The sequence below is a fragment of the Gymnoscopelus microlampas genome (assembly GCF_963454915.1).
Source record: "Gymnoscopelus microlampas genome assembly, chromosome: 6".
In the NCBI taxonomy this organism is placed as follows: domain Eukaryota; kingdom Metazoa; phylum Chordata; class Actinopteri; order Myctophiformes; family Myctophidae; genus Gymnoscopelus; species Gymnoscopelus microlampas.
This window is the reverse complement of record NC_139943.1, coordinates 7,259,597-7,331,685: the sequence shown is the minus strand read 5'-3', so window position 1 is coordinate 7,331,685 and position 72,089 is coordinate 7,259,597. Positions and strand designations below refer to the sequence as shown.

Below are 72,089 nucleotides of genomic sequence, written 5' to 3'. Positions count from 1 at the left end.
TGTTCTATATTGTCTGAATCAGCAATGTTTGGGTAAATGTATGTGCTAAAAGAGTGACTTTGAGAGCTGTTTTAACTTACAATGTAAGTCAATGAGGAGCATATTTTGAATTATCAATTTCTAATCAATGGAGCAATTATTTTTTTATTTCTTGCCCACCTTTGGAGTTACATCATGGCAAGGTAATTACACAACCCCAAACCTCTACCAAAGTGGTCTTGCTCTTTAAGTAAAAGTAGCAATACCGCAATATAAAAACCTGTGTTCAAAATGTTACTTGAGTAAAAGCACAAAAGTATTGGCAACAAAATATACTTAAAGTACCAAAAGTAAAAGTAGCAAAGTGTTTGAAAATAGCAAATCTACAACGCCTCGCACCACATGTTTTGAGCTTGAAGCAGGGATGTGCACAGATAGACTCTAGGTGGTGCTAGAGCACCTGGCCTTTGCCCTCTTGACCAGAAGTGCCATTTTGAAAAAAAAGAGAAAAAAAAGTTTTTGATTTTTTTTAGTTTACAGCGGGGGTCTTCAACAGGGGGTCTCTGAGGACCCCAAGGGGGTCCTCAGAGTTACTACAGGGGGTCCGCCAAATCTTTATGTGATTATGATTTTTCTTTTTACCATAACCACTCGAAACCTAGCATCCCTCTACACCTATACCTCTTTGCCAAAAATAGCCGATCTACAAGCCCACAACGCCTCGCAGAGGCGTTGTGGGCTTGTAGATCGGCTATTTTTGGCAAAGAGGTATAGGTGTAGAGGGAAAAAAGAGCAGACCAAGTAAACCAAAAAAAGTATAATTTACTTGAGCACCTGCCCCTCAAAATGTCTGTGCACGCCACTGAGTGTAGAAGTGGTTAGTGTGTTTTGTAAAAAAAAAAAATCAAAATCTACAAAGAAACTAGTAACTAAAGTTTACAAATAATTGCAGTGGAGTTAAAGTATAATATTTGCCTCTGAGATGTAGTGGAGTAGAAGTAAAATAATTGAAAATTGTAAATACTGAAGACAGTGTATATAAATACCTCAAAATTGGACGTAAGTGCAGTACTTGAGTACATGTACTTTACACCACTGTCAGTAGGCAGGTTTCAAATGAGATTTCAAACGTGTGTTTGTTTATCAATGCAAGAAGAATAACTTCTATTTCAGCATGCTAACGTTAAAGGCAGGGTAAGTGATATTTTTTGGTTAAAACAAGACGTTTTTTGTTAAAAGGTTAAAGGTCTATATTTGTATGGTAAACATTGCTATAGAACAGGGGTCTTCAACGTTTTCAGGCCAAGGACCCCCTAGCTGAGAGAGATGAAGCAGGGACCCCCTACTCTATATTGTATAAAATTGTTTTTTTTAGATTTTTTACTTCTGCTCTTTTCTCCCTCTACACCGCTTTGCCTCTTTGCCAAAAATAGCAGATCTACAAGCTCTCAACGCCTCGCAGCGCGAGGCGTTGAGAGCTTGTAGATCTGCTATTTTCGGCTAACGTTCCCTCAGAAAAAGAATTCTAGGGTTCAAGTGGTTAATGTAAAAAAAACTAGATCCTATCACACAAAGATTTGGCGGACCCCCTATAGTAGCTCTGAGGACCCCCTAGGGGTCCCGGACCCCCTGTTGAAGACCCCTGCTATAGAATGTTTGTTCAGTGACAGGAGTCTCCCCTGTCTCTCTCCAGCTCTTTAATAAACAGATGACAGAAAATACATTTTCAGGTAGGTGACAAAATGTCATCTTAAACAAGCTCAGTGCTTAATGAGTCTTCCAGTTTAGTCGACCTTGTATTGTGAATTTGTACTTCCATGTGCTGATGTTCTCATGTCTTATATACTGATGTTCTCATGTCTTATATACTGATGTTCTCATGTCTTGCCACATGTATACATGGTTCACATCCAGTACTTTGTACACTCCATGGTCATATTGTAGAGCAGGGGTCTTCAACGTTTTTCAGGCCAAGGACCCCCTAGCTGAGAGAGAGAGAGATGAAGCAGAGACCCCCTCTATATTGCATGATGTTGTTTCAGACTAAACTTTTTTTTTTTTTACTTGGTCTGCTCGTTTTTGTCTCCGCCAGAGGTGGAGAGTATGTTTTCGTCTCCGTCCTTCCGTGTGTCCGCCAAGCTAACATTGGTCAAGCTTCACGTGACAATATGTTGAAAGGGTGTGCTTTGATTGGCTAGCGGGACGCATGACGAAATAGGTGTGTCACTACAAAAAAATATATATATTTATTTATAATTTATAAGCATCAGCCAAGCTAACATTGGTCAAGTGACACGTGACAATATGTAATAATAAATAGGTAAGACAGGATTAATCAGGAACAGTACTGGCGGAGACCTGTGCTCCTCTGTGCTCCGAGGAGCACATCTTCTAGTTTTAAATGTACTTGAGTAAAATTAAAAAAGTATTGGCATAAAAACAAATAGATGAATTTAGTACAAAGGACCCCAATGGAAACAAGCCATAGGCTTTCTTGTGTTTAAAATCCTCTTAGCAGACCTTGTATTGAACTGTACTTTCCTGTGCATTTAAAAAAAATCACACCCTGTGTGAAGGTAGCGGCGCCTTTGATACATTTTGTCATCGATATGTGTTTATAATGTGTTTATAAACACACGTGTCATGTGAAGCTTGACCAATCACTTTGTTGACGGGTCTGACCCGTCAACAAAGTCATTTTTCTCATTTTCATCAGAAATGTTGTCTATTCTTCCTAGTTTATTTTCAATGTCTTCCTCGTGTCTGAATGGGCTATATAGGAGAAGTTCTGAGAACCAGTATGAGTCAGGGGTTATCATAACATAGTGATGTCATGAATAGTGACCAATCAAAACGTTGACGGACCTGACCAATCAGAACGTTGACGGACCTGACCAATCAGAACCTTGGCGAGCCTGACCAATCAGAACGTTGACGGACCTGACCAATCAGAACCTTGGCGAGCCTGACCAATCAGAACGTTGACGCAAAAGCCAGGTATAGAGGGCTAATATCCGCTCTATACCTAAAGGTATAGAGCGGCTAGCGCCGCTAAAAATAACTGCTAAGTTATAAAAGACCAAATACTCGACTGGTCGTTTAGACCTGACCCAAGACCCTGTGATGGTATCCAAGCAGAATTAAACCGATAGCAACCCCCTATTAGACCCAAGCAACAGCTTATTAGACCCCAGCAACCACCTGTTTTACTCTAGCAACCACCTATTAAACCCTAGCAACCGCCTATTAGACCCTAGCAACAAGCTGTCAGACCCTAGCAACCACAGTTTTACCCTTGCCAACTGCCTATTAATAATAAACAATAATAATAACTAGAAAAAGTGCTCCTCGGAGCACAAGTCTCCGCCAGCAGACTTGTGTTGGGAATGTTGGGAATGTTCTAATTCTTATGTAAAACAGCTCTCAAAGTCACTCTTTTAGCACAAAAACGAACGCAAACAAAGTTGATTCAGACAATATAGAACATCACCAAACCCAGTACTGTTTTTTTTTTAAATAAAAATGTCAACTTCCTGTTGATTTTGCCATTTTTAATAAGTAGAAAACCCGGACTGGATCGGCGGATCCGGATCCAGATCTTCAAATAGTATCAACAGGAATTTGACATTTTTATTAAAAAAACAAACAGTACTGGGTTTGGTGATGCTCTATGTTGCCTGAATCAACTTTGTTTGGGTTCATTTACGTGCTAAAAGAGTGACTTTGAGAGCAGTTTTACCGTACAATGTAAGTCAATGAGGAGCATATTTTGAATTATCAATTTCTAATCAATGGATCAATTATTTTTGATTTCTTGCCCACCTTTGGAGTTACATCATGGCAAGGTAACTACACAACCCAAACCTCTACCAAAGTGGTCTTACCCTTTAAGTGTTACTCCGCCATTTCTCAGCCATTTCGTGATTACTCCCGTCTTACCTCACTTTGAAAGAGGCTAAGACTCTTTCAAAGTGACAGATCTATTTATAGGCCGCTATACGCCAAGCGTCTCACTAGCTAATCAGAGCACACTCTTTCAACGTATTGTCACGTGTCACGCAAGGCTTGACCAATGTTAGCTTGGGCGAGGGGGGGGGGGGGGGAGTGAAAACATAGTCTCCTGGCGGAGACAATAGCAGCAATGGTATTAAAATAATGGCGAAAACAAAAGGCAGTGAATCAAGCACACAGCAAAGACATAAACAGCAACATGGGAAAAATATCAACTAAAAGCAAGAGTGAAGTACTAAGTCTTGAGCTGTGCTCTAAAGCTATCCACAGAGGGGGCCTGTCTTAGGTATATATTAGACCCTAGCAACCACCTATTAGACCCTAGAAACTGCCTACTTGACCCTAGACCTTTCAAACCTTTAGAACCTTAAACCATTCAAACCTTAAACTTTTCAAACCTCTCAAAAGGGGCAGGAGGAACCCCTAAACCTTAGAATGTTCAACACAATGTAATATGACCATATGACAATATACTATATGACAATGAAAACTTCCCTTAAACAGGATCAATTTACCAGAGGCAGTTTGTGTAGAAATATAACACACTTTATTAAACAACTATGTAATAACATGGATTATTAAAATATCAAGTAGTCAGTAAGGCAAGAAATATAAAGTGACAAGTTACAGTTCTCTCTCCTCTTCTCCGTTACTACCAGGGTACTATTGGGGAAAGAGAAAGGGGACAGGCCGGGCACCAAACTCATGCAATAATAAAATATAATAGTCAATACAAAAACATGCAGTGTCAGGATTTTACATACACACCAATACACACCAATAAAAACCAAAGGTCCCACAGTGCAGTCCCAAGAGAGGAATTGAAGGCGTGTGTAACAGGGCGGACCCGGCCTTGAACAAGGTTACTCTGTAACATAAGAGAGAACCAATTAAAACAATGTCACTATAAATGCAAATCTAAAATTACTGCCCAACTACTGTACCTCAAATGAATGAACTCAAATAAACAAATCAAAACAACAGTGGGAAACAGTGGCTGGACTCGTCCCTTTAAGGAAACGGACAAAACACATTAGCTGCCAGCCCTAGTATTTCAACATAATGCAAACACTGGGGGTGCTCCTTCCATTCCGACAACTCGCCACTCCGACTAGTGGCTTCCGCGTGCGGTTAGGGTTAGGTAGGTATAGGGTTCGTTAACGTCGGAAAGGCAACATGTCGGAAAGGCGAAATGCACCCCAAACACTGTTAAAATCATTAAAAAGAACAAAACAGTATAAACCTACTTTGCTTTGCAGTGAATGGACACACATGCAGCACAATGCAGGGACAAGGGCAGGGGACAATTCCAGCACCACGGCTACAAGAAGAAGACAGTGATGTTACAAAACTAAACATACATTAAAATGCACAAAGAGGCAACACATAAAAGCTCACTGGTGGTCACTTCGTTTGTAAACTGAAATAAAATAATAAATACATTTGTATAGAATAAAACATAACAATGTAGATACAAATTAAAGTGCTATAGGCATGGTAGCATCCATGTGCTAAAACAGTAGGCTAACAAACAAAGCAGTAGCATGTGCTCAAACAAACAGGCTAGCAGTAGTATTAGCTGCAACAAACAAAAGGGTAGCCTTAGAAATGGTTATAATGTGCTACACAAAAGTTGTGCTTTGGCCTACCATGCGTTCTCCTTCACCCTTCATGAGAGGGGAAACACCATCCTCTGCAGTAGAGTCAAATGGCTCTCTACTGGGAGGAACTAGACTTGTATACTTCCTCCTGGTCATGTGACCGGGTCAGGTGCAGTGGGTGCACCAGTCACCTAGATTCCCGCATACTGATGAAGGCTCTGTTCCATTCTGGTCAAAACAGAGTCAGGGTGCTGATGTTGTGCATGTCGGCTCACTGGAAACACTAGTGTGGTCTCTAACCTGGGCAGCATTCCATTTTCACCTGATTCGGATGCTATCAATGCATTGAATGGGAGATTATCACGTTTTATCAGACCATTTTATGGGCGAAGTAGGTGACCTACTTACCTACCCACGATTTATCAGACCATTCATTGGGTGTTATCAAGGCATACTACTGACCTACCAACGGAGATGACTTAAATAGTTCCGTTTCGGACCATGACGGAGGGGCGCAGTCTCAGGCGAGCTGGAGCCCCGCGAAGGACCACCGAGGGAGCTAAAGCGACCGAGTTTCCGTCCTGAGCAATGCATTGATAGCATTCGAAGCCGGTGTCCATTTTCGGGTATATGATCCGGTCGGGAGCGGAAGTAAAAAAAAAAAAAAGTGGCCGGATGGGCAGAACCGGAAAAACGGCTCACCCCAATATAGGTCCGTCCTAATAAAATCCTTGATGTGTAGTTGCATAGTTTAGCTTATTTTTTAAATGTAAATGTGCGTGCACTATCCGGAGACTATTTAGCGTCTGTATTATCCCACAGGGAAATTCTATTCCATTTAAATAGGGATTGGGGAACCAAAACAAAGCGGCACCGCAAAATCGGATGGGCAGAATCCGGAAAGAGGATTCTTTTTTATTTTCAGTAGGCGTGGCCTAGACCGGATCATATGGGTCTTTAGTAACGCATACCAGGCTTTCCTCCGAGGTGGAAAGACTGGTGATGCGAGGTTAGTGGGTCTCAAAGTGTGGTCCAGGGACCCTCATGGTTCCTTGAGGGGGTGTAACTATGAGAGTGTACAAATGGAACCAAATGGACCCGGAGGGTCCATTTGGTTCCATTTGTGGACTCTCAGAGTTATGGGGGTTCTTGAAATTAAAAAGTGTGAGAACCACTGTGCTACACTAAATGGAACAGAGCCTTCATTAGCATAATTTTTAACACCTGTGAAGGAAGCAAGGAAGGGGCCCAATTTTTGTCCAATATGGCTGCTGTGCATAGAGCCTATTGAATGAGCAATCAATAAATGATTCCTGAGTCTCCTGCTTCCTCGTCAGGTCCAGGTGTGTCAGGATTGGAAGGAGGGTGTGGTCGGTGGAGAGGTTAAAAGGTTGAGGTGAACCGAACACGAGTCAGGCTGCCAAGAGAATCACAAGAAGTATATATTTTTTAAAGATCTGCTTGGTCTTATTTGCGTTTGAAATGGACAGAATGGGAAGGTGAGGTGTTGTTTTTTTCTTAGTGTAGTCGTGCACTGCACGGATATGAAACTTGTGTCTGTAACGAGAGACGATGCATGTTTGTAAAAATAATAATGAGCAGAAACTCTAGACCAGTGGTTCTTTAAGTGGGACTCCCTGGGTTCCTTTTTAGGGTGTTTTTTTTTTTTTTTTTTTTTAAGATTTGTTTTTGGTAGTTTTTTATTATTTTTTTTCATTGAAGAGGGACAGGGAAAGTAGTCTGACAGGAAGAATGGGGAGAGAGATGGGGGGGAGACATGCAGGAAAGGCCGACGGGAACGGGACGCGAACCCGCGGCACACTGCTATTAAGGATTTTCAACCAGGGTGCCTAGACCGCGACGCCACGGTCTAGGCCTCTTTTTAGGGTGTTATTAAATGGACCCTTTATACAGGTATGCGACTCTGGGGTCCATTTGGTTCCATTTGTATACTGTTATGGGGGTCCTTATCTGGTGATTAGTAGTTTAGTTCCCTACCTTGTATGTTGAATGCACTTATAGTAAGTCGCTTTGGATAAAAGTGTCTGCTAAATGACTGTAATGTAACCACTACTCTGTCTGGAGAACTGTCAGCAGTGAGGATAAAATCTTTGTTCTTCTGTGTTGAGAACCAATCCTGGTTGGACCAAAACAAACCTGGTCATATATAATGATTCAATGATAATAATGTCCCTGCTCATCCAAAGTGCAACGTTAATTTGACTTCTCAACAACCTGCAACAAGAGCAAGTCAAAATGTGCTAATTTGTATATTATATTTATGTAGAGTAGCTTTTAACCCCACTACCTTTTTTGTGTGTGTAGAAACAGGAACTCTGTTTGGCTCCTTTTTTTTATATATATATATATATATATTAGGGCTGGGACTCGATTACAAAAATTAATCTAATTAATTAGAGGCTTTGTAATTAATTAATCTAAATTAATCACATTTTAATCGCACATCAATATTTGACCTGAGATCAATGAAAAAAAATGTTTTCAAATGGATTTTGGTAAACGTCTTTAAGTAAATGTACTCAAGAACTGTACTTAAGTACAATTTTGAGGTATTTGCACTTGACTCTCGAATACGCCTATTTCCAAATTTTTAATACTTTTACTTCTACTCCAGTAACTCCACTATATCTCAGAGGCAAATATTTTACTTTTAAACTTATTTTAAAACTTTAGTTACAAGTTACTTTGTAGATTTCGATTAATATTATAAAACATACAGTAACCATGTGAAAATAGCAGATCTACAAGTACAAGGCATTGTGAGGTAGATCTGCTATTTTCCACAATTGGAGGCTGGTAGAGTGTGTTGTTGTTAGTTGTTTTATAGTCGTTTAATTAATTATTTAAAAAAATCGCGCGCATGTGACCCGCACCGCATCGTGCCCCCCCCCTTCCCCCCAGCACACCGCCGCCCCCCCCCCCCCGCCCCCCCCCAAACGGGACAAACGCGCGCGTGGGGGGCGGCATCCATTACAGATTCTGATTTGCCCAGCCAACATTATCAAGCAGCACTTTTTAATACTTTTCATTGGTTCAATATTTATAACACACAGACATAAAGGGTGTTCAATGCCCCTGATTTATGGGGGGAAAAAATGCAAAAGCGGGAGAAAAGGCTTTCGCTGGTTCCTGCCGGACACCAACGATATATTCTGTATTTATTCCTACTACAACATTACATGTTTAAGGCAGTGATTCACTGCCTTAAACATGTAATGTTTGTCCGTGTGTCCAGCAGGGCGGCAGCAGTGTTCCACCTCCTGTGTCTGAGCGTCATGATGACTGCAGGCGGTCATCATGTCGCTGCGCTGTCGGCTGAAGACGACATGAAGTGCTTCTACCTCCCCGTGCTGGAGAATGAGATGGCCGCCATGTACTCTGCACCGAACGTAGTCAGCGAGTCCCTGGACAAGAAGTTCCTGTTCATCGTCCTCACGTGCCCCTCCGCCCAGGTGTGTTACAAGGCCGACGGCCGCTACGGCGACTACAGCGCCCTGTCCTCGATGGGTTGCATGGCGAAGGACAGATGCAATCAGATCGGCAGTGTGCGCTTTAAAGGTACTCTACGTGATATTTTTTGTGTTAATTTAAAACATTTGTTTTTGTTTATAAAAAAAAAAGCTCTCTATTCAGATGCTTATAGCAAGGGTTCCCAAACGTTTCAGGCTGATAATAGCAAGGGTTCCCAAACGTTTCAGGCTGAGAACATGCATATAATATATGTTATACTTTGGCTATTCAGAAAAAGGCAGATATACAATATAAGATGTACTTCGTGCAGCGCCATGAGCTTGTAGATCTGCTATTCTTGAAAAATGTTGAATCCGTGGCCGCACGCATATACATTTTTGGGGCTCCTTGACATGAAAAGGTTTGAGAACCACTGATCTATTACAATGATTAGGTGTCCAAATGTAGAGCTATTTAACGCTTAGTTTAATACAATTTCTCATACACCAGGAGTCGAGTACAGTCAACACTTCAGCTGCTGCGACGACCGGGACTTCTGCAACGCTGGCCCGTGTAACGACCGGGACTTCTGCAACGCTGGCCCGCGTGTCACGGCCAAATCCTTCCCCCGATTTGTCCTGACACTGGTGGTGGCTCTTGGTCAGACGCTGTACAGCTGGTGACCAACTTGGAGAGTTTATTTTAATCGTCCATTTGTTTTTTTAAAAAAGGTGTGTTTTTAAAGGTGCTTTTAAAAACTCACACAAACCGGAAACGTGTTCCACTCAAAGCTAAGAAAATAAAACGAGGGCATTGCCACCTTCTGGAAACCCCCGGAACTAGAGGCCTCCCTGGTGTTGCAGTTATACTGCAGCACGACTACACAAACACACAGTCCAGCCTGAAACTGTAGGTTCTTGGGGTTTACCGTCCCAGAGGGTGGAATTTTTGTTTACTTTTCCATAGCTTTGATTGGAACACGTTTCAGCACACATAATTCAGCAAAAAAAATACTTCTATCTCTATCATTTACACAGAATACACAAAGCCTATTTTGTTTTTGTTTTTCGGACCCCTAAGCCAATAATTTGGTGGATTTTTGGTAGGACACACAAGTAGCGTCGTTATTGGCTTGGGCATGGAACAAAAACAAAACCATCTCCATGTTCTCATAGCACCCATAGGCCTGGGTGCTATCACAGCCATAGGCCTGGCCCGGGTGCCGACGTTTAGTCAGATGTCTACACTGCTGGAGTCTACACCCATAGGCCTGGGTGCTATCACAGCCATAGGCCTGGCCCGGGTGCGGACGTTTAGTCAGATGTCTGCACTGCTGGAGTCTATGAAGTCTAATTTATTGATGTATAAAGTGGCCTTTATTTGATGCAGGGTAAAGGCCACTTTATACATCAATAAATTAGACCAGAGAGCACATGTTCCAGATATTCAGGTTGTACCAGATATCAAATTGTATATGCATGCTGTACCAGATATCTAAGTGTGTGTGTGTACTGTGCATATAAGCATGTTGTACCAGAGAAACTAATAAACTATATGTTTTTAATAATCCCCAGCTCTTCTCTCTCGTATGCACAAACACACCTCATGGGGATTCATCAGTAATTCTTCATAAACAAATGCATTTGAACCAGATAGGGCCATTACACTGATCACTAAAAAACATAGGAAGTCAAATGGATGGAACTATATAGCCATAGTGCTCAGTGTGAACAGCCCTTAAAGCTGCACTATGTAACTTTCCGCTTCTTCCCTGGATTTGAATCCGGTTTCCTGCGCAAGTGCTGACATTTTTACCATTGAGCGAATGGCGCCTGCCTGCTTGCTCGGGGGGGGGGCAAATTGAATCGTGACCTTCAGGTCAAAATTTGTGTCGGATCGTGTGTCTAGGTGAGACATGATCTATAGTCTCAATAGAAGAGAGTGGCAGCGGTGGCCTAGTGGTTAGAGGGGCGGCCTTGATACCGGAAGGTCCCTAGTTCGATTCCCCAATTCATCACATCAATCATGAATCACCGCTGAATAGCCCTTGAGCAAGGCTTCCATGCAGGGTCCGGCTGGAAACAAGCTTCGTGCTTAGTCCGACACCCTGGGTAAACAACAAACTTTGCTTTGCTTAGAGCAGGGAGACAAAATGCAACCACGCCAATGTAAGTTCTATTGTATTAGGGACGTGCACAGATAGACTCTAGGTGGTGCTGGAGCACCTGCCCTCTTGACCAGAAGTGCCCTTTTGACAGCAGGGGTCTTCAACAGGGGGTTCGGGACCCCTAGGGGTCCTCAGAGTTACTACAGGGGGTCCGCCAAATCTTTATGTGATATGATTTTTCTTTTTACCATAACCACTCGAAACCTAGCATCCCTTTTCTGAGGAGAACTTTAGCCAAAAATAGCCGATCTACAAGCCCACAACGCCTCGCGCTGCGGGCTTGTAGATCGGCTATTTTTGGCTAAGAGGTATAGGTGTAGAGGGGAAAAAAAGAGCAGACCAAGTAGACAAAAAAAGTATAATTTACTTGAGCACCTGCCCCTCAAAATGTCTGTGCACACCACTGGTATTAACATACTATCATGCAGACTGGCACCCTGACTGGACAAAATTACATTGTATTCATTAAAGGGTTAGTTCAGATTTTTTGAGTATTTTCTGTAGGAAATACTTACCATTAATGTAGTGGTTGCAAAGGTATTAATTGATTGCCCAAGTCCCGTGGTCAGAGTTATGGTCTGGTTCTGATGAATATGAAGTAGTTCTGGTAGATTTGGTGGGGGCCGCTCATTAAAAATACATTTAAAAAAACTAGCGTCATTTGTATCGTTGACCTATTTCTACCATATAGTGCAGGTTTCGTTCAACTTCGGTCCCTCTGTCACATGGTACTAATGTTTGTGTCCAGAATCACTGTGCCGCGGCAGCCTACTCACGCACAAAATGACACAAAAAAAAATAGTACCATGTGACAGAGGGGTCGAAATTGAACGAAATTTCGCGACAAATGACGCTAGTTTTTTATTTTTAATGAGCGGCCCCCACCTAATCTACCGGAACTACTTCGAATTCATCAGAACCAGACCAGAACCGGACCAAAGCTCTGACCATGGGACTCGGGCAATCAATTTATACCTTTGCAACCACTACATTAATGGTAAGTATTTCCTACAGAAAATACTCAAACAATCTGAACTAACCCTTTAAGGTAAATTTTACCTTAAAGGGTTAGTTCAGATTTTTTGAGTATTTTCTGTTTACCTGGTAAAAGGTTACACAGTGCTGCTTAAGTACAGTACTCAAGTAAATGTACTAAGTACTGTCCACCACTGTTTTTTTTTAGACAGCAGTATCTTTAGTTGATTCCAAATTAAACTCCCATCCGCTCTCCTTAATTGTGTAACTAATACTTATTTTTATCCATTTTACATGGACTAAACTCAATTGCCTTGCTGCCCTGGCATTTGGCCTTCATATCAAACAATTTATAACGCAAAGGCCAAATGAAATGAAGCCGATGTCCGCCCACACAGTTTGTATGCCTGTTTGTCAATAAATTATTAGTTTAAAAAAGTTTCACAATACCATATACCAGGGGTCTTCAACGTTTTCAGGCCAAGGACCCCCTAGCTGAGAGAGAGATGAAGCAGGGACCCCCTCTATGTATAAAATTGTGTTTCAGATACATTTTTGCTGCTCTTTTTTCCCTCCACACCTATAACTCTTTGCCAAAAATGTTTTGGCTAAGGTTCTCCTCAGAAAAGGGATGCTAGGGTTCAAGTGGTGAAGGTAAAAAAAATATCACATCACACAAAGATTTGGCGGACCCCCTGTAATAACTCTGAGGACCCCCTGGGGGTCCCGGACCCCCTGTTGAAGACCCCTGCCATCCATTTCAAGGAGGAAGAGATGTGGTTCTCAACCTTTTTGAGTCAAGTTGTATTCAACCTTTGACCCCCATCTGCAAAGATTTGTGCAAGATGTGTGCCAGGGGCCAGAAAGTGAATATTTTTTTAGGGATTAAATGGTTAACCTGACAGCTGAGGACCACCCTGGAACCCCCCCCCCCCCCCCCCCGCCAAGAGAACCCCACTTTGGGAACCACATGCTGCAGGTGTTCCTTCTAGCCCACCACACAAAATTGGCTCAAATCCCTCGTTTAAAGTCTGCTAATTATTAATATCTAGGGTTTGGTGTGATACAAAAAAACAGTTCAGGAAACTATTCCAAATATGATGGAACCGATTCAGTTTCCTCAAATGTTGGATCTGGTTCCTTCGTTCCGTATCCCAACCCTAGTAGTTACATCATTGGTTCTCAAAGTGGGGTCCAGGGACCCCCAGGGGTACTTGAGGGGGTTCCAGGGGGTCCCCAGTGAAATGATGGACAGGAACCAAATGGACCCTTATGGGTCTGTAACTCTGACAGTGTACAAATGGAACCAAATGGACCCTAACGGGTCCATTTGGTTCCATTTGTACACTCTCAGAGTTAAATTAACATTGATTTTACAATATAAATGGGGGTCCCAGAGATGTACAGTAAATGCCATTAAATGGGGGTCCGTAGGCCTAATGCGTGTCAAACTGGGGGTTCTTGAAATTAAAATGGTTCAGAATCAATGCTAGAGCCGTAAAAAAATCTTCTCTTATGAGGGGTCCCTGGCTTATCTTTTCAAATGGGGGTCCGCGGGCTAATAAGTGTCAATTTGGGGGTCCCTGGCATAAAAAGGTTTGAGAACCACTTAGTTACATCACGTGTTTTGTTGGTTTTATAGAATGAAAATCTGCAACTCAATACCATATAATATTTTTATTTTATTTTTCAGTGTTTTTAATATAAATAAAAAAAATACTGGACTTTTCCAGCATATCCACTCCCATTGGCTATATTGTGGTTTTCCCAGAGTCTAGTACCAATTCTATTTACAGAGCATCCAGAAAAAGAGAAAGAAATGGAGGGGAAAACAAACCAAAAAAAGAAATCTACCCATTGCTACCCCAGATTCTCCTAAACAGAATAAAATGTCACAGATTCTATCACCCCACCTGTAAAGATATGATGCCAATGATTTTTTTAAAAGAACAAATTTGTTTACCAACCAAAAAAAAAAAAAGGGTTATCTCTATATCTGCCATCTACTTTACCAGTAGTTATCTTCTTACAATACTCTATAAAGTAAATGCATAAACATTTCTCCTTTTACAATAAATTATTACAGGCACATTCCTCCTATAGTCGCGTCAATATAGTGTCCCTGTAACACAATCAAAACGTTATATATCGTTGCCGTCGGGGCGAGAAACCTCCCTTCTTTAAACTTTTTCTTTTAATGTTTTGTCGTAAATTAAATGCCTCACTTCCATCATACAAGAGTGTCGCACAGAAGTCGTGAAAATAGCAGATCTATCAGCTCTCAAAGCCTCGCACCGCAAGGCTTTGAGAGCTGATAGATTGGCTATTTTCACTATTTTAGATAAAAAAGGAACAGTTTTTGACCGACAGAGACGATATGCAAGAACACATTTTACAGGTTAACTGAACACACACACACACACACACTCACTCACTAACACACACACACACACAAAAAGGCCAAAAACAAAAAGAGAACTTTAACTGAAAAAATATCCGGGCAGCAATATTTTTTTGGTTTTTGGGCGTGAATGATGCACTTTAGGAATTTTAAACATTAAGAGCATCTGAAGTATACAATTATATAGATTTTTTTTCTTTTTTATATAAATATGTACAAACGAGAAACAAAACAAAAAAAAGTCCAGTAAAAACATGTATATAAAAAAAGAAAGAAAAAAAACACGCACTCACACACACACACAACACATTAATGCCAAAGAGAAGCTTTGAGAACTCAAATAACTTATGAAAAAAACGTTTTAAAAAAAAAACAAGAAAACCAAAAAAAAAAGAAAATAAGAGCTGAAATAAAAACAGAACCACGATCAATACAGTATGTTATTTCTTTTTTCTCCCCTTTACTCCACTGTCTCGCTTGTGTAAAAGGCAGAGACCACGGTCGCGTGGGGTAAAAAAAAAAGATTAGCACCAGCAAATAATCTTGCACCATAGCGAACCAGCATGAATCACTCCTCTTTAACAGTAGAAAGAACCAGAGGAGTGAACACTGCTGTACCAATGATAATAAACTGATAAACGGACTGAATAAATTAGTGTCAGGGCCTTGCACAGGTATTTACAGGGTTAAAAGAAAAAATCAATAATAACCGAGTTGCTGCTGCTTAACGTCGTCTGTTGGGCAGAAACCTCTCATCTCCATATTCCAACTTGTTGTTTTTCTGTGAATTAGCATCAAAGTATCAAAAGTAGCAGATCCGCAAGCTCGAAACGCGGCTCCAAGAGACCCGTTTTGAGCTTGTAGATCCGCTATTTTTTAAATTTGAATCTTGAAAAAGTAACAGTTTTGCACATATGAGGTTTTCCACCCGACAGAGACGTTATGACACGGGGGAGGGGGGAGGGGTGGGAATGGCTGATGACTGCACTCGAAAAATCCTTCAGTGTTAATTGAATGCAGAGGGTTACAAATGAAAAAACGATAACAAGGGTCATTTTAAGGGTTTCACCCACAGCGCGTACACCAATGTAACCAAATGGACCCGTGACACTGTGGTGAGTGTGTATACATGAGTATAAATGACCCGTACCGCGGCATTATCCACCGAGTGTACACTAATGTGTGAACACTCAAGTTAAAAATGGACACTTTGGCAGGGGTTTGGATTGTGTACTTAACCTGGTCATGATGTAACTAGTCCAATTAGCGACATACTGCTCCGTTGCACAGTTAATAAAAATAACAAAATAAAAACAGTCTCATTTACAGCTCTCAAAGAGTGACTGTGAGAGCTCTCAATGTCACTCTTTTAGCACATAAGGGAATGCTATCAAAGGCGAATATACTGTCGCAAAAACATCGCACAGCCCAGTACGGAGAGTGTTTTGAATGAAAACAATATCAACTTCACGTTGAGTAGGTCATTTTCGGTGGAGGAAGGAAGACCACAGATGCGGATCTTAAAACAGTCAAATCAAAATAAAGTTTAAGTTTTTCTGTAAAAACACTCCCCGTACTGTGCTTTGTGATGTTATATATAGTCAGAAAATCAGTGTGCTGAGTTTATGTGCTAAAAGAGTGACTTTGGGAGCTGTACAACGGGAGTCAAAGAGACAGTATTTTGGGGATTATTTTCTAACGGCCCAACGCAGCGATATAATGTCACCAATTTGACTGTTTCATCATGACCAGGTTGAGTCCACAAAAACGTCTACCAAAGCGTCCTAACTTCAAGAAGGCCGTGTCCGCAGAGAACACCTTTTGATCTTTTTGGAGAGGATCGGTTAGAATGTTGCGGGTGTCAATAAAACTCTTGTGTGCGAGCGCTACGGACATGATATCCAAAGATTTAATAAAAGTATCTACGGTATCTTATGGACATGGGATCCAGCTCAAAAGATGTTCTCTGAGGAGTTACAAATGGATAAATTAACACTGAGGATTTGACTGGGCTGCATATGAGTGTCATGGTGGTGGCAGTGAAGTCACAGCAGTCTTGCAGCAGAATTTTAAGGGGAGGTTCAGAGGTCAAACTCCAGTACATTCATTAGACCAGTATCCCCCCCCCCCACACACCTCCTTCCCCCCCAAAGTCAGGGGTTAAGTCCACACACACACACACCCCCAAGTATAGATTTTTCTTTTTGCACCCGCTATCCTAGTTTCGAGTTCATTTGCATAGCTCAGAGACCAAACTTTGATGACATGTTGCAAGCTACATCATTTAATTTCTTAAAACAAAAAAAATGAATGAAGAAAAGAGGAGTTCATGAGCAGAGTTTGTCCCTACAGAGGAAGTGGAAGGACCCGTTTCACAGGGCTGGGGGGGGGGCGATACTTCAAAATCAACGTGACAATTATTTAAAACTTTTTGCCTCGATTGCGATTAACAAACGGTTATATAAAAAAAGAGTGAAAACAGCCGATCTACAAGCTCGCAACGTCGCAAGCTTGTAGATCAGCTATTTTCATCCATCACCGCCATCGTACGACAAAGTATAATACAGGGTTAAGTGGTTTATCAGACCAAATCAATTTAGTCGATTGAAAATTCATTGAAGGATTCGTTTTGGATTCGTTGATATACGAGAATAAAACATGAATTAAAACAAAACCCTGCTTCTTGGATAACTTGATTAACCTAAAATGAGCAGCATCAAAGGTGGTTGTTGGTTCTAAACAGTTTTTTTCGAAATATTTTCGGTTTGAATTACCCAGCCCTATTGGTTCGGCTCACAGGTAAACGGTAAACACCACGACAACAGCCAGTTTGAGTGTGTAAAATGTGCAAGTGTTGTTGTTTCTGAGTGTAGAGGTCGTGAAACGCCCCATACTGTGTGCATGTGTGTGTGCGTGCAAGGCTGAAATACTCAGAATGGTTTACTGCTGTAGTTTTATCAAGTAAACGAGCTGTGTTTGAAGCCTAATTCATGCTCCGTCCCGCGCCGAGTTCGGGCCGAGAATAGAGGGCCTTATAAGCTCACAACGAACCAAATCGGTTCCATTCGCACACTCTCACGGGTTACAGACCTGTAAAGGGTCCATTTGGATTGGAACCCCCTCAAGTAACCCCAAGTGGTCCCTGGACCTCACTTTGAGAACCACTACTAATAATATTGTCTCTGTCGGGGTGGAAACCTCTTTATGTCCAAAACCGTTCGACTTTTCAGTGATTCAAATTCAAAAGTATCAAAAGTAGCAGATCTACACGTAGCTTGTAGATCTGCTACTTTAGATACTTTTGTGTGACACTGTAGTATGCTTGAGTAGGAACCGTTATCGTTAAAATCCAAAAAAAAAAGGATCCCAAACCTAGTTGTGAGCTTTGTTAAGTTTCGGTCGGCTATTCTCGGGCCGAACGACAGCGTCACGTGACCAAGTATGAGTCGGGCTTTTAGGAAGGCGTTTTCCTCAGAGGTTTAAGATGGAGATGATGATGTCGTAGATGATGATGATGATGATGACGAAGATTCAGTCCAGCATCTTGGGTTCCGCTGCTAGGCTAGGCTAGGCTAGGCTATTAGTCCCTGGGCCCTGGGTTCTGGGTCTGGTTCCGGTGGCTCATGGCTCGGTTGAAGGCCGCCCGCACGGCTTTGCGAACAGTGGCGGAGCGGCCCTCCGTCAACTTGATTCTGTCTATAGTCTTGTGGAGGCCAAAAGGAACCATCTTGGATCTAGGAAGCCATTGCCTGAGGGAGGGGAGAAGAAGACAGGGATGACTTTATGCATTAAAGGGATTGTTGGCAAGTTCAGAGATAAAAAAAAGAAGAAAAAAACTGTTGTCAAACACCGCCCCTCCAGCAGTTCGTTTCCCCGACCACCAGGGGGTGACGCAGGGGGGGACTTCTGAACGGGTCGTGCCGAAAATAGGTTGCTTTATTTGGATACAATGCGTGCCACTGCCCGCCCCTGCCGGTTCTCTGAATTTTTATTTTTAAATAGGCTCTTTCATGATAAATTGACCACATATATGAAGTTAAACAACTAAATTCTATCCAAACGCTATCTTAAAAGTAAATTCTGTGCCTCAAAAGAAGTTTGAAAGCGTTTTAAAACCGAAAGTAAAAAGTTCACACGCGCACGCGCGTTAATTTACGTCCCGGATACCCGGCTGTCAAAACATAAATAGTAGGGAAAATACGGATTTCAGAAAGAGGACTGTGTTTCAATGCAGGAAAACACCCCAGCATCATTATATAGTGGCTGATAGAGGGGAAAAAATGCAAAATATATATATATAAATATTTTTTAAATGTAGGCTTAATGTTGCCTAGAATCCCTTTAACACGCAATTAATCCAGGAAACGGGAACGCACCTGGGTCATCTTAAGATGTCTTTGGCTATTCAAAAATAGCAGATACACAAGCTCATAGCGCTATGAGCGTGGTCTGTAACTCACAGCATAACTATGGCCTGAGCTTTTTTTTTGCTCTTTTTTCATGTCACCAAATAAAACCAATCTATCAATCAATCCTGTCCTGCGCTCATTGGCAGAACTACCATACAGTACCACCGATCTGTGACAGATTGTGTGTCTAACGTACTTCTCCTGATGATATCATGTACATTGATTAAAGCATAACCGTCACCACCTAGAATATAGTCTCTGACTCCTATTGCCTCATCAATTACCGATTGATCCAGGATTCCACGACAGGGATCAATGAAGTACATAGGTTTCAAGTGGTTCATTGATCCATCTAAACCAGGGGTTCTCAAACTTTTTTAGACCACAACCCTATATTATGAGGGATTTTTTTTGGGGGGGCGACCCCATCACATTGATATTTACCAGCTGCGCTTGTTGTCGAAGAAGTGGACGAGGAAGAGCTTCTCGTCGGACCTGTACTGCATCTGCTCTCCTGCCCTGAGAACGTCCGGAGGAGGCGGAGGGAGCAGGACTCCGTTGTGTTGATGACGACGCGCCGCCGTCCTCTGTGGCGTTTTGGGATCCATGATCTGTGTGAAGCAACAACAACAACGGGGACTTGAGTCACATTAGGGCCAGAACCAGCAAGAAGCAACATCTTGCGAGCTTTCCAGGTGGCTGTAGCCACTAAAGCTCTCACCAGTGGAGACAGAAGAAGCCTACACTACAGTCGATCATACATGCATACATATAACGCCTCAAAGGCAACATGCACACGCATTAGTGTCGATTTTTCCATTAAGTTTTAGTCATATTTTAGTCATCTGACATTTTTTACTGTTAGTCTAGTTTTACATATCATCAAGATTATAGTCGACTAAATCTACAGTTGATTTAGTCGACTAAAATGTATTTTGGCGGTGCCAAAACACATTACACTTGCTGCAAATAGCCGATTCAGAGCGCAACACCAGAGCACAACCAAACATAAAATGACTTCTCCACTGGTCTCCACTAGTCCCTCCCTAACATTTTAGTCTAGTTTTTATTTGTTGACGAAATTGTCAATGTATTTAGTCTTAGTCATCATAGCTTAGTTTTTATTTAGATTTGTCAGTGAAAAAAGGTAGTCGACGAACATTTTTTGTTTGTTTTAGTTGACGAAATCAACACTGACACGCATGCAGCAATGAGTCCCCCGCGGAAAGCCACTAAAGCCATCCCAGGGCAGCTCTTCACACACACACACACACACACACAATACGACTTTTTGCTAGCTAGCAACCTGACATGAGTGTTTGGCACAAAACACGAGCTACACCACATAACGATGAGAGGATAAATGCAATGGATGGTGAAAATGAGACAGAGAAGGAGAGATGGCCAGCAGCGTCTCAGGACTGAGGAACACATGCGCGCGCTTTCTCACTCACCAAGGCAGGGTAGGAGGGATATCCACTACACTTTGCCCAAACTAGTTTAAGAGGTTCCAGAACCAATGTGGTTGAGGCGCTAGTGGGCTTCCATACATTTCCGTTGCCAACTTCTACGGGAAGCAGGAATAATGACAAGCAAGTTATGAAGAGGGGGTTTCCACTGCAAACAGACAAAAGGGCCCTATCTTGCACGCCGCCTTTATCCCTTATGCTAGGGCTGACCCAAATAGTTAGAATATTCAAAGCTTCGTACGATGGCACGAGATTCGAACATGGAAAAAAAGGGCGATATTCTGCTGTTTTCTGTATTTCTGTATTTTTCCAGCACGTGGGCGGAGTAGGATGACCCATTTTAACGTAGCGGGGAGCGGGTTTATATAAAGGTAGGAGCAGCACTCGGGAGTGAGGACCGCTTGCCGCTCCAAGCCGTTCCGGTCGGGGGGCCGCGCACCACATGTTTGAGCATGCCGGCCGTTAGCATGCCGGACACAGAGAAATCCTTAAACACTGCAACAGTGTCAGTCCCTCCCTGATCCAAGATTTCATTCAAATGTCTCCGTAATCCACAGAAGCATGTGTGTCAGTTAAGTTATATCACCGGCCGATCAAAGGATACGATTTGAAACGAAAGCGACGGAGTTTTGGCCGAACGAACCCAACTCGTTTTGCGACTGGAGTCCATCCGCCCCCCCCCCCCCCCCCCCCCGCTCTCGAATCTGGGGATTAATCATTAGCCCAAAGGATTTTATATTGTCAGTCTTATTTAAAAAAATGATGCCTACATAAAAAGGAAACTTGAATGGCATGATGTAACTGTCCATCTAGGCTCATGGGCACGCATTTGTGCCAAAAGAGAAAGTGTATCGGACACGCAGCAAGTGTCTGACTAAGTGGGACGGAGCGGGACGGAGCAACATGAGCGGATAGCGAGCGTGAGAACCCCCCCCCCACCAAAGCTTCGAATTTTTATCGTTTTAAGGCCCAGAAGCTTCGATTTCAAAGCTTTGCTTAGGTCAGCCCAACCTTATGCATAAACTTTTTAGGCATGTTTTACCATTTTGAAAAAACGTTTTAAAATAGTGAAAATAGGCGATCTACATCGGCTATTTGAACTATTTTAAAATGTTTTTCAAAATAGTAAAAAAAAAATGCGTCAAAAGGATAGATTATGCCTATACTTTTTAGGCATTTTTTAGGGGTAAGGCGGCACGCAAGATAGGGCCCAAAGAGTATAACGAGACCAAACAACAACAAAGCCATGCATTCAGGATAGGGGGAGGATAACAACACTCACACAACACACATATATATAGGCCTAAAACAGACGTAACAAAGGAATGGTCACACATTGGGAACATTATACCATTTGGATCAGGTCTTGTGAATTAAAGGGATTTTTCACTTCTGGGGTCATTTTAACGTCTACTCTGGCTTTTGTGCACACCCCCGCAGACAGTTTTTACGCCGCTTGAGTCAGTATTTAAAATTTTGATATTAATTTTATTTAAAAAAAAAATATATATATATATATAAAAACACCATGTTTTTTTTAAACCATAAAAAACTATTGAAAAAACACGGCCCCTCACACATTAGAAGGACAGTCAATATCAGTCACCAGAACCAAGGATGTGTGTTTTAACCGATTAAGACCTGAGGCCGATTCTACAAATGCCGTCTAAATCAGTAGTTCTCACACTTTCAAGATGTTTCAAAAATGTTCTAAAATAGCAGATGTGCAAGCTCGCAGCGTGGCACAAATTGACGCGCTGTGAGTTTGTATAGCTGCTATTTTTGAATAGCCAATGCTAAAATCTAAAATGACAGATGCTTTCCCGGTCTTAAAGGGTCAAAGGAGTCTAAAATGGTTAAAATAGAGTTACAATGGGTTTATAAAAAGGAAGGGGGGCGTGTCTGATAAAATTTACTTCCAATATTTAAATATTGAATCAAGTTAATAAAATAAAATAAAAAAAACGGTCTGGGCAGTGCACACAAAACCCAGAGTAGACATTAAAATGACCTCAGAAGTATTTAGCAAAGTGAGGTTGCCATGGAGTACATTAGCCCTGCTGTTAGTAACACTGAGTGAAAGATGACTAACTGATGGGTTATGAGAAGGAAAAAACAGGCCAACGTGCTCGTCTCGACCTTGTTGTGACGACGTCACTCACAGCATGTTAAGACAAAGCAATTAGGGCAAAACAGGTGTCAAAAAGGGCCCAGAATCACCATATAGGGTGATTTCTAACTTGGTTGTGCGCCGTGTCATGCACCAAAAACATCAGATCAGAGGTTTAGCGATGCGTTTTGAGCTTGTAAATTAGATCGGCTATTTTACATGCATGATAAAGGTTGTGTCTTTTTGGTTGAACTTTTCTAAGCTTTTGGAAGTGCTCCACTCCACTGAAAAAGGAGCTTTGGTCCTTATGTGTGTTTGAATGCAAAAAAAAGACCCTGATACATGCTTTTCATGTTCAGAAATAAGAGCAGTTCAATTGTAATAATTTCGTCTCCAGCCTAAAAACAGACCACGTGCATTCATTGATAAGTAGCTTGTTGAACTGATGAGATAAATGTCTTTAACTGAATAGCCACAGAAATATTGCATCACTACGCACTTATACCTAGGAATCAGTGGACCCTGCTTTGAGAACCAGTAATGAAACCCCCTGTATTAACCAGATGAACCCTATTGTTTATGGTAGATATGCTTATCTGCTGTAAAAATGGCAGATCTACAAGCCCATAGCGCTGGGACGCGTTGTGAGCCGAGCTTGTAAGACTGGAGTATATAGGGTTTAAGTGGTTAACGTGGCACATGCTGTAGTTGACAGAGAAGGAGATGGAAGACAGAAAAACCAAGTCCATGCTTGTATGTAGGTAAATTTAGCATTTGTATACTGTCCTTTCTAAATAGTAAGTTGCCTCCAAACCAGCCTCACCAAAAACAATTATGAGAATAGAGGCACAGAAAAAGAGGGCCATTTGGATATCAAGCATTCATGCCGAATAAGCATTGTTAATGGATTTACGGGGGAAATTCCTCACTGAATAACCTCAACCAATGTGTTAATAATGTCTCACCTGATGCGATCTTAGCTGCTTTGGTGACCTCCCCGTTCTCAGTACAAGTGACCAGGGCGCTCTTGTCGTCCACAGTGCTACGGCGCGTCACAGCCGGCCTCCCCTTGCCGCTTTTAGGCATGACAACAGTGCTGGAGGAGGATATGAGGGGGGGACAAATGGGACACTCAGCCGTCAATACATGGAGTAAAGCAAAATAAAAAGCGCCGATCCCGTAGCCTACGGGCTGTGGTGCTTTTTCCTTTCTTTCGATAAAAAAAAACGTTTTTCAATTTTCGATACGGCACATTTCATTGTAACACCACCGGAAACGGAATTATTCGGGATCCGGTTTTGCCGATCCCGTCGGCCCCCGTTCTAATGACGAAACTGAAACTCCATTTTCTCCCTGAAGTTTTTTCTCCTCGGTGATCACTGTTTAACATAAACCGTTCTAACTACAACATGGAGGCACCGTTTGACACGTGGTTTTCACTGGTCGAACGAGGCAGATCTGCGCGATGTTTACAAGCAGTGCACAGCTCAATTCTAAGGACTTTACCAAGGTCTATGGCGACGTGAAAAAAGCAACAACAATAAAACGTTGGCACTGGTGAGTACATTATGAGATTAACCTCTGGCGGTCAATGTGTTAAGGATTTACTTAAAGGACAACTTTAGTTTTTTACAACCAAGGTTTATATTTTAACTTGTAATTAAAGTAAATAAAAGATGAGTGTTATTTTTTTTTCATGTACTGCTTTCTACAGTTTTGGCAATTTTTGCGATATTTTTTACAGTGGGCGGGGGCATTCTGTCCGGTGGCTAAATATGCCTTTTTTACACAATAAAAAAGGTCCTGTGGTCTTTGATGGCCATATTTGAGTTATTGGGGGCTAGAAGAGCTACTGTAAATAATAATAAAGAAAACGCAGGTTATTGTGTAAAAAAAGACATATTTAGCCACTGGACAGAATGCCCCCGCCCACTGTTAAAAAGATCACGAAAATTGCTAAAACTATAGAAAGCAGTACATTTAAAAATTGTAACACTCATATTTTATTTACTTTAATTACAATCTAAAACATAAACCTTGGTTGTAAAAAACTAAAGTTGTCCTTTAAATTAAATGAATCAATTAATTGAACATTTCCGCTGAGGTTACAATTCAATGCATTTCTTATAATTCACAATTATTGATGTAAAATTCGTTAAAGGGACAATTGTTGGTAGATTTGCTGGGCAAAATGTTTCAGCGTCGTCTCCATCTCAGCTGCTACTAAGCAGTAAATACTAGTAATAGTAAATTCAGGTTCTCAGGAAAAATCACAGCTTATCAATTACTCGATGATCGACCTATAAAAAAGGTGAATGAACTATCGATTAATGAATTAATCAATACTTGTCATCCCTAGCAGGGTTGGGAAGGTTACTTTTAAAAAGGAATCCCCTACAGTTACAAGTTACTTGCTAAAAAATGTAGTCAGTAACGTAATCCCGTTACTCCATTTAAAAAGTAACTACTAGTTACTTTCAGTTACTTTTGGATTACTTTTAAGCAAAACTCTATTTAATTAGATAAAACACATTTTACCATTGAAAGCAGGCCTGGAATTTCATGTCAATTATCTGAGGGCACAAAGGCCAAATGCCAGGGCAAGAAGGCCATCAAATAAAACGATGATTCCACGGAAATAATGAATTTAACTTGAAGGTTAAGGATGATTTAATTTTAATATAGTACAAGACAAGTGTAACTATCTGTGAAATATAACTCATTCCTTTCATAAAATTATGTAGGCCTATTGGGAAATTACCAATATTTGTACAAAGTCATAGCCTATTGGTCTCAATATGTGTCACATTCAGCCCTGGACTTCACTGACTGTAGGGGTCACATTAATCACATTAGAATCACAGATTAGAGATTTTATGTAAATTCCCCACAAGTTATTTTCATTCAAATGAAATGTGATTGAACTTGCACTATTAATGACTTTAGTTGGTTTTTCACAATTTAAAATGTAGTATTTCTTAATTATTAATAATTATAGCTTGTAGGTTGGCTTTTTTCACCATTTTAAATTGTTTTAAACTATATATATGTTTTTAAAGGAACAGTTTTTCCAACCAACAGTGACAACAGTTAGCCTATATGGTTCTGTATCAGTGTATGAGTCAGTTTGAGCAGATTTCATTCTAATTGGCTACTATGACTGCCTATGAATTTCATAGGCCTGGGTAGGTCACCCTGGCCTGGCGGAGATCTACCCTGTTGTGCGCAGCAGGTGAAGGCAATTAACTTAAAGAGGAGCTGCGCACCAAAAACAGCTCAAACGATGTGAAACTGTCACATTCTATCTGCTGAAATAAACTTCCCACTTGGATTATTGTTAACACACAAAGAGAACATGGATATTGTTTGCAAAAGGATTATATTTATTGTCCACCAGAACGGTGAGATCACAGCTTCTTTCTAAATTGTACATGCATACTGTTATTTCAACTTAACAACAACTTAACAATTATTATTTTATTGTTTGGTGACGGTGTTATAATAATGTATAACTTGTTCTTAAAATTGATGAGGGGAAGGGAAGAATGTAATCTGCCTGTGACCCTGTAAACATTGACTAGACAGTAAAGACTCATTTTATTTATATAGTCTACAAAGAACTCAGGCCTATAAAATTATATTTATACCCCATAGGCTACTCTTTAAATAAAAAGCCTCATTTTATTTGACCTAAAAGAAGACTGCGCTACCGATTATTTATCCCCAATCCAATATACTGTATGTTCTCCTACAGTATCCCCCTGTCTGCAGTGTTGCCTGGTCTGATTATTATAAGCCACATTGGGCTTACTTTTCTGAAGTTGCTTGTAAATAATGGTAGAACGGTTGTGAGCTTGTAGATCGTCTATTTTCAAATAGCCAACATATATAAATATGTACATTGTTTAATGGACGACATATATATCTTTGAAGTGCTCATGTGGCCTTTTATAGTCGCTTCTTTTGGGCTTGTTTTCATAGACTTATTTTCTTATTTCTCTCGCAAAGTCTGGCAACACTGCTCTTTACGCAGCTGTCTCCAGTCTCACTGTGAGGATTTTACACAGAGAGCTGCGCGCTGCTCAACTCCAATCCATTGCGGTCTGTGCGGACTAGTGTGCGCTCTTGCAGGTGGTTGGTTGTTTCGTTTGGTGTTATAATAATTTATAACTTGTTTGTAAAATTAATGAGGGGAAGGGGAGAATGTAACCCTCCTGTAACGCCCGTTACAACACCCCCGTTACTGTAATCCAGATTACACATTTTAAAATGTACTCTAAAGCGTTACCGTTACGTTTTTTTTTTACTCTGTTACGTAACGGCGTTACATGTAATCCGTTACTTCCCAACCCTGATCCCTAGTGGGAGGTTGTTTCCACATACCTTGTGCTACTCTGCACGCTCCCGCTAGAGGAGATGCTGGACTCGGAAGCGCAGCGTCGCCGCGGTTCTAGCGGCCTGCTGGAGGCCGGCTTGCTGTCCTTTACCACGAAACCGTTCGCTAGTCCTGGAGAAATCACAGAAAAAAAAACCCAAATTAAATAAAAATCACAGAAAAGTTCCCTTCTTACTCATTTATACAAAGATACCAGATCTATGAGCTTTACAAAACATGTTCAGTGCTGAACTAAGGGTTGGGATCTGGAACCGGAGGAACTGGACTCCAACATTGAGGAACCAGAATCGGTTCTATCACATTTTGGAACCAGGAACCAGGTGTAAAAAAAAAATCTTGGTTAGATTGTGTGGCTTGTGACGATCGGGTCCAATATTTCGTTCAGTGACCATGGAGCTAAAGAATGGTTCAGAAGCCGTGTTCATGTTCACTCTTCCATTGGAAATAATAGACTCCAACCTGCTTTCGGTCTCCTAAAAAAAAAGGCGGCCACCTACTTCACGCAAATACGGGAAGTAAACCGGAGATTAGGGGTGTTGGAAAAAAATCGATTAGCGTAAGAATGACGATTCTTATCATCAACCACAGTAAACATTATCACGTCTTCAGTCATATTCAAGGGCTTTTTTAACCCATTGAGACCTGGAACTGTGTCATTTTTAGATATGAGCTAAAAAGCATTATTTTACACTTTGGCTATTCAAAAATAGCAGATATTTGAAAATGTGTGCAAATCTTTAAATATAGATATTTCTAAAGGAAACATGTTTAACTCAAATCTTTGCTTCTGGGGGTCCCTGGAACAAAATATTTCGATGAGGGCCCGCGGCCAAATACATATAATTTTGGGGATCCTTGACATGACAAAGATTGAGCACCACTGATATAGAAACATACGTTTTTCAGAATACTGTTGAGCTTTAGGAGACATGTAGAATCGGCTTCAGGTCTTATACCATTGAGGCCTGAGGTTCCGATTCTGCAAAATGTCTTCTAAAATGGTTTTCTGAAAAACGTCTGTTTCTATATCAGTGGTGCTCTAACCGTTTCAGGTCAAGGACCTCCAAAATGATATGAATTTGGCCGTGGACCCCCATCTCAAAATATTTTGTTCCAGGGACCCCCAGAAGCAAAGATTTGAGTTACAAATGGTCGCTTTTAAAGAATATAAATATATTCATTTGCACACAATTTCTCGATTTTTCAAAAATAGCAGATCTACAAGCTACGAGCTTGTAGATCTGCTATTTTTGAATAGCCAAAGTGTAAAATAATGCTTTTTTTAGCTCAAATGAAAGTGACACAGATGCTTCTTCAAGTCTTAATGGGTTAATGGGCTAAAAAAGGTGGCCACCTACACTTCACGCAAATACGGAGAAGGAATGTCTTTACCTGTGTCAAGGCGTTTGATGGGGGACTCCTCGTCCTCATGGTCTCCGCTGTTGCTTCGGGTTCTCTTCCTGGGCAGGAGGAGGGTCTCCAGTCTGGGAATCACCACCGAGAGGAAGGTCTTGGCGCCCAGGGAGGTCGGGGAGCCTGGCAACGACGCCGTCTCGAGGATCTTGCGGGGCTTCAGCGGGCTGACGCTCTTGGACTTGCGGAAGAGGATATTGGTCCGTCGGTTGCGTGAGGAGGAGGAGGAGGGGGGGGGCGGGGTGTCAGGGGCTTCAGCGAGCACGGAGGAGGTGGCCACGACGCCAAGGAGGTCGTTGTCGGAGGAGGAGGAGGAGAGCAGCGAGTCTGGAGGAGGAATATGCCCGTTGGGAGTGGTTTCCCGGGGAGCTGAGGTAGTAGTAGCAGTCTTGGGCTCGCTGTCGCCGCTGATCTTGTGATTCCTGTCCGCTCTGGAGGACTTGAGAACGGGCTTGAGTTCAGGGGGTGGTGGTGGTGGTTCCGAGTTGCTGACCGGTTCTTCCGCGTGCGGTGGTAAGGTCAATGGCTCTAGTTTAGGCGGACGAGGCAATAGTTTATCTTCTGGGAAATTAAAAAGACACAAGGAGGAAGAGGACGGGGTTAATAAGACGGCAGCAAACTTAACAAACCACAAGCCATACATACTCCATTACGTTTATTGATTAACCGGGCCATTTTGTCTCCTGGTGTCATTACTTCATGTCGGCCTGGTTACAAAATGTCTTGATGATCCACTCACTTACCTCTGCAGCCGGTAAGATTTGAAAGTAAAAAAGGTTTACGTTTACTACCCTTGCATAACATCACAAAGAGGTTTGCCAAACATTTGTCATAATTATTCTGTTTTAAGGTAACAGACTACTACAAATGACTCCGACGGTCCAAAGCCGACCGGGTTTCGATGCTTACCTTGACTGCCACTTCCTATGACAAGAATGTGAACAGCTTGGTCCAGGCTCTTATTTTTTAGCAAAATGTGAAGGAAAATAAAAGCCTGGAGATCGAGGCTACCTTTAGACCAATCTCGGAACCCAGAGACACACTGAAAAGGAAAAACAGCGACCTCTGCTGTCCGTTCCTCCTCAGTGTGACTCTGGGACAATGCCGACGCAGCACATGTGCGCAAGGAAACGGGGTTTAAGTCTGCCTTCACCGCTCCACTTCCGGTGGTGAGCTTGCGTTTTCATTCCGACTAGATAACATTTCTACACCACTTCTCCCAGAGAACATGGATCGTTTTGGTTATAAGCCCACTTGTTTCTATGATGAAAGAGTAAGTTCAAATGTAAATATCTTTCCGTGGTTTTGTCTGCTCCGCGGACGCTATTGTTAAATTAGTTTCGGCTAGTTTCGAGTAGGGAAGGACGACGGACACATGAATCCCGCCCACTACATTTGATTGGGTAAAGCGCGGCCTGCTTCCTGATCTGAAGGCACGCCCACACAGTGTGCACACGTTATGACGAACCTTCAGGACAGATTCCAACGCAGTGCAGAATCTGTTCTGGAGAGATTACCTTTAGACTAACTTCATTACTGAGCCTAGAGCTTCCATCCATAAGTATTGGTCAGTAATTTTACCTTTCTCTGGTGAGCAGTGATCAGTGGTGCTTTTTTGGGGCAGTGGTTTCTCCTCTGGTTCTTCTTCCGTGTGTAAAAGGCTGGGTTCTGGTTCTTGTTTCGGGGGCTGGGTGGTGGTGGTCGCCTGGGCCGTCAGGAGGAGGCGTTGCCGTCTCATCCTCAGGCTGATCTCGCCGCGCACTTCCATGATGGTCTTTTTGAGCAGCTTGAGGCGCTTGCTGCGCGAGGGGCTGTGCTTCATGGCCGTGCTGAGGTCCAGCTTCTCCAGCAGCTCTCTCAGCTGGTCCTCCAGGGACATGTGCTGCCGGTTGGCCGGGTTCAGCAGCTTGTCCACTGCAAATGGGAAGGACGGCGTTATTAGGAGGAACTTACCCATGTGCAGTGGCGTGCACAGACATTTTGAGGGGCAGGTGCTCAAGTAAATTATACTTTTTTTTTTGTTTACTTGGTCTGTTCTTTTTTCCCCTCTACACCTATACCTCTTTGCCAAAAATAGCAGATCTACAAGCCCACAACGCCTCGCAGCGCGAGGCGTTGTGGGCTTGTAGATCTGCTATTTTTGGCTAAGGTTCTCCTCAGAAAAGGGATGCTAGGTTTCAAGTGGTTATGGTAAAAAGAAAAATCATATCACATAAAGATTTGGGCGGACCCCCTGTAGTAACTCTGAGGGGTCCCGGACCCCCTGTTGAAGACCCCTGCTGTGCCCTTTTTGCACTTCTGGTCAAGAGGGCGAAGGGCAGCACCAACCTAGAGTCTATCTGTGCACGTCCCTGCCCATGTGATACGCTAGTGTATCTTTTACTGCTGTCTCTGACGCCTGAATAAGAGTGTGTGTGTGTGTGTGTGTGTGTGTGTGTGTGTGTGTGTGTGTGTGTGTGTGTGTGTGTGTGTGTGTGTGTGTGTGTGTGTGTGTGTGTGTGTTTTATCTCCCACGTCGCAGGTCCATGGACTGTCACTACGGACCCCCAGCTGCGGCTCAAGACTGTGACTGCGGACCGGGCCTCTCCATGGAGCACGACCGTGGATTTCTACTACACTACACTATACTGTATATTATCTTAACATTCTTATATTATACCATTATATACTGCATACACATTATTGCTGTACTATATTATATTATCATATACTATCTTACACTATTATATTTGCTACTATTGTTATTGTTACTACTTGTACTGTATCTCTTTCTGTCTCCCTCTCTCTCTTTTCTTTCCCCCGACACGGTCGAGGCAGAAGGCCGCCACCCTAGAACCTAGGGTCTGCCTGACGTTTCTTCCAGTTAAGAGGGAGTTTTTCATTGCCACTGTCACAAAATTGCTTGCTCAGGGTGGGATTGTCGGGTCTCACTCTCTTCTCTACATGTAAAGTGTCTTGAGACAACTTGTTGTGATTTGACACTTTAATACAATTGAATTGAAATTGAAAAGAGAGAGAGTGTGTGTGTGTGTGTGTGTGTGTGTGTGTGTGTGTGTGTGTGTGTGTGTGTGTGTGTGTGTGTGTGTGTGTGTGTGTGTGTGTGTGTGTGTGTGTGTGTGTGTGTGTGTGTGTGTGTGTGTGTGTGTGTGTGTGTGTGTTGGTCAATGCCCACACCCCTGCCCGACCACTCCGGTCTGCCACCTCGGGGCGACTGACTCCCTCCCCACTCAACGGTCCTTCTGGTCGATCGACACGGTCACGACTTTTTTCTGTTCTGGCCCCACAGTGGTGGAATGAACTTCCCACTGATGTCAGGACAGCAGAGTCACTGCCCATCTTTCGCCGCAGGCTGAAAACCCACCTCTTCAGGAAACACTACCCTTCCTCTTTGCCTGGCCTACTTGTTGTTAACTAGTTGTAGGAACTATTTGTTGTTAACTAGTTGTAGGAACTATTGGATCTATTAGCTCGTGCTCATTTGATTTGGCTATTTTATCTCATGTGTTTATGAAAGTAGATAGCTGATATATTGCACTTTTACCTTAGCGTTAGGTATACTCTTGGTTGCTTGTTTTTACAGGAAATGCACTTAAGACCTCTGGTGATTAGTAGTTTCGTTCCCTACCTATGTTGAATGCACTTATTGTAAGTCGCTTTGGATAAAAGCGTCTGCTAAATGACTGTAATGTAATGTAATGTGTGTATGTGTGTGTGTGTGTGTGTGTGTGTCTAGGAAAACGCAAAAGATTTATTAAAGTGATTTGACACTTTAATAAAATTTAATTAAAATTGAATTGAAACAGATATTATTGCCCATAAAAGGAGTCTCTGTTTTTTTTTTTTTTTTTTTTTTTGCTATCCATTCACTGGCACATTTACAGGTCTTTAACCGCATACAGCTTACCGTCCTCCCAGGAGAAGGGTCGGGGGGCTTCGGGCTTGGGGGGCTCGGGGAGGTGTAAGCCGCTGGGGAAGTCGAAGCCGATGCGCTCGGCCTCCCGCCGGGCCTTCCTGAGGATGGCCCCGCCGTGGTCCTGCATCCGCAGCCCGGCCCGGTTGAAGAACGTGTCCTTGGCGTTGTACTTCATGCAGTTGAAGATGATGAGGTCGAAGTCGGCCTCGAACTCCTCCAGGCTGCCGTAGCCGTGCTCGTCGATGCGCCTCCTCATGGTGGAGAAGTCCATGGGCTTCTTCACGTGGTCCAGGTAGTCAGGAACCTGAGAGAGACAATGGAGAAGAAGACGTACATTTTGAACAACATGTAGTAGAGTTCTAGGCCCGTCCCTGACTCAGTGGCGTGCACAGAAATTTTGAGGGGCAGGTGCTCAAGTAAATTATACTTTTTTTGGTTTACTTAGTCTGCTCTTTTCTCCCTCTACACCTATACCTCTTTGCCAAAAATAGTCGATCTACAAGCCCACAACGCCTCGCAGCGCGAGGCGTTGTGAGCTTGTAGATCTGCTATTTTTGGCTAAAGATCTCCTCAGAAAAGGGATGCTAGGTTTCAAGTGGTTATGGTAAAAAGAAAAATCATATCACATAAAGATTTGGCGGACCGCCTGTAGTAACTCTGAGGACCCCCTAGGGGTCCCGGACCCCCTGTTGAAGACCCCTGCTGTAAACTGAAAAAAAACAAACATTTTTTTTTTTTTTTCCAAAAGGGCACTTCTGGTCAAGAGGGCAAAGGGCAGGTGCTCTAGCACCACCTAGAGTCTATCTGTGCACGTCCCTGCCCTGACTAAGAATTGAAATAGTCGAATCTGATAGGCCAAATGTTGCCTATAGTCGACAGGTAAGTTCATCATGCAAAAAAGAAGAAGAAAAAAAAACATTTTCCCCCTTTTATTTGTGTGCATGATTCCACTGAGAGATTGGCAGTCGATTATTCGACTAATCGAGGTCATGCCTACAGGGTTCCCAGAACTTCCCACACATATTTAGCAATGAATTTTCAAAACTTTTCCATAACTAGTATTTTACCCCATTTCCAGTTATATAGCAATCTTACGATGCAATAATGAGGCTCTTACACCCACGCTGGGCAAGACCGGTTGAGTGTCTAAACAGAAGTACCGGAATGTAGTGGAAGTACCGCCCAAGGAAATGACGTTGTTGACGCTTTACAAATCTGTAAATCTTTACATTCTCCGTGAATGAAACAAGCGTTATGATTGGTCGAAAAAAAAAAAAAAACGTGTTTACGGGGGAAATACGTACAACGGAAGTCCCGCCCCTATAGACACTCCCTGCATTAGGTCGTGACCAGGCTTTTCTCTTCGCAGATGAGTAAGGCTGGGATTCTGGGAACGAGGCTACCTTACACCAGTGTGCTATCAATGCACCAAGACTCGAGCGAAGGAGGTGTCGCGTGACGAAAAGAACAGAGCTACAAGCACAACCACAACATATCACATTGCAACGTGTTGTTACCTTGAAGATCTATTGTTTTTGTAATTCCAAACCTTTTCCTGGATTACTGGATTTCAAAATATTTCCAAGAATTTCATGACTGTGGGAACCCTGATGTAGGATAGTGAGTATAGGGGCACACGTGCAATATAATGAATTGCATTTTTATAGCCCCCATAACTATTCATAGTGAACAGATCAACCAGGTATGTTCGTATATATACCTAGGAGTAGTAATTGACCACCTTCTGTCATGGAAAGAACAGATTGAATCAGTGGGTAAGAAGACAAAGCAAAGAGTCTATTTCCTTCGCCGTTTGAGATCTTTTGGTGCTAGTAGACAGATTCTTCTTTTGTTTTTCACTTCTGTTATAATGAGTGTTCTTCAGTACTGTAGTACCACCTGGTATGGATGTCTGTCTGTAGCCTTAAAGTCACAACTGCTGCAGCAACTGAACATTTGTTCAAAGATTGTTGGACAGCCACTTCAGAGGCTCTATACAACTACGTATAATGATAGTATGATAAGGTTGGCAAGGAATATCACTTCAAACACTAGCCATGCTTTGTATGGAGAATATAGGTTGCTGCCTTCAGGAAGGAGATACGGTGTTCCTACATACAATAAGGTCAAACTGAAGAGGTCCTTTGTCCATCAGACGACACTGAGGCTTAATCAGGATTTATAGGCCAAGGGTAGGCTGAGAGGTGGACATTGCTCTTGTCTTTGTATGTCTTTATGTATGTATTTTGTATTGTGTTTTGTTTTTCTTGTGTCATGTCAAATGTGTGAACTGTTCATTGTTGCATACATGGCTGCTGGGTCGCAAGACAAATTTCAGTGTGAACTGACAATAAAGTATTATCGTATCGTATCGTATCGTATTTTCCAAGTGCTCAAAGCGCTTTACAATGGTTCATTCATTCATACAGGGGGAAGGTGGAGCGCCGAACAGTCGACGCCAGCATCCCCACTTTTCCCCACACCAATGGTGGCAAGCTAGCTCCAACCGAATCATTGGAGACAATGTACGATACGATACAACTTTATTGTCAGCTCTCACTGAAAATTGCTTTGTGTCCATGACGTCACCGCTCAAGATACAGACAGGACATACACAATACATTACACAAGGTACATTACAGGGCACACATCACAGAAGCAGACAGAAACAAGAACAGTACAACATATCCTCTGGGTTTACCGATTTTGGTTTAAAAGCAGAACAGACTGGTGTACAAAAGAGTTCTTTAGCCTGTTTTTCTTATATTTTGGGACTCTAAACCGCCTCATGGAGGGCATCAGTTGATATTCATAATTTAAAACATGTAAGGGGTCAGAGGAGATGCTCTTCGCCAATCTAAGCATGCTATTGATCTGGGCTTCTTTAAAGGAACGTAACACAACCTCAACTGGCCTACCAACTATTTTAGCGCAGATCTTAATTTGGCTATACAGTTTGTTCTTATATACCATTGATAGGCTGTTAAACCAAGCCGTGCTACAGTACAACATCACATTTTGAACAACAGACGTATAGAAAAGAGACAAGATCTGACTGCTAGCACCAAACCATCTAAGTCGGCGTAGGGAGTACATATGCTGCTGTATCCTCTTACAAGTATAATCAATATGAGATGACCATGATAAGGTGGCATCTATCATCACCCCAAGATATTTATAAGATGGGATGGGATGTAGGGTTCAGTGTCTCGCCCAACAACACTTCGACATGTGGACAGGAGGAGCCGGGATTCGAACCAGCGACCCACGGATCATTGGACGACCTGCTCTACCTCCTGAGCCACAGCCGCCCATATCTTAACCCATTCAATCCGGGAACACATCTGTGTCATATTAGATTCCTTTGGCTATTCAAAAAATGTGCAGATCTACAAGCTCATAGCGCGATACTCGGTGCTGCGCTATGAGCTTGTAGATCTGCACATTTTTTGAATAGCCAAAGTACAAAAATAATGGTTACATTGGTTACACAGATGCATTCCCGGTTTTAATGGGTTAATATGTATAGGTACATGTGGCCTGTTTGTAAAACACAACAACGACTAACCTCTTTGATGCTGACAGGCTGAGTAAAGATTCTGTAGGTGTCCTTCTCTTGCAGTTGGTTTAGAAGCGCCCTGAGCATAATGTTGAATGGAGTGAGCTGGACCTCTAATACTGATTGCTGGAGCTTCATCTGCAGGGCAAAAAGAAAACAAACAGAAAAGATTGGTTTGTTGTTTCAAATCGCGAATGATTTGCCATTTCAATTTATACCACATGCATTCTAGCATTCCCTTCTCTGGACATGTCAAAATAGGTATCATTCAATGAAAATAGGCACGCATAGGCCTGTCTAATCGCAATAATATGAGATAATCGCAATATTTTTTGCATAATCGTCATGATCGTTTCCATGTTGAAAGATTTTCACACATTTTCAAATATTTAAAAAAAAGCAGAAATAGCTGATCTACAAGCTTACAACGCGTCACTTTGTGATTCATCTATTTTTATATGTACCTGTATAAAAATTATTAAATATCTGCCCTGTGCGATTTTTGATTACGAAGCCTAAAAAGCTTCTTATGTTATGTTCAAATGTTCAATGCCAAACACACAATTAAATTGACAGCCCTAGCCAAGCATTCGGTGAAAATAGCCGTTCTGCAAGCTCACATGTCCCGACGTGTTGCGAGCTTGCAGCTCGGGCAATGAGATTGGGCGTAGAGGTGAAAAAAAAGGAGGGGGCCAAGGACAGGCCCCTGGTCAACAAAGTATATTGGGTTGGTTAAATGCATCAAACAGATTCAAGCCAAAGCAGTAAATCCTTTCATATTTGGGTTACCTTCCCGGTATCACATGGGTGATGTTTGCCTGAGAACTGTGTGCATTATGAGCCAGAATGTTCCAACCACCAGAGGGGGGAAAATGTTTGAAATACAATGAAATAATCATTGACTGACAACTCAATTGCAAAATTACCAGAATCTTCTAGAGCTGCATCCTACTATCCTAATTCTAGTAACCTCGGTGAGTAGGTGAAGCTACCCGGTTCTCCTCAGTGGCTGGACCAATTGCTCTGATTTCGCACACAGCCATTGACCATTACCATCTGAACTTAACTGTGAAGCCTGTTTTCCAATTTCATCAAATCTCAGCTTCTTATTAGCGTTTATGTGTCAAACAATGTCGCCTCCCGGGTTGCCAGATCATGTGCGCATATCCCCCCACGGATGCGTCGACCGGGTATGGTCTAGTTTAATTAAATTCAGCATGGCATTTGGGTGTCATATGCCAACAGTTTCAAAAAGTCTCAAACAGAAAAGAAGGCTGCAGATTCCACTATTCCACAATCTCTGAATGCCATATAAAGTCTGGAACTACACCTCCTGAAAGCCTGTTCATCATTTACGTACGAAAGTATATACATTTTATTTTAGAAATTCAATTTCTGATAAGCAGCAAGCTATATATATGCATCAGATTATTTTGATTTATATTAGGACACATTTGCGCGACTGTAGAGACAAAACAAAGCGGTGAGGAGACGTCGCATTCGCTTTGTCCTCTGATCATTTTCAGAGCTTCCGTTGCTCCAGACCATACATGGGCAACCGGCGGCCCCACCTTCACTTAACCCATTAAGACCTGGAACTGTGTCATTTTTAGATTTGAGCTAAAAAGCATTATTTTACACTTTGGGCTATTCAAAAATAGCAGATATACAAGCTCATAGCGCGGCACCGAGTGCCGCGCTATGAGCTTGTATATCTGCTTTTTTTGAAAAATCGTGGAAATGTGTGCAAATCTTTGAATATATATATTTTTAAAGCGAACATTTTTAACTCAAATCCTTGCTTCTGGGGGTCCCTGGAACAACATATTTTGTTGGGGGTCCGCGGCCAAATACATATAATTTTGGGGGTCCTTGACATGAAAAAGATTGAGCACCACTGATATAGAAACATACGTTTTTGAGAAAACTGCTGAGATTTAGGAGAAATGTAGAATCGGCTTCAGGTCTCAATGGGTTAATGCGGCCCGCAGGTTAATTATTATTGATGTCAGCCGTTACAATTGCAAACATGACCTGCTTTAATTACTTCAGTCTATATTAGTAGCTTAATGACTAGTATTAAAATTCTATTCTCTTTTTATGTCCAATGTATTTCTATTTAAGTTCATTAAGTTAACATAAGTATAACTACATGCATTTGAAATAAATAAAAAAAATGTAACTTTTCAGGATTCCAATTCAGAAATAGCAAAAAATAAAAGATCTACAAGTTCAAAACGTGTCCCACTGCGACACGTTTTGAGCTTGTAGATCGGCTACGTTTGCTACTTTTGTGTGACATAGAATGGCGAAAAAAGTAAAAATACGTAAATAAGAGGTGTCTGCCCGACAGTATATGCAATGTGGCCCTCTGGAGTGAATGTGGAAATATAGTGGCCCTCTCTCCATCATCAAAGTTGCATCACCCCTGCTCCAGACTGTATGACTGAAGCATTTGAAAGTGTAGCAGGCAACGGTCTGGCATCGTGCAATCTGGGAACCCAGACCTAACTGAAAATGAAAAACAGCAACCTCTGCTGTTTGTTCTATCTCAGTTAGCTCTGGGCGGAAGAAAACGCAGCACACGTGCGCAAGGAAACCGGGTTTTTTGGTCTGCCTTCACCGCTCCACTTCCCGGTGGTGCGACTATGTTTTCATTCCCACTAACAATATTTCTACACGGAACACTAACACCACTTCTCCAAGAGAACATGGATGGTTTTGGTTATAAGCCCACTTGTTTCTATGATGAAAGAGCAAGTTAAAATGTGAATATCTTTCCGTGGTTTTGTCTGCTCCGCGGACGCTATTGTTAAATTAGTTTCGGTTAGTTTCGAGGGGGGAAGGGTCGACGGAAACGCGAATCCCGCCCACTACATTTGATTGGGTAAAGCGTGGCCTAATTCCTGATCTGATAGCACGCCCACTTGAAACCAATGCGCACGAGTTGACAACACGGCTACCAACAGATTCAAACGTAGAGCAGAATCTGTTCTTGAGAGATTAGGCATCGTGAGACTCTGCAATAACAAGGCCGGCGGGATGATGATGATGATGCCTGTGGAACTTCACCTCTTCTCTTTTTAGCTTCTCCCTCTTCCTGATGAGCTCTAGCAGCAGGCGGGCGCGCTCCAGGTCGTGGCGGAGGCGATGCCACTCTTTCAGTTGCTCCTTCAGTGCTTGATTACTCTCCTCCGCCCTGCATTCCGGCTGTGGAGGAGGAGCCACTGGAGCCACTGGTGGAGCCTAAAAAAAAAAAAGAGACAAGACATTTCAATTCCCAGTGGTGTAAAGTAACAAAGTACATTTACTCTAGTACTGTGTTTAAGTACAGTTTTGAGGTATGTTCAGGTATGTTTTACTTTTGGTACTTTAAGTACATTTTTATGCCCAAACTTTTGCACTATTACTCAAGAACATTTTGAATTCCGGACTTGTAATGCAGTATTTATGCATCACAGTATTGATACTTTTACATTTTACAGTAAGTACAACATTTGAGTACTTTTTCCACCACTGTCAATTCCTAATGCCGAGCCCACGAAAGACAAAGAGCTCCGTTCACAAAATTCTCCCCGACACATTTTTTACGTGTGCTGTGCGTTTGTAAAAAAAAACCCATGGTGATGAGGTCGGTGTGCAATGTGGAAGTGTTGGGTTTCATGACAGGACTAACCGGCTGCCAGTGGTGGAGAGTAACTAAGTACATTTACTTAAGTACTGTACTTAAGTAACACTTTGAGGTATTTGTACTTTATTTGAGTATTTCCAATTTCCAATACTTTTACTCCACTACATCTCAGAGGCAAATATTGTACTTTTACTTCACTACAATTATTTGAAAACTTACTAGTTACTTTTCAGATATAAATTATTATATTATAAAACATACATTAACCACTTTAGCCCTATTTTATACACAGGCTATTTGAAAATAGCCGATCTACAAGCTCACAACGCGTCGCATCGCGGCGCGTTGTGAGCTTGTAGATCTGCTATTTTCAAAAATTTTAGTACTTTTACTTTTGGAACTTTAAGTACATTTTGATACCAATACTTTTGTACTTTTACTCAAGTAAATTTGGAATTCTGGACTTTTACTTGTAACAGAGTATTTTTATATTGCAGTATTGGTACTTTTACTTAAGTAAAGAATTTGAGTACCTTTTCCACCACTGGCAATGTGGAAGTGTTGGGTTTCATGACAGGACTAACCGGCTGCTGCTGCTGCTGCTGCTGCAGTTGCTGGGGCTGCGACGGCTGCTGCTTTGTTTTCTGAGGCTGGGGGTTGCTGGCCTGGAGTCGTCTGATTAGCGGCACGTTGTTTCTCGACTGCCTCTTGAGCACCCAGAAGCTCAGGACGCGCTCCACGAACGGCCTCTTCCTCTGGACAGACACCTGGTTGAGGATCGTATCCAAACTGGAGCAGGGAGAGAGAGAGGTACAGAAAGAAACCGAGGGGGGCAAGAAAGAAAGAAACCAGTCAGTAAGTGAAGGTGGGAAGAATATGAGAGAGGAGAAAAGTGACAGGGCGACAGAGAGATACAGGTTAAAGGGATATTTTTTCTATCAATTAGTCACCCTATGGAGACTTTAAATCATGGATATTTGTTTGTTTTTGTGGCATTCGGTAGGAGACGCTAAGGAGACTCTTTGTGTCTCCTACAGGAACCACTGCCTGTCATCAAATTATTGGCTTAGGAATGCGACAAACAAATATCCATGAATTCAAGTCTCCATGGGGTGACTAATTGATAGGGAAAAAAAAGTCATTTTGGGGGGTGAACTATCCCTTTAAAGACAGAGAGGCAGAGTGAGATACTGATCACAACAATGTGATCAGACTGGAGTCGATTTAAGTGGAAACTTAATTCACATGGATCAAAGCAAAAATGTAATCTCACGACTATGTGTATGGCCAAGTCCTGATGTGTAATTTGTGAGACAGTATGAAAGGTTTCCACCCCACACACACACACTAGCACCTAAACAATTAATACAATATGTAAAATTATGATGTTTTAGTATTATTATTCCTGCTGTTCTACAATATACTGCCAACCAGGTGAAGATATCAGATCGAGGCTTTAACCTTTTACTTAACTGTTAAGATTGTATGGAGACGCCTCTGAACATATTGCAAGTTTGACCACTTCAAATGCTCTAATCTTAAAATAATAACCAATTGCTTGCTTGATCTGACCATGTCACCAGTGTTACCAGATTCTGTGAAAGAAACAAGCAACCAGGTCTAGGAAAACCAGCCCAAAAGAAGCGACTATGGGTCACATGAGCACTTTAACATATACATCAGCTATTTGAAAATAGCCGATCTACAAGCTCGCGATGCGACGCGTTGTGAGCTTGTAGATCGGCTATTTTCAAATAAAATCTTGCAGGGAAATTATAACAAGCAGATCTGGCAACACTGCATGTCACCAGCAGCCTTACCTCGAGGCCGTTATGCTGGGTCCTCCAGAGCCGCTGGCCGGAGCCTCCTCGGGCTCCGGTTCCGGCTCTTCTTCCCGTTTACACCGCTTCTTCTGCCATCCTCCTTTTAACCTCTCGCTGCCTCTCTTCTCCCCTCGCGTGTGGCAGCGGCGGGGGGCGGGCGGCTTCGGCGAGCGGGCGCCAGCGTCATCGTCGTCCTCGTAGACGGTGAGCGGTCTCCTGTCGCAGCCCTCGGGCGTGTGGGCGCAGCAGTACGCCGTCTTCTTCACCGTGAACGAGCCCGACTCCTCCGCCGCCACCGCCTCCCGCACCGGCTCCATCTTCATGTAGAGGCCGGCCTTCTGGGCGCAGCTGACGTGGAAGGCCGTGTAGCAGTTCTGTTTGTGGCACTGGATGCACGCGCCCGCGCCCTTCTCCTTGCACAGGCAGCACGTGAGCTTCCAGCGGGCCGGCGGGATGTTGCTCACGCCGTCGATGGGCTCCACGAACACCGTGTCGGAGAAGCCCACCTCGGGCACCCACAGGGCGCACGCCACGTGGCCCCAGCGGTCGTCGTCCGTCTTCTTGAGGGCGCCGCCGCGGTTGGGGCAGAAGACGCAGTCGGCGGGCCGCGACGGGCACTGCAGGCAGTGACAATGATAATGATTTTATTCGTATAGCGCTTTTCTAAACAAAGTTCCAAAGTGCTTTACAGACATGTCAAAACAGTGATAAAAACCAACCAAGCAGTAGTAGCAACATACAGCAATAATATACAGCAATAGAGAAAAAAAATAGACTTAAGAAAAACCTTTAGCATACAAGTGTGTTTTCAGGAGAGATTTAAAAGAAAGCACCGGTTGTGCCAGCCTCAGCTTCTCGGGGAGGGCGTTCCATAGCCCGGGGGCCCGGATTGAAAAAGCCCGCTCACCCCGGGTAACAAGGTTTGCTGTAGGAGCGACCAACAGAGCCTTGCCTGAGGATCTTAAGTTACGCTCCGGTTTGTCAGGGCTCCAACATATCACAAATATATTTGGGAGCCTGTCCATGCAGGGCTTTGAAAGTAATAAGTAAAATCTTAAAATCGCTTCTTGCGCTAACAGGTAGCCAATGGAGAGCCGCCAATACAGGGGTGATATGGTCACGCCTCCTAGTATTAGTTTTGAACTAGTTGTAGACGGGATAAGACTTTTTTTGCTCAGGCCGGAGTATAGGGAATTGCAGTAGTCTAGTCTTGAAGAAATGAAGGCATGAATGACTATTGTAAGGTCTGCGACTGAGAGAAATGATTTAATTTTGGCTATGTTCCTTAGTTGAAAGTAGGGCAAACACAGAATATGGAGCGCACACCTGTGTTGATGAGGTGCTGGCCACGGCAGATAATAATGTTGAAAAGGATGAGGCCGCACAACTCTTAGCCACGATGCATAAAGTTTAATGAAATGAAACCAACGTTTCGACAAATATAGTCTTCCTCAGGGTTTTGATGTGCGGCCTCATCCAATTCAACCTTAGTTGAAAGTAACACGATTGGATCGTTTTTGTTACCTGCAGGCAGTGGCGGCACAGCCACTGGCCCTCGGGGATGTACGGCACGCCGTAGCACTCCTGGTGCACGGCGATGTTGCACGAGTCGCAGAAGAGGATGACGTTGGAGTCGGCGCCGTCGCCGTCCATGCACACGCAGCAGACGGCGTCCTCGTCCACCAGCGACTGCGCGTCGGGGCTCTGGCCCAGCGTGGCGGCGTGCGACTCCTTCTCGAAGCGGTCCATGAGGAACTCGAAGAGGTTGCAGGAGACCTGGCTGACGCCCTCGCTCCGCCGCTTGTCGTTGATCAGCTCCAGCCAGGCGAAGTCCTCCTCGTCCATGTCGTACTCCACCTCCTCGTCCAGCTCGTCCGCCGTCTGCTCCGTGTACTTGTAGTAGGCGAGCGCCCGCCGCGGCACCCCCGGCAGGTTGTGCTCCACCGTGCGGAACTTGGGCTCCAGCAGCTTCGCGCTTCCTCCCTTGCCGCCGCCTGGAACACATTTAAGTTGACGCTTAATTGTCACTCAAACAATCAGGGTTCCCACACATTTTTAACAATGAATTTTCAAAACTTTTCCAAAGTATTTTACCCCATTTCCAGGACTATAGAAATCATACAGAGCAATAATGAGACTCTTAAACCAGTGTGCCATCAATGGCCCAAGACGGACTCGAGCGAAGGTGTCACGTGACAAAAATAACAGATCTACAAGCTAACAACGTATCAAGTAGCACTACATTTTACCACATTTTACCTGTCTTTCACATAATGTTTGACAAAACCAATGAATTTCGTTGCTGTCGGGGAGAAACCTCTCATCTACAGTGTCACACAAAAGCATCAAAAGTAGCAGATCTACAAGCTCGAAACGCGGCGCGAAGAGACGCGTTTCGAGCTTGTAGATCTGCTACTTTTGCCATTTAGAATGTGAATCCTGAAAACAAACAGTTTTGAACATTTTCCAAAACATTTGATTAATTCCAAACCTTTTCCAGGGCCTGGAAAACTGTTTTTCTAATTTCAAAATATTTCCAGGAATTTCATGACCGTGGGAACCCTGAACAATTGAGTGATTTAATTGTATGTTTGCCACTGAACCATATGAGCTTCAGAATCAAAAAAATCACAGCTCATAATATGACAAATAATTGAAATATACAAAGATTTTTTTTTTCTCCTCTTTAAATTTAGAGTAGACAATTATGTGTACCCCTTTTTCTCCCAAATGTAGTCATTATGCCAATTTATTCCTCCCCACACACATTTATGTGTTGTCACTGCTGTCGTATCCTACTGACTCACCTGCCAGTGAGGAGCCCCCACCAGGAAGACGTAGAGCCTTCGTGCTACTCCTCCCGCCCAACACTCCCCGCTGACAGGTGCCGCCCCCCCAGCCCGTAGGACTACGTGCAATGACCGACATCACCCTCCTCCTCCCCGCCCGGCTTCCCTCCCCCGAACACGGGCCAATTATGTTCGTGTAAAAACGCTCGGCAAAGCCGCCTGCACCGCGGTGGATTCGAACCCACAACCTCCGTGGTGGTGGGCAGTGACTGTACCACTGCGCCACCCGAGCGCTAAAAGACATTATTGACACATTTAATAATTTCATACTTGTAAAAATAGCAGAGATAGCTGACCTACGAGCTTACAACGCGTCACGAAGTGACGCGTTGTAAGCTTGTAGATCTGCTATTTCTGCATTTTTAAAGGTAGGGTAAGTGATATTTTTGGGTTAAAACAAAAAGTATTTTGTTAAAAGGTTAAAGCACTATATTGTGATAGTAATCATTGCTATAGAGTGTTTGTTCAGTAACAGGAGTCTCCCCGTCTCTCCAGCTCTTTAATAAACAGAAAATACATTTTCTGGTAGGTGTCAAAATCTCAGCCAATCAGGAGAAAGTACCAATTTTTAAGCTTCATTTTTATAGTGTTCCAGTTCCAATTTTGTCTGCTCATTTCTTAGTGTCATCACTTCCAATTTCACTTGTTTAATCTATATCCTGATTGAGTTCTCTATCCTGATTGGATAAAATTGAAAATGAAACTGAAACAAAAATGCATTTTCTGTTTTATAAAGAGCTGGAGAGACAAGGAGACTCTGTTACTGAACAAACACTCTATAGCAATGAGTACTATGACAATATAGAGCTATTTAACACTTATTTTAACCAAAGAAAATCACTTACCCTACCTTTAATATTTGAAAATGTGTGATACATTTTCAACATGGAAACGATTATGATGATTATGCAAAAATAATTGCGATTATCTCAAATAATTGCGATTATCTCAAATAATTGCGATATATCAATAGACGACTATGTAATAATTGTGACAGGCCTACCGCCGCCGCCGCTTCCTTGGTGGTGGCCGCCGGTGCCGGTAGTGCCACCAGTAGTACCGGTGCCGCCAAGCGCCGCCGTCAGCGCCGCGTTCTTCTTCTGCTGGTTGTTCTTGAGGCGCACGGAGCGCACCAGGACCTGCTGCGGCTTCTCGTTGTTCTCCTTGTTGCTGTTGCACTCCAGGATCTCCTGGGCCGTGGGGTCGTCGTCCTTGATGACGTCCAGCTTGTCGTAGATGCTGAGGCGGTGCACGCGGCCGTCCACCTCCAGCTCCACCATGCGCTGGGCCTCGGCGTAGGTCAGCGTCTCGCGGTTGGGCGAGGGCTTAATGGGCGAGGAGTCCCGGGGCTGGCGCTGCCGCTTCGGCAAGGCCGCGTGGTTGTTATGTCGACCTTTTTTCTTCATCCTGAAGGCCTGTAGTGGCACCCTGAAGAAAATGGGGGGGAAGGAATCTAATTATCCAACGTAACGATGCTATTTGTACTGATCATCAGTGGCGTGCACAGACATTTTGAGGGGCAGGGGCTCAAGTAAATTATACGTTTACTTGGTCTGCTCTTGTTTCCCTCTACACCTATACCTCTTTGCCAAAAAATAGCCGATCTACTATTTTTGGCTAAAGTTCTCCTCAGAAAAGGGATGCTAGGTTTCGAGTGGTTATGGTAAAAAGAAAAATCATATCACATAAAGATTTGGCGGACCCCCTGTAGTAACTCTGAGGACGCCCTAGGGGCACTTCTGGTCAAGAGGGCAAAGGGCAGGTGCTCTAGCACCACCAAGAGTCTATCTGTGCACGTCCCTGCTGATCATGTCTTTGAACAACCACCAGGACAAACACAATTATCGCCTTTGAATGCTATTTTTTAGTCCCAGCCGAGTTAAACAGTAACCGTGACACGAGTCTGTATATGAACCAGCTTTTTGCAAGACCAGCCTCGACTACTGCCTGTGCCAAGCGACACTAATGAGTTTAAACCGATGTGCTGTTATATCTGATTAATTAGGTAACGTTTCCTTGCTAGACCAAAGCAAAAAGCAGTGAATACTTGGCTGGTAATTAAGAATTTAAAACTGCCTTCAGCTTGAACAGTAAGACAGTTTAATAACAAACAAAAACATATAGGCCTACTGATTATTGATATGGCAAATTATTTGTCTAATAACATTACAGTATAACATTACTACAGTACCAGATACAGTACAGTAACATAACATTACTACAGTACCAGTTACAGTACAGAGTACAGACTACAGTAACATGACAGCAAACCAAAAACTAACAGTTAATAAACCTTTAACAAAACGACTCATCTAAACCAGCTCAGCCCGGAGGAGGAGAGTTAATGTTAGTGTTCTCCTCTTCTTTAGCAGAAACAATCATTAAAATATATTTGCTAAAACACAATTAAGCTAGCAAACTCAGAAAACAACATCTTGGGCAATTGCCTCTGTGCACAGCAGCCCATATTATCACTTCCTTCACAGGTGTTACCAATGATACTAATGAAGGCTCTGTTCCATAATTTAGTCTAGCACAGTGGTTTCCACGACCACCATAACTCTGAGAGTGTACAAATGGAACCAAATCCATTTGGTTCCATTTGCAGTTGTACACTCTCAGAGTTTAGTCTAGCACAGTGGTTTCCACGACCCCCATAACTCTGAGAGTGTACAAATCCATTTGTACACTCTCAGAGTTACACACCTGCAAGGGGGGGCATTTGGAAGCCCATGAGGGTCCCTGGACCCCACAACTGTAGACCCACTGGTGTAACAGAGTGTTTCCAGTGAGCCAACATGCACAATATCAGCAACCCTGACTCTGTTGTTTGACCAAGAATGGAATAGAGCCTTCATCAGTATCATTGGTAACACCTGTGAATGTCTTCATAATATGGCTGCATGTGAATAGAGCCTATTATGATAAATACGTGTGCTAAATACTATTATAATGCTGTGTTCCAGCAGAGAGTGGGTCAGCAAAGCAGAATTAAAGGGTCTGACTCTGCGGCCTGACTGAGTCTCTCAGAACAGCTACAATGCTTCACTTAATAACCACCGTACGACCAAAAAAAAACATTAATATAGTAGATCTACAAGCTCACAACGCCTCTAAGAACCTCCTAAACATTGTGAGCTTGTAGATCTGCTATTAAGACAACCGCCCTACGAGGAAGCAACAACACTAACCGAGGGCTTAAAACTAAAGGCACGCTATGTATGGGGGACGGACGGTGAAATCTCGCGTGACCACAGGGCACAAGCTATTGAAAAAACCGTGTGTCCACGCGAGAGGACACTCCGTCCAACTACAAACCCGTGAGAGAGAGGCTAAGCTAAGCTAGCTTAACCCGCTAGCCCCGGCTAGCTAAGCTAACAGGAGAGAGACCAGAGCTAGAGAGGAGGAAGAGGGAAATATGGCCGATCAACAAAACACACGAATCCAGCGACTCCTCGTTGACAAAACCAGTGTTTTTCTCCGACAGAACGGTCCCCTTCACCCCCCCACAAGGCCCGCGGACCCCCGGGGGGGTCCGTTGATACCGTAAAGCGCAAAAACAAAGCGCGCTTACCTTTGTGTGTTCTATAAATCGACTTTGTAAAAAAAAAAAGCTGGCGAAGCAATGGCGACTGACTGGCCGTTGGCCCTGCAGAGCAGCAAATCCACATTCAAGTTGCGATCATCCACCACAACGGGTTCAACGGAATTAGTGGTTGTTTACTAATCTAGTCTAAATAATAGTCCGGCTTCGATGATCCCCGTCGGCATAGACGTTCTAGTGTCGGGATAAACGGGACTTAATGTTGTTCAGAAGGGCTGTTAGATCAGATCCCCCCCCGTACACTACACACAGTACACACACCGACCTAGCTTCTCTCTTCCAACAACAATGCGGTTGTGCGTGCCGTGCGTGCGGCGGCTTCGTTTGCGTCGTGACGTCATCACGTCGAATCAGGAAGTGTCATTGCTAATTAATCATTATATGGTTTGTTTTCCACATTCTTTTGTTTTAATAGGAAACATATGCTTTGATATTCCAAGGTTGAGTGATAATCGACGGTAATGTGTTTTCCCCTCTCACTAGGATTATGTGGCAATTTCAAACTTTTTGGAAAGAAAAGTTTTTTAGGGAGTTCCTTTGACTTTTAGCCATGCTTTTTCCACAAAGCCACAAAAAACACACCAGGGGGCGCAGTTTGACCATGAATGAATAAAGGCCATGAATAAGGCTTAATTAAGAAGAGAAAGCATGTCATTAACATTTCTATTCAGTTTCAACATTCTATTCAATTGTCTATTCCAGGGGTCTTCAACAGGGGGTCCTCAGAGCTACTATAGGGGGCCCGCCAAATCTTTGTGTGATAGGATTTAGTTTTTTTTACATAAACCACTTGAACCCTAGAATTCCTTTTCTGAGGGGAACATTAGCCGAAAATAGCAGATCTACAAGCTCTCAACGCCTCGTATCGGCTATTTTTTGGCAAAGAGGCTATAGGGAAAAAAGAGCAGACTAAGTAAAAAAAAAAAAACTTTAATCTTTAACACTATTTTATATAATATAGAGTAGGGGGTCCCTGCTTCATCTCTCTCTCAGCTAGGGGGTCCCTGGCCTGAAAACGTTGAGGACCCCTGGTCTATTCTATTGTGGCCATTCAGTTTCCATCATTACAATGACAATGGGATATACTGTGCCTACAGATCAGAAAAATAACTACAGTGGATACATCTTTTATAGTTTTATTTTATTTTATTTTATATTAAAGCTGCAATCCAGAACTTATTTGAATTAATAAAACCTCATTTGAACTAATCTGTTCATACATACAATCTTTAGCAAATCATTCTGCAGTGTATGATGAAGGTGGTGGGGGGAGCACTTGCAATATCCTCAGGGCCCACAGGTTGAGAACCACTGGTGTGTGTGTAGAAGATTATGAATAGGGAGAAGAATATTAAAGGGCTAAACATACTCCAGGCTTTGCCTCCCTCACACATTCCAAAGTTATCACGAGGGAAATGCATTCCTTCCTTCGATGGTTAGGAGCATTCTAATAACCTGTGGTTTCCACTGGCACTACTGCCTGAAGCTATTAATAATAATAAACTCATTCAAGAGGCTAACCCCCCAAAGCCAATTCCTCAGTATGATGATGCAGAACAAAGAAAAAAGATCCTCAAAAGTCTCTCCAACGATCACAGTTTGCAGTCCCACCTGCAGTAACCGGCCCACTCCCATGACAGCGCACAAGCCACTCTGATCCTTGAGTAGCCAATGTATGCCCCAAGTGGTGAGATGTACAAACCACAGCTCTGCCACTGGACAAATCAGTGTTTTAACCCATTACGACCTGAGGCCGATTCCACAAATTCCTTCTAAACCAGTAGTTCTTTGAAGATTTTTCTAAAATGTTTAGCTCGTTGGTCTGCTATTTTTGAACAGCAAACGCTAAAATCTAAAATGAAACGGATGCCTTCCCGGTTTTAAATAGGTTAAAAGGCAGTCAACCACCGCAGGAACTGACGTTGAGGATTGCCTCTTGACTAAGTGGTAGAAATGTATTGTCTGACTTGTCTCATGCAGGAGACCCATGCTCAAATCCCAAATATGACGTTACGGATTGCAGCTTTGAGGAACAATGCTGTTTTACAAGGAAGACCTGACAAACAAACATTTTTTGTTACAGAAGAATAAAGATAAAAATGATAAAAGGCAATCAATATGTGATCATAAACCCAAATTTGTGTGATCACAATTCCATGCTGCCATTGGAATCTTTCCAGAAGCGATTCCGATCAGTTTCATTAGCTGATGATTCAGCGATTCTCTATCAATGCATTTAACAACCTGCTTTTCCTATTTTGGGAATGTCGTGATGGGAGAAAATTCAAAAAAAATAAACGTAAAGGCCTATGCTTACTTTATAAAAGTTGTGTTGTGGAGCGAAAACACCAGAGCTACAAGCTCACAACATGTCCTGATGCGACGAGTTGTGAGCTTTTAGATCTGCTATTTATTTGCATTGTGTGACATGTCAGGCTCAAGTTGTTGAGTATAAATCAGTCCAGGCTACGAGGAAATGTCAGGGTTTGGCGTCTTCTGTGCGGTCCTTCTGTGGGCTGGAGAGCTGGACAGAAGACAGAGCCTCGTCCAGTGGGAGTGAAGGCCCGTCTTCGCTGGCCAACAGGTTGTTCTTGCGAAGATGACAGGCTTGTTGATAAGGTGGTCGGATGGGCGGCTGTGTGGGGGGCGTGTACCGGTACTCCTTACTGCCATCCAGCTAAGAAGAAGGAAAAAATGCAGTCAAGTGTCAATAAATATCAATTCAAATGTTTTTTTGGGCGTTGCAACCGCCCCTATATGTGAGGTTTGGACATCGACCCAATTGCACCCCCCCAACCCTGCGCTGTGATTGGCCACCATTGTACCGTGATTGGCCACCATGACTCTATTCAGGACTGTGATTGGCTAGAAACACATGACACATGTGCATAGCCCTATAAATAGGACTATGCACTCAAAAAGAACACTTTTATGTTTTTTTTAAGTGAATCACTTCCATCACTGTGATGACCACTGTGACCACACCGCCCACTTCACACTGGGTGTGATTTTTTTTTGCTTTTTGCCCATTTTCTCCCCAATTTAGTCGCTATGCCAATTAATTCCTCCCCACAATATAAAACAATCTCTTTCTTTACGTCATGGCCCATATTTCATGAGACTGACTGGTAAATCGAGAGCCTTGCCTTCTATACTGCTCCAAACAATAAAAAGGCATTTGTGTGTGTTTGTGCATACATGTAGTAATCTATTCTGCAGATCCATGATTTCTACCTGAAGAGGGTAGGTTCTGTCCGAGTCAAAAGCACTAAGATCACCACAGGCAAGGAACGGAACGATGATCCTGTTTGGTCCCTCCAGCTGGTTAAAATCCACATCTTTGAAAACACAGAAGAAAATCAACGATTACAAAACATGGAAACTAATCATTATACTCCAGGGTGAGAGCACACACACAGACAGACAGTGATTTCCAATGAATTATGAAAGATTAATTATTAACGTTATGGTTAATGATTATTACCATAGGAGTGATCCAGAAGCGGGTTGGACATGTTGGGAACATAGCCCTCAGGGGGAGAGTAGTTCTGACACACTACAAAGGCCTCTGCAGAAAGGGACACAGACATTACAGAAAAACAAGTCAAATGGAATGTTATAATAACAACCATTTCACATAGTCTAGTGGAGGGGGTTCTCCATTTATATTCCCCCTGGTAAGCAGGACAGGAAGTGGCCCTGCTGAATGCATAACCACTGCATTCCACAGTGCATTCTGCATTCATGCATAATACAGATACAGTGATAGTCTGATCATGACAATATGAACAGTCTTTAGGGGCATTTGCACAGGGAGCACATGTTATGGGCTTACAGATCAGCTATTTTCAGTGAAAAGATTTGGTGCAGGGGGGGGTTGGGGGGGTGGAGGACAGGCTCCCCCGAGGGGGAACCCTGGTCAACAAAGTACCTTATATACCTATTAGGATTGTCACAGAATTCTGAATCAATCAGTAATTGATGAAGCAATAGGAGTCGAGACAATATTCTAGGTGGTGATGGTTATGTTTTAATTTACATGATAGCATGTAAATTAAACCATACGTTAGACCACTGGTTCTCAAAGTGGGGTCCGGGGACCCCCAGGGGTACTTGAGGGGGTTCCAGGGGGTCCCCAGCTAAATGATGGATAGGATCCAAATGAACCTTTATGGGTCTGTAACTCTGAGAGTGTACAAATGGAACCAAATGGACCCTAACGGGTCCATTTGGTTCCATTTGTACACTCTCAGAGTTACATTAACATTGATTTTACAATATATATTGGGGTCCCAGAGATAGAAATGCCATAAAATGGGAGTCCGTAGCCCTAATGCATGTCAAACTGGGGTTCATTGAAATCAAAATGGTTAAGAATCACTGCTAGAGCCGTAAAAAAATCTTCTCTTATGGGGGTCCCTGGCATATCTTTTGAAATGGGGGTCCTCGGGCTAATAAATGTCAATTTGGGGGTCCTTGACATGAAAAAGTTTGAGAACCACTGCGTGAGACACACAGTTTAACACAGATCGGATGGTACGGTAGTTCTGCCAATGAGCTCATAGCTCAGACCATAGTTATATACTGTACTAGCTGCTACAAAGACAAGCTGAACCATAACAGACAGGCTGTAACAAAAACAATAGCTATCAGGCCTAGCGGAGACATCTTGGCTACCAAATATCATGTCATATCATTATGTATTATAAGTGATGGTAAAATATAAAAAAGGTTAGAGATAAACATCCATAACAACAATATAGTATAATGTATAATTCTTCCTCTAGGATCATTGGGAAGTCACTGAACAGGGGACCAGCTCTAAGGCAAATATGGTTGATATTGCAATAACATGTTCTAAAGCTCGGTCTCGGGCCCATCCAAGCCTAGACTGAAAGAACGAGCCCCATCGATGGTCTTGAAGGGCGGATCCAAATCCAGCCGGCAGATTCCTGCGGCGCTTCCTGATTGCTTCACCAATCTATGTCCCCGCCTCCCCTCCCCTCCCCCCCTCCCCCCCCGGCCTGTGCACGGAGCACGCTGACGTCACCAAATTTAGAGTGACGCCCCTCTGCACTCTGATTGGTTAGGAGATAACAAGGTCCTAAGACCAGTGTTCCTGCATGGTTCACCCAGCCTTTTTTTCTTTTGAAACAAAAAAAAAAGTATGGGTTTCCGAGGCTAATCCAAGCCTGGCTCACCTATGCTGGAGTTCCTGCTGCTCCGTGGCTTGGCACACGTCACGCCGCTGAAGAAGATCTTCAGCTGGGAGTACAGAAGGGTCACGTCCTTGCCCCTGAAAATCTGCACAGGGACAAGGATGAAAGGAAGCGTGGGCTTTTTTTTTTCTCCATGATTTCAACAACAAGCCAAAGAACATCTACAGCCAAAAAGCCATGTAAGATCAGGTGGATAAGCATGCTTTTTCTTGTCAGTAATTGTTGTTACAGCTGGACTACTACTGGGCTACACACTGGCCATCTGCGGTCAATCAAGTACTGTAGCACACTGCTCTACAGCTCCACCTGCAGTATGACTGTAACACCCAGGGCCATTGAGAGAAAGAGTTGTAAATGAGGACTAGTCATATAATATTCAATATTCTTTAATTAATTGCCAAAATCAACCTAGTCGATTTGGAATTTGTTTTTGTGTTCTAGAGATAACAAGCAGATGATGATGAGGCAAGATTTTCACGCCCTGCTCCAGAAAAGGTTGAGAACCACTGCTCTAATGACATAGCGGAAGTAAAGCGGAACCCAATAGTTCCAAACAATACTGTGTAGTTCCAACGTTGAACCCAAAGCACACTCGGCCACATGAACAAAGTGATGGCGTCGCGGCGAGATCAAAGAGTGCAGGACCTCTCTTTGTGGGAAAAAAAAATCTCGAAACGTGGCACAAAGCGAAGCGTTTTGAGCTTGTAGATCTGCTTCTTTTAAATTTGAATCCTGAAAATTAACAGTTTTGGATATATGAGGTTTCCACCCGACAGAGATGATATGCAGTATATTGGACATACCTTGGCGACAAATGTCCCCCCAGGTTTCAGGACATGTGTGGTGATGTTTAGAGCCTTAGATGAAAAAAAATAAGAACATGTTTAAACAAACTTTACAACATATTAGGGACAGTTATCATTAGGTGAATGAAGCCATCTAAATCCACTCGACGACCTGCAGTACTCACAGCCAATAGGAGTTGAGCTTGGATGTACTCATCAACGTCATGGAGACCAGTCACTATGGATAATTATGAAACAGTCAATAATCAATAAGAGGAATGCTTTGATTAGATCAGTGGTTTTCAACCCTTTTCAAATCAAGGTCCATTCTTTATTCAGCATTTGAGCCACGGAACCACCCTTTGATGAGATTTAGACTCTCAATTCCTAGACTTAGAATATTTTGTTGTCGTTGGATAAGATTTTGTCCACAATTCCATGCTGTATTGATGTGGTACCATAGGAGAGATGACAGGCAAACGTTGATCAAAATAACAATTATTTAATTAAGTAATGCACATGATTAATAATAATTTAACTCTATAGATCTTTAACTCAAGAGTTAAAGATCTATAAGGGTCCATTTGGTTACCAACTCTCCATCATTTAGCTGGGGACCACCCGGAACCGCCTCAAGGACCACTGGTGGTCCCCGGACCACTGGTTGAGAACCACTGGTTTACAGGTATGAAACTTGTGGACTGGACATATGTGGCTTATCAGGATGAAGTTCTAAAAACGTACCATCTGGTGCTCCGTCACAAACAACGAGATCTGCCGGCTGTCCCTCAAAATGTCTGATAATCTCTTGAGCCGTCGAGATCTGAAAGCAAAGTTATGGATGAGAGAGACCGCTTTTGGCACAGTATGGCACATTGCAGTGTCCCTGAGATACACAGAATATCGTTGCGATGTCTTTCCCCAAAGTATTAGAAGAGCTGGCTTCAGTCCATAACACTGTCCTTCGGGGCTTAAGGATGACATTTCCCATGTACAAAAATGTGAGGGAACTGCTGTGTCCATAGAGAATGCCTTTTGAGCTGAGGAGTGCTTTGGATATCATGTCCATAACACTCGCACACAGCATGATGCCCGCACTGTTTGGTTCAAACCTATCAACCATTCTAGCTTGAAGTGCCCACGGTGCAGCACCAAAAAAAAACGCTGGGCGTCGGGAGCACGATGGTCGGCACTGGGGAGAGAAGCGCACCAGCGCGTCTTTACAATAGAAATTCATGCAAGACTGGCACTGCCTGCTCAAAAGGCGTCCTCTGTGGACACGGCCCCTTACTTGTTCCATTTACCTTGGTGATGTCACCCTGGATCTGTGTCACACCTGGCAGAGGAGCCATGGCCTGGAGGTCCACCGCCACGATCTTTACCTCCTCACTCTGTGGTTCCTGGGTCTTCACATCTCTTTGTTCATCCTTTACTCTGGTTTAGATCATAGAAGACAAAAATCATAGAAGACAAAAAGATAAACAACTCAAAGACATGGCATACAGTGACCAGACGTCCCGGTTTGTCTAGGACTGTCCCGGTTTCCAATATTAAAGTAAAATAATAGTAGTTTTCAGCACTTGTTTGGATTTGAGCAGCAGTGGCCTAAAGGTTAGAGAAGGTTATGCGTCGGCTGATCAGGTTTCAGGTGAAACCTGAGGATTGGTCTCAAAAAAACACCTGATCTTCTACTACTTCTACTTTATACCCACTAAGGCACGGCCGCCCCACTTAGATAGATGTTTATCATGTTCTGTTCTGTTGAAAGGTACAGTCACCAGGTGTGCTTAAAGCAAAACATAATGAACAAACATGTAGGTTAATTTAAGGGTCCTGCTTCAAGTGTATTTAAAATATGTTCAACATATGTTGTCATTTACTCTAGTATGTAGGGGACATACCTGAGCTTACGGCTTAGAACCTGACTCCAGCTGCCCGGGGCGGCACACAGGTCCACTGCTCTCTTCACTCCTGAACCAGAGAGACAAACAATGATGCACAGAATGTCACCGGGCTGATAGTGCAGACAACTAAAGACCTGTTTGCAAGATCAGGGTTCTAATATGGTCAGTGGTTCCCCAGCTATATTTGGCTATTCAAAAATATCCCATTTACAAGCTCACAACGTGTCGCATTGTGAACTTGTAGATCGGCTATTTTTTGGGAAAATGTTTTACACAAATCTTGTCTTATTGGGGGTACCTGGCCCAAAGTTGTTTCAGATGGGCGTACGTGATATGAAGATATTACTACTATTGTTGCTGTCGGGTGGAAACCTTGTATGTCCAGAACCGTCCCTTTTTTAATAAAAGAAATTGTGAAAATAGCCGCTCTACAAGCTCAGAACGCTACTACTTTTGTGCGACACTCTTGTATGATGAAGAAGGCCATTAATTTACGGAAGAAAAAAAAAATTGAAATATAGAGTTGCCTGAAAGCAACGCTATATTAAAAAAATCACACCCTGTGTGAAGGTAGCGGCGCCTTTGATACATTTTGTCATCGATATGTGTTTATAATGTGTTTATAGCCATGTGTCACGTGAAGCTTGACCAATCACTTTGTTGACGGGTCTGACCAATCAGAACGTTGACGGTGAACACGGACAAAGTCAGGTATAGAGCAGGATCCGCTCTGAGCGCCGCTAAAAATCACACCCAGTGTGAAGAGAGTGGTGCCTTTGAAAGTGTAACTGGTTGCATCCGCAACAATATGTTGTCACGTGACAACATATTGTCACGTGTCACGTGAAGCTTGACCAATCAGCCGTGCTCAAACATACGGACGGACATACGGACGCACGGACAAAGTCAAATGTAGGAGTGGTTGGCACCACTCAAAAACACTTGGGCACATGATGTACCTTTGAACAGACCAAACTCCTCGTCCAGCTGCAGCAGTTTGAAGGCGCTCCTGGCCCTCCAGCCCTCCTCCTTGGCCAGACGGTAGTAGATGTCCCGCTTGTCTTTAGACGACCGACCCATGTTCACCTGCTATGACAACGGCCACGCCCTGGATGGATGGATGGATGGATGGATGCCTGGGGGATTACAAAGAACCACATTTGACCACTTTCACCCCGGCGTCCATATTTTGGGCATGTCATTATTGGAGAGGAAAAAAAAGAATAACAGATCTACAAGCTCTCAATTGCATCACATGTTTGAGCTTTACAAATGCTTTTTATGAATATTTTAGCCATACGCAAGTGATATTCTTTGGTTGTTTTTTTTTGGTTAAAAATGTAAAGCTCTATATTATACTATATTCTGATAGTAATCATTGCTATAGAGTGTTTGTTCAGTAACAGGGGTCTCCCTGACTCTCTACAGCTCTTTAATAAAACTGAAAATAGTCATAGTACAGTCTCAGGTGGGTCACCAATAGCATCCAATCCATTCAGGAGAGAATAACCATTTATCAGCTTCTATTTTATAGTGTTCCAGTTCCTATTGTGTCTGCTCATTAATGTATTTATTTCATTACTTACAATTTCACTTGTTTATCATGTCTGTGCATGAGATCTCTCTCCTAATAGAGAAGACTGGGATGGGAATATAGACCTACTGCATTAACACAACAACAACAACTTAAGGCCAGTCCACACCAATGCAACTACTTGCAACCATTATCCCCAATGGCAGTTGCATTGGTGAGGTATGGCATGTTAGCCTAACTACAGCATTGGTTCTGCAGGTGGGGTCCTTGAGGGAGGCCAGGGGGTCCCCAGCTAAATGATAGATAGTTAGGAACCAAATGGACCCTTATTGGTCTGTAACTCAGAGACTGTACAAATAGAACCAACGGGTCCATTTGTACAGTCTATGAGTTAAAAAAAAACAAAAAAAACATTGATTTTACAATATAAATTGGGGTCCCGGAGATAGAAATGCCATTAAATGGGGGTCCGTAACCAATGCATGTCAAACCAGGTCCTTGAAATTAAAATGGTTGAGAATCACTGCTAGAAATCTTCCCTTATGTGGGTCCCTGGCAACTGGCATATCTTTACAAATGTGTCAATTTGGGGGATCGGATCAAACACATCTATGATGATAGATAGTCTTGATCCAAGGCTAAACATCCATAAACAACACAATTAAGCAGTTTAAGCAGCAGAACAATGGTAATATATTCCTTCTTTTCAAGCTGTCTGTATTTTACTAGCCCTGAAACATGACTGTCAGTCATGGTGCCGAGTCCCCCTGGTTTATGGCGGTGTTAGATTTTTTTTACATTGCCAACTCTCTCACATGTACATAAACGTTCAGATTTCAAATATAAAGTGCTTACCCCCGAGCCACGGATGTTACAAGGCGACCCGGACCACGATAAGTACCCGTATCTCCCGTATTGTTCAACAAAAAGCATTTTAATCCCATCGCCGGCCATTTTTTATTTTTTGTAATGTATCAGAGTGCAATACACCTCCCAACCATTAGTGTCGCACGTTTGAACGTATCGGAGACAATTTGGAGAAAATGGCCGGCGATCGGATTAAAATGCTTTTTATTGAACAATACGGGAGATACGGGTACTTACCGTGGTCCGGATCGCCTTGTAACATCCGTGGCTCAGGGGTAAGCACTTTATATTTGAAATCTGAACGTTTATGTACATGTGAGAGTTGGCAATGTAAAAAAATTATCGAAAACCGCTATAAACCAGGGGGACTCCGCACCATGACGCTTGTCGTCATGTGAACCATGGCTAGTATTTTACCATCTGTACTGAAGGCCTAATGTAACGTTACTTAAGACTAACTAACAGCTTAACTTACAACCACATAATGTCACCCTGAATACAAACGACTGATAAAGAACAACAGTTTAATGCATTAAAATGTTAAATCTACTCACAGCAGCCTGTAGAAAAACACAGACTTTAGTTCCAGTGTGTTGTTCACGTGTAATTATTGATAGTGGCAGGACCAGTGTTGCCAGATGTTGTGAGAGAAATAAGCAACCAGGTCTAGGAAAACAAGCCCAAAAATAAGCAGCTCTAGGGCCATTATTATGAGCACGTTAAACACTGTATATATTAAAAAATAGCAGATCTACAAGCTCACAACGCGTTGCGATGCGACGCATTGTGAGCTTGTCGATCCGCTATTTTCAAAAAATCTTGAGATAAAATGTGGAATATTTGGAATATTTTTAAACATTATTGTATTTTTATTTATTTTGTATATATATATATATATATATATATATATATATATATATATATATATATATATATATATATATATATATATTTTTTTTTTTTTTTTTTTTTTTTTTTTTATTATTATTTTTTTTTTTTAATTGAATATTCTTTAAACATTCTACAACACAAATCGGGTACAGGGGGCTCCCTGGTACAAAACATTTTCAGATGGGGGAGGAGGGACAATTTACATGTTAATATCAAATATTTGAGAGCCACTGGTTAAGATAATCATTAAAAAAAAAACTTTGGAAGCAAGCCCCAAATAATAAGCAACTTAAATTTTGGAAACAAGCCCAAAATACATAGCCTGGGTGCCAGCCTGCTTCGCTACGTTCGGCGGATTTTTTTTTCTCTCTGCGCGGAGAGAGAAAAAAAGTCCGCCGAACGCAGCGAAGCAGGCTGGCACCCAGGCTACAAAATACAAGCAACTTCACAGAAAGATAAGGCCAAAGTCGCGTATAATAAACGGACATGGCAACGCTGGGAAGGACCCCGCCTGTGCAAATTGTCACTACAAATGTTAAGGAAATACCAAATAAATAAATTAATGAGTGAAGCGGAGGGCAACTAAATGGTCTACGTTTAACAAGGTGAACTATTTGCTTTTTACACCCATGGTGCGACTTAATTTAAAACACAAGCAATAATTATCCAGAACATTATTTGAGAAAATCAACGCCTCGTTATTTTTTATCAATGACCACACGGTGGCACCAACGTCCTTTCTTTAAGTCGATTAGCCACCGAGTCAAGTGATTAGCCTATTCATGTCATAAGGTTGATAGATAGATTTGCGCACTGTGAGCTTGTAGATCTGCTATTTTCACTCTTTTAAAATGTTGTTAACACACTCATTTAAAAAAGGGGAATTGTTTTGGACGTGCAACGACATAGCAAGTGTTAGAATCACCTGTGTTATTTTTTCAATCTGAAAGGTCATCCAAAATATATTGTACACATGACCTGTAATTCTCTACAGTACTACACACACATTGTTCTCCTCTGTCTGTCTGTCTGTCTGTCTGTCTGTCTGTCTGTCTGTCTGTCTGTCTGTCTGTCTGTCTGTCTGCCTGCCTGCCTTTCCCAGATAGTGACTGACAGTGTGGCCAATTAAAGTCCATGTAATGGTTGTCTGTCAGACCAATGATGCCAAGTGCATTATTTTGTTTGACAGTCCTTCCTGCCTTCTGCAAGAACAGTTTGCCAACTAACAAATCTTTTCAGGAATGCTGTACTAGTCTGGGCTCCAAAATACAAACACTATTGAATCACACGCACACGCACACGCGCACACGCACTGACGCACACACACACACACACACACACACACACACACACACACACACACACACACACACACACACACACACACACACACACACACACACACACACACACACACACACACACACACACACACACCACATGTGGTGGTGTGTGTGTGTAGCACTCTGACTCTGTTTGACCAGAATGGAACACCTATGAAGGAAGTAAGGAAGAGGCCCAAAATCCTGTGTGGTGAGACATGACCTTTGACACTATCCTGTTCCTGTTTCTGGTTTGACGTGAATTTTGACCTGAAGGTCAAGATTCAATTTATCCCCTGAGCAAAATTCAGCACTTGTATTGGCAGGTGACCTATAGCACTTCAAATCTGGGGTAGAAGAGGAATGTTCCATAGTGCAGCTTTAATTATAGTCCAAAAGGACGTCTTCACAGTGTTGAATGGTTTGCAGCACATTTGGCAAATACTAACTAAAAGATTGCACTTTATGCCATGTTTATTGTTTTGTTTGTTTGTTTGTTTGTTTGTTTGTGTATTTATTTGTGTATTTATTTATGTATTTATTTTATGTATGTATTTATTTGTATTTGTGTATTTATGTTATTTATTTATGTATTTATTTATTAAATATTTATTTATGTATTTGCGTACTTGTTTATTTTTTTCTTACATACCAGACTTGACCACCAGGGAGCACTGTGGACTATGGTTTATCACTGAATCTCTCTGATGCTGTAGCTATAGTCACTGATACTGCAATCATTTTCTTTACATGTCTTTTAGGATACAGTTATTTACTAGGTCTTCCAAAATGAAAGAAATGGTTTCCTTTCAACTTTGTTTTTAAAAGGCTTTTCCCAGAGCTCAGTTGGCTGAAACGTACATAATATAAAACAAAAGTGATGTTGACATGCGGGGTTCTTGAGGTTTCAAAGACCTCAGATGTCTGTTTGTTTAGTGGATGTGGAGCTTCTCTTTGATCAGCAGGTGCTCATGTGCTCACATGGTCCCTTAATAGTAAACTGTAGATTAGGATCTGTGGTAAACAAAGTCCACACGCGGTGGTTGGTCATTTCAGTGGTGGAAAGTAACTAAGTAGCATACACAGTGGTGGAAAGTAACTAAGTACATGTACTCAAGTAGGCCTACTGTACTTAAAGTACAATGTTGAGGGGTTTCAATGTTATCATTTTTTTTTTTTTTTTAACTTTTTTTCAAAATGTCAGTACTTTTACTTCTACTCCACTACACCAGGGGTCTTCAACAGGGGGTCCGGGACACCTAGGGGGTCCTCAGAGTTAATACAGGGGGTCCGCCAAATCTTTGTGTGATCTGATTTTTTATTTTACCTTAACCACTTGAACCCTAGCATCCCTTTTCTGAGGAGAACCAAAAATAGCAGATCTACAAGCTCACAAGCTTGTAGATAGGCTATTTTTGGCAAAGAGGCATAGGTGTAGAGGGAAAAAAGAGCAGATCACGTAAACAAAAGGTGTTGAATCTGAAACACAATTTTATACGATATAGAGGGGGTCCCTGCTTCATCTCTCTCTCAGCTAGGGGGTCCTTGGCCTGAAAACGTTGAAGACCGCTGCACTACACCTCAGAGGCAAATTGTACTTTTTACTTTTTAGTAAACTTTAGTTACTAGTTACGATGTAGATTTGGACAAAACATACACAAACCATCTCATTTGAAAATAACCTAAATAAAAGCCAATCAACAAAATTGCACCCACTGTTTTACCCCTGTAAACCTGTGCTGTGACAATAAAGATGATTCTGATTCTTACTGAACATTTAAATGAAATGTATTTAATTCTCTTTAATCTGCTATTCTCGCTGTTCATCATACAGCCGAGTATATAGAGCTTAAGTGGTTAACTTTTGGGTCGAACAGGTCAAAGGTCAAGGTCACAATTGAAGTCATGGGTTGAAACGACATAATTGGTCATGTGTTAGCAGAGGTGGAAAGTAACTGAGTACATTCACAGTTTTTACTCAAGTAGGCCTACTGTACTTTAGAGTACAATTACGAGGATTTCTTTTACTTTATGCAATATTTCCAATTTTCTAATATTGTACTTTTCACTCCACTATAATTATTTGAAAACCTTAGTTAGTAGTACGTACTTTATAGAGTTGTCCTTAAGTCCTATTAAATACTTTAGCTGTTTGAAAAACAAAACAATACAAGGTCACAACACCCTGCAAAGTGACGCATTGTGACCTTGTAGATTATCAGTTATTTTCATTTTGAAAACTTGTGAAAAGGGATATTCTGCATTAATGAGTACTTTTACTTTGGTATTTTTAGTATGTTTTGATGCCAATACTTTTTTACTTTTACTCAAATTTCCTTGTAACAGAGTATTTTCTACATTGTGGTATTGATACTTCTACTTCTTCCAAACTTCTTTCATCACTGCTGTACAGTTCGGTTTGGTTTGTGATCAAACATGGCTTCACTTGTAAAGCCATGCTGTCTGAGTTAAAACTGTAAAAGTCACCAGCAAAACATGGGGACTTTTCCTGGTGGTTTGTCGTGGTCCAATAAATGTTTTAATTGGACCATGTACTCATAACGTCATCACATTCAAAAAAAGAGAGTTCACAATAACATGATCTCCATGTTTCTGGGTATGGTGGTTGCTATTTTCTTCTGTTCCTGAATACAGAAGAAAGGAAAATAAATGAGGCTGGTGAACTTACCATGACTTTTCCAAACAGCTATGTTTGATTGAACCTTTATTTATACAGGAGGAATCCCGTTACGATACGAGATGTCTTTTACGAGGGAGGCCCTGTTTCAATGTATGTACATCTATGTATTGTATGTTTTACAGCAGGGGTTTTCAATGTGGAATCAGGGGGTTCCAGGGAGTCCCCAGCAAAATTAGTTAATATCATCAAAATAAAGGTTTTATCACTTTATCTATACTTCAGCTATTCAAAAATAGCTGATCTATAAGCTCACAACTTGCCCCGGAATAGGGATGCTGAGGCAGTGGTTCTCAAACTCTCAAAGCTCAGGGCGCCCCTGTACATAACTTTTTCATCCATGGCACCCCTGAATGACTGTTTGTGAATCTCACACTTATGTCATATTACGGTACATAAATATGTGAATCTTTCCCCCTAAGACCCAGTATGTCACGAGTAAAACTTGAGCAAATAGCCGTTTCCATTAGGACAGATTGAAAAATAATGTTATACTTAATGTTTAATCACTGGGGGGAACGTTCACCAAAAATAGCCGGCCTACAAGCTCACAACGCGTCACAACGTGCTATTTTTGTCAAAGAGATTTGGTGTAGATTGAAAAAGAACGCACCCAAGACTGTCTGTTTTACGTAAGTATAGAGGTGGAAGTATAGAGATATTGATACATTCCAAATGTTAAAGTATTCTGTGGCACCCACCCAGTGGTGGAAAAAGTACTCAAATGTTTTACTCAAGTAAAAATATCAATACTGCAATGTAGAAGTACTCTGTTCCAAGTCCGGAATTAAAAATTTACTTGAGTAAAAGTACAAAAGTATTGGTATCAAAATGTACTTAAAGTACCAAAAGTAAACATACTAACATGTTGGAAAATAGCAGATCTACAAGCTCACAACGCATCGTGATTCGACGCGTTGTGAGCTTGTAGATCGTCTATTTTCAAATAGCCTAGGTATAAAATAGGGCTAAAGTGGTTAATGTATGTTTTATAATGTAATAATTTATATCTGCATAGTAACTGGTAACTAAAGTGTTCAAATAATCGTTGTGGAGTAAAAGTACAATATTTGCCTCCGAGATGTAGCAGAGTAGAAGTAAAAGTTTAGACAATTGGAAATACTCCAGTAAAGTAAAAGTACCTAAAAATGGTGGCATCCCTGGACTTGTCTCATGGCACCCACTTGAGAAACCCTGTATAGAGTTCAAGTGGTTACATTCACCCTTTGTTCATTTTGTAGTAGAGCCTATTTTTAATGCTCAGGGACTGAACTGTTGGCCAAACTCCACTGAATTCCTTCTGTTCACAAATGTTATCAGTGGTATTCTTAAGGCGATGACGTGGTGTGAATAGTTGGAAGGAACGGGGAGTGCGAGCACAGCCTGACCCCCGGACCGGAGGAAATAAACAATCACCTGCAGATTGGATTTCTCTGCTGGACATGTTCCTGAAAGTTATTATTTCGTTCTGCCAAAATATTTCCAATGCCTGGGAAGGACACCATGGCTATTTTTATATGACCAACCACACACACACACACATGCGCTCACGCACGCGCACATGCGCACACGCACGCAGGCACTCAGGCACGCACACACGCAAAGTTTGGCTACCTCATCCCTGCAAACTACACTATACTACACACGACTGCTCTGAGTAATTTTAGATAGTATCTAGTGGGTGGAAATCTTGTACTGTACAAGACAAAACTGTTTCTTTTGCATTTTTCAAAGAAAAACCTGTCAAAATACCGATCTACAAGGTCACCACGTGTCGAGCTTGTAGATCTGCTATTTTCACTGCTTTTGTGAGACACTCTTGTATGATGAAGTAGGGCATTAATAAAACAAAAGCATATGAAATATGGAGATATGAAGTTTCTGCCTGACAGCAATGATATGAAGTTCAAGTTGTTTGTCTTATCTGTGGCGGGCGGGCGGGCTGGTGGGCGGATTATGCCCAAATATGGACATGGCCGACATCAACACAAATCAGTGCTATAGAATGGCTCCGTTTGCTCTTGTTGTGTCTGACGTCACATAACCATATATGGAGATCCTGGACATCGGCGCAAATCGCCATCGCTGGTCCTGTGGTGAGTATGACGTCGTTCCAGATCCTGATCAGTGAGAGAGAGGGAGAGAGAGAGAGAGAGAGAGAGAGAGAGAGAGAGAGAGAGAGAGGGGCAGAAAGAGACAGAGACAGAGGGGGGATGGAGGGAGAGGTAAAAAGGGAGAACAAAAGTGAGGGAGAGAGGGAGAGAGGGAGAGAGAGAGAGAGAGAGGGGCGGAAAGAGACAGAGACAGAGGGGGGATGGAGGGAGAGGTATAAAGGGAGAACGAGAGTGAGGGAGAGAGGGAGAGAGAGAGAGAGAGAGGGAGAGAACGAGAGTGAGGGAGAGAGGGAGAGACAGAGGGAGAGAGAGAGAGGGAGAGGGGGAGAGAGAAAGAGCTTATGTCACCCACGACTCTGCCAATTGATTGAATGATTGATTGATTGATTGATTGATTGATTGAATACTGTATTGTGTTAGTAACAGTAACAGTAACAGTACAGTCAAAGGTCATGCTAAAAGGATTACACAAAAAGCTTGTTTCCAACATAGTGGTCCATGTTACTCAATTCATCATATAATACAATATTCCGGAACTTGAACAATGACGATAACCCCCGGGCAACGCCACAGCAACGCCGGGCAACCTGACAACATGTTCTGGAACAGAGCCATCATTAGTATCATTGGAAAGACCTGTGAAGAAAGTAAGGAAGAGGCCTAATTTCTTTCCAACATGTCTGTCTGCTGCGCATAGAGCCTATATTATTGCTCAACCGTCTCCCTCCATGTCCCTATACCTCAGAATATTAAGGATTCTTTTCGATGAGGTTTTCTTCCCTTCCTGTGATCTTTTGTTCTGGTGCTTGCGGATTTTGACTCACGATTCAGTGGGTGTCGCCGCGTGGCACCTTTTCCGGCACGGCACCCCACACGCTGAGCACCCACCCACGCGGGTGGGTGGGTGGGTGCTCATTCACTCACACTCTGGCACGGGAATCGAATCACTACTGCCAAAAAAACAGGGGGAAGTGAAAGGGCTTCTTAAACCAAAATGGATGTTTATGTAATCTCCCTGCATGCACCGAACACTCGAGTTTTACGTGGTTTGAAACAGCACTGGTGTTATAGTGAATAAAGAGAAAATCACAGGACACATGATGTGATGAATATAAGGAAGAAAAAAGAAAATATTTCCTTTATGTTTAATTTAGAGAATAATTATAGCAAATTTAGGAACCATCACGATGACATCATTTCTTTGGCTTCCATTGCATAGCTACTGTTACACAACACCTGCTGTATATGTTGAGCTGAGAGAGAGAGATGAAGCAGGGACCCTCCCATTACATTATTGTACAAAATTGTGTTGCAGATGAAACTTGTTCATAGCTTTCATAGATAGCTTCATAGACTTGTTTGACAGCACTATCATCAGTGTTTTGTTGTCTCCGCCAGTATGGTGGAGAGTATGTTTTCGTCTCCGTCCGTCCGTGTGTGTGTCCGTCTCAGCCAAGCTAACATTGGTCAAGCTTCACGTGACACGTGATAAAGAAAAACATCACATGGATGCAACTGGGACGTATCATCAGTGTTGTAGCCTGAGGTCATCGGGTGTTTCGGGTCTCGCAACATACAACATACACCCTCGCCCAGGTGACCCAGCCAGGGTTGATCAAGCCCCGACTTACGTCCCAGTAGCTACCCACGGTCAGTCCTGTCCACCTGTTTCCTAGGCTTCTCACTGTGTTCCACTTCCTGTCTTTTGATCCAATGAAATCCAATGAAACCGGTCAGATGACTAATGATATCCAATGAAATCCGACAGGAAGTGGAAAACACACAGCCAAGAAACAGGTGAATAGGGCAAGACAGGGCAGTCCGCTTCTCCGGAAGTACTCTGCCGGGACTCGGGGAGGCTCTGGCACGTGGAGGGACTAGGCTCTGTGGGTTGTCTCCTGGCCGGGCTCCTCCTTCGTCTCACCAGGTCCAGGACCTGAGCGCTGCGCCAGATCAGGTGCACCGCCCCGATCCAAACATTTCCTTCTGGCGTGATGGTTCCTTGGGTCGATACCACTAGATTGGGCCGTCTAATGGTATTAGCTCCACTTGCGGTTAGCTGGAATGGCCCTCCTAAAGGCTTCACCTTTGGGCCTCACCGTGGGTTTTGTTGGGCTTCTTCCTCACGGAAGACACAGCCTGGGGCGCTAACCCATACTGCTCCCGGGACAATATGTTGTCACCAATGCTTTGATTGGCTAGCGAGACGCATGATGAAATAAAAACCTAAAAATAGCACCACGCACTTCAAAAAATCATTTATATTTTTTGAAGTGAGCTTCCATCACTGTGATGACCACTGTTGTTTCTAAATATGAATGGGGTGTGATTTTTTGTCTCCGCCAGGAGTTTTACCCTCCGTGTGTGTGTCTCAGCCAAGCTAACATTGGTCAAGTGACACGTGACAATATGTAATATAAATAGGTAAGACAGGATTAATCAGGAACCGTACTGGCGGAGACCTGTGCTCCGAGGAGCACATTTTCTAGTTTTGTTATGTTTTTGTATGTTTGTTTACACATTATCTTTTCGCTTACATAATTGTTGGATTCATGTTAATGTGATTTTTAGATATTTAACCACAAACCCTCAAAACTTAGTAAGTTACTTGACCTCTGGCGGTGTACTTGGTCTTCTCTTTTTACCCTTTACACCGTAGAGTATACAGTGTAAAGGGTAAAAAAAAAAAGAAGGCCTAGATGTGTAGAGTCTACCTCTTATTTTTACAGTTACCCCGATTTACAGTGGGGGGGGAAACAATTACAAACAGATACACAATGGAGCATGATCATGGATTTGAACTGTGAAAACGATGGCATAGAAACAAACTTTAAAATGTGTTGAAGGGCAGTCCAGGAGTTGGGGGCATTAAAGGAAAAAGAGTACTTGACAAACTCAGTGTGTGCTCTAGTAGGGACTTAAGTAAAAGTCATTAGATCTTGAACGGCTCTCATTTCCCCAGGACATCTCATACAAAGGATGTTTCCCAATGAGGCTTTAAAATATAAGAGGATCCCTTACCTCTTCGCCAAAAACACGCCTTGTGAGCTTGCAGATCGGCTATTTTCACAATAGTTATCTGTACCGAGTCAAACTAAATGTAATGCTTCAACTCCTACAAGTCCAAGTGCTTGTCAGGGCTGGGGGTCCCCAGTTCAAATATGGGGGGGGGGGGGGGGTCTTAAATATTTGAGAACCAAAAGTCATTGCTCTTTAAATATACTTAAAGTACATGCTTTTAAAAATACTTAAAGTAAAAGTAGAAGTGCATTTCTTAATGTTTATATCAATGAAATGCTGTAATGTTTTCACAATGAATTTATGGGATCTTGTAACTCTGTTTCAGAGAAGTAACTCTCTGAAACCACATGCACTGCATGCACTGATATGCTTGTAGAACCACTACGTTATACAAAGCCTGCAGAAACACTTTTTGGAGGTGTGCTCTATGTGACTCTATTTTTTTGGGGTTGATTGTTGTTGTGTTCATGATATGTTTAGTTTTTTGGATTAGAAATAGGTCCCAGCCCGCGCACACATTTATGAATCCAAATACAGTCAAACGGTATCAGAACCCTGATTGATGCTCAATGTCACATGACTTAAGACACAATTTTACCTAATTAAAAAAAACTTGTCTTGACTGCCTTGCAGGTCGTCACCAGTGTTTTGAACTGGATGAAGCGTCCTTGAGCAAGGCACTGAAGCCCTAACTGCTGCAGATAAGCAGGTTTGTTAAGAGTTAAGATTATACTGTGTTATTTACACATTCTATTGTAAATGTAAGGATTCATCCTGTCAATCAGTGTGATTGACAGGAGAGATGATCAGAGGAGCAGAGTTTGTACCATTAAGGTTCCTACATGGACTGAAGAATGGGTAGAGTCTCTCAGTGAAGGTGCAGCCAGTGAAAGAGTAGAGATTAACTCTGGTCTCCACATCGTAAAAGGAGACCAGACCCTCCTCATAATCCACAAACACCCCCACTTTCTGGACCTCCTCTCTTACAGGGAGGAGGACATTAGTATCAGCAAGAGCCTCGTACTTGTTTCCTTTACTCAACCTTATAGTCCAGTGACCATCATTGGGTCTCAGTTGTATCCATCCCTTCCTGTTGATGGACTCTCTGGCCACTCCTATTCGCCAGGCAGTCTTCCCTCCAACCTGAACCTCATAGTAAAATCTTCCTGAGGAGAAACTTTGTTTTCCTAAGACATCAAGTAAAGAGAATCTCTCTTTGTTGTCTGGGAGATTCTTCCTTACGTTTCCATGACTCACTTGTTTTCCATCCTCAGACAGGATGAGCATGCATTGTGCTGTATCAGGGTCCAGAGTTATATCCACCTCATATTGCTGGAGCCTCCTCATCTCAGCATCACACAGCTTGTTCCCCATCTTGACTGAGCTTTGACTTCCACTCGGTGCTCTAATGGTTTCAATGAGAGGAGGTAAAGCCTGCTTCTCTTTCACTAATGTCCTCACACTGTGTGGAATCAGCCTTTAACTCCAGCTGCTCAAATCACGACTCAGCAAATATGACGTCATTTTCCAAAAAATGGAGTTTCATATGACTCCAGACCGGCCTCAACGTACTGTGATTGGACACATCGGGTAACCATGGCAACATGGGTCGGCCATAGCTGTATCGTTAGAGAGTCTTATTTTAACAGCATTTCTCAGTAATATGGCAATGGATTAACTGAGGACCTGTGTCAGTGTCCTAGCAAAGCAAGGGGGTCGACTGGAGAAATGGTGACAAATAGTTCACTCAAATAACGTTATAAACAGTGTTGGCCAAGTTACTTTAAAAAAGTAACAATAGTTAAAGTTATAGTTACTAGTTAGGCTACTGCTCTCAAAAGGTAATTTGTTAGTTACTTTACTTTAAAAAAATATATATATTTTTTTTTTAAACAGCCAACCTAAAAGTACTCAGTACTTTACAGCCTTCCCAGAAATGTACTTGAGTAAAAGTAATAAGTATCAAAACAATCTAATACTCAAGTAAAGTACAGATCCTCAGAATCTGTACTTAAGTACAGTACTCAAGTACATTTACTCCGTTACTGTCCACCACTGCTACCCTTTTCTTTTTATAGGGCCCTAAGGGTGCCACGGCAGACCATTGAAAAGCTTCCCCACCTCAGCTTAAGGACAACCAGCCCGGATGACCAGATGACCAGTCGTTGATCATCTTTGTTTTTCCTTCATTAATTGATTAATCTCAACATTTCGTCTTTCCGTTGATACATTTTCGTAAACTCATATTGTTTGGTGGTGTGATCCTTGCTAAACCGGTGGTTAAAACTGTCGAGATGAGCGGTTGTGAAGACACACTGGGGAGCTGATGAAGGCCTTTGTTGCCAGTAGAGACATGTTTCTATTGATGCAGCAGAGCCCATGTTTTGGCTGCACTTGGAAACAGTAACCTGAGCAGGGATTTACTGTCAAACACATCAATAGGGGCCTACGGCCGCTCCGACACATGAGTCAGACTTTCCGAGCTGTTCCAAAAACATACTGTAAATCAACGGAGTGATCAAGCTTTTTCCTTTCAGACCACCTGGGCACCGAGCTATAATAGCCTCAGTTTGAACCCAAAGCTCCATTTTTTTTCTCAGCAGCTGTCTTATAGTGAGGAGCAGTGGTTAGGAGCAGATGTCCTGTTGCGTCAAAAAGGTGACGAGTAGGGGGGGGGGGGGGCAGGATTTGACCACCTGTTTGATGCGACGGACGGGACACCCCTGGCTGCGACAGACGGGGGGCTGTCCTGTCGCATCACAAGTTGATCACCCACCTAATTCCAACACACTTTGCTAGTTTGGGATGGCTCAGGGTAGGAGACAGGGTTAAGCAAATATCAATGGGATTGGAATTTAAGATAGTCAAAGGGACAGTCCCTCATACCCGTCTAACCGCTTCTCCAAAGTGAGTGACACCCACACAGCCACAACACTATAGAGGGAGCGACCATGTTCTGGTACCACCCAAATTTAGAACAAACATGGGACAGTTCTCATTCTACTATACTCTACTACTCAGAGAGATGGAGGGAGGGAGAGATAGAGCTTGTGTCAACCACGGAACAACTTGGCCAATTGATTGATTGCTTGATTGATTGATTGATTGGTTGATTGATTGAATACTTTTTGCAGGGGTCTTCAAGAGGGGGTCCGGGACCCCTAGGGGGTCCTCAGAGTTACTACAGGGGGTCCGCCAAATCTTTGTGTGATTTTGATCTTTTTCTTTTTCCTTAACCACTTAGCATCCCTTTTCTGAGGAGAAGTTTAGCCAAAAATAGCCGATCTACAGGCGTTGAGAGCTTGTAGATCTGCTATTTTTGGCAAAGAGCTATCGGTGTAGAGGGAAAAAAGAGCAGACCGCATAAACAAAAAAAGTTGAATCTGAAACACAATTTTATACAATATGCTTCATCTCTCTCTCAGCTAGGGGGTCCATGGCCTGAAAACGTTGAAGACCCCTGCTTTATTGTGTTAACAGCCCCAGGAGGTCTGTTTCCAACATTGTGGTCCATGTCTAAGTGTCCTTTAGGAAGACACTGAACCCCTAACTGCTCCTGATGAGCAGGTGTGAATGGGTTCTTTCAGTCATTCATTCACTCACTCACTCATTCATTCATCATTCATTCAAACCTTTAATTATGCTCGAAAGGCACTGACGTTTACCTCATTTATAGGGGAGAAAAAAACATAACAATTGATGGTTTAATGAGCCTTTCGCGGCTTGTGCAGCCAGTTTCACTGTACAAGCCGTTTGTACTTAGACATGCATGGCTTAATCTTTGAGACGAGCATGTCTACACAATGGAGCATGATCATGGATTTGAACTGTGCAAACGATGGCATAGAAACAAACTTTAAAATGTGTTGAAGGGCAGTCCAGGAGTTGGGGGCATTAAAAGAAAAAGAGTACTTGCCAAACTTGCAGTGTGTGCGCCCCAAGGGACTTAAGTA

General features: G+C 42.6%; 2 protein-coding genes across 4 annotated transcripts; both read right to left on the bottom strand.

Moving 5' to 3' along the window:
- Nucleotides 1-18,196: 18,196 nt before the first annotated feature.
- LOC311046706 (bromodomain-containing protein 1-like) lies at nt 18,197-48,008 on the bottom strand. 2 transcript variants are annotated; one of them, XM_084059210.1, is made up of 14 exons: nt 47,752-48,008; nt 45,181-45,605; nt 42,853-43,322; nt 41,326-41,945; nt 40,039-40,294; nt 38,947-39,120; nt 35,884-36,012; nt 32,307-32,619; nt 29,984-30,316; nt 28,382-28,963; nt 26,977-27,100; nt 23,559-23,689; nt 19,459-19,625; nt 18,197-18,354 (listed from the first exon to the last, which is right to left on the bottom strand). In XM_084059210.1, exons 2-14 carry the CDS (start codon nt 45,581-45,583, stop codon nt 18,340-18,342), a joined length of 3,717 nt encoding a protein of 1,238 aa, XP_083915336.1. In that variant the 5' UTR covers nt 45,584-45,605; nt 47,752-48,008; the 3' UTR covers nt 18,197-18,339. The 2 variants fall into 2 exon arrangements, with proteins under 2 accessions (XP_083915336.1, XP_083915337.1); XM_084059211.1 differs by having other exon boundaries at nt 40,090-40,294.
- Nucleotides 48,009-48,949: 941 nt separating this feature from the next.
- On the bottom strand, nt 48,950-58,725 carry ftsj1 (FtsJ RNA 2'-O-methyltransferase 1). 2 transcript variants are annotated; one of them, XM_084059224.1, is made up of 11 exons: nt 58,641-58,725; nt 56,649-56,825; nt 55,687-55,756; nt 55,090-55,219; nt 54,530-54,608; nt 53,971-54,023; nt 53,804-53,857; nt 52,983-53,085; nt 51,266-51,349; nt 51,016-51,119; nt 48,950-50,458 (listed from the first exon to the last, which is right to left on the bottom strand). In XM_084059224.1, exons 2-11 carry the CDS (start codon nt 56,767-56,769, stop codon nt 50,261-50,263), a joined length of 996 nt encoding a protein of 331 aa, XP_083915350.1. In that variant the 5' UTR covers nt 56,770-56,825; nt 58,641-58,725; the 3' UTR covers nt 48,950-50,260. The 2 variants fall into 2 exon arrangements, with proteins under 2 accessions (XP_083915350.1, XP_083915351.1); XM_084059225.1 differs by having other exon boundaries at nt 58,645-58,718.
- Between the last annotated feature and the right edge of the window lie 13,364 nt (nt 58,726-72,089).

What these genes read in the sequence shown, in the direction of transcription:
- LOC311046706 (XM_084059210.1), bottom strand. Translation starts at nt 45,583, where the DNA reads ATGAAGAAAAAAGGTCGACATAACAACCACGCGGCCTTGCCGAAGCGG. An exon ending in AGAAGCTAAAAAGAGAAGAG is followed by an intron (nt 36,013 to 38,946) that starts GTGAAGTTCCAC and finishes TTTGCCCTGCAG; the next exon opens with ATGAAGCTCCAGCAATCAGT. An exon ending in AGCAGCTAAGATCGCATCAG is followed by an intron (nt 19,626 to 23,558) that starts GTGAGACATTAT and finishes TGCTTCACACAG; the next exon opens with ATCATGGATCCCAAAACGCC.
- ftsj1 (XM_084059224.1), bottom strand. Translation starts at nt 56,769, where the DNA reads ATGGGTCGGTCGTCTAAAGACAAGCGGGACATCTACTACCGTCTGGCC. An exon ending in AAGCTCAACTCCTATTGGCT is followed by an intron (nt 53,858 to 53,970) that starts GTGAGTACTGCA and finishes TTTTCATCTAAG; the next exon opens with GCTCTAAACATCACCACACA. An exon ending in CAGCAGGAACTCCAGCATAG is followed by an intron (nt 51,350 to 52,982) that starts GTGAGCCAGGCT and finishes CCCTTTCTGCAG; the next exon opens with AGGCCTTTGTAGTGTGTCAG.